Source organism: Amblyraja radiata, chromosome 22 (genome assembly GCF_010909765.2).
Source record: "Amblyraja radiata isolate CabotCenter1 chromosome 22, sAmbRad1.1.pri, whole genome shotgun sequence".
NCBI lineage: Eukaryota > Metazoa > Chordata > Chondrichthyes > Rajiformes > Rajidae > Amblyraja > Amblyraja radiata.
The window spans coordinates 8,331,808-8,403,896 of record NC_045977.1 but is presented as its reverse complement, the minus strand read 5'-3'; the positions used below and the strand labels follow the sequence as shown (position 1 = coordinate 8,403,896).

General features: G+C 43.3%; 2 protein-coding genes across 6 annotated transcripts in view; both read right to left on the bottom strand.

The window, feature by feature from the left end:
• mrtfb (myocardin related transcription factor B) overlaps positions 1–2,943 on the bottom strand; it is a 182,682-nt gene extending 179,739 nt beyond the window's left edge. For 2 of the 3 annotated variants that reach the window (XM_033040312.1, XM_033040314.1), the window contains exon 1: positions 2,846–2,940. The gene's annotated coding sequence lies outside the window, so the exon portion shown is untranslated. Of the gene's footprint in view, positions 1–2,845 lie in introns of all 3 variants that reach the window. The other variant, XM_033040313.1, reaches the window with a different exon arrangement.
• Positions 2,944–30,309: 27,366 nt separating this feature from the next.
• ercc4 (ERCC excision repair 4, endonuclease catalytic subunit) lies at positions 30,310–71,189 on the bottom strand. Of its 3 annotated transcripts, none has more exons than XM_033040309.1 (12): positions 70,923–71,189; positions 62,989–63,169; positions 58,825–59,020; positions 54,941–55,148; positions 52,865–53,045; positions 51,117–51,248; positions 47,288–47,398; positions 45,534–46,113; positions 35,423–35,515; positions 32,907–33,019; positions 31,726–32,584; positions 30,310–31,531 (listed from the first exon to the last, which is right to left on the bottom strand). In XM_033040309.1, exons 1-11 carry the CDS (start codon positions 71,115–71,117, stop codon positions 31,851–31,853), a joined length of 2,724 nt encoding a protein of 907 aa, XP_032896200.1. In that variant the 5' UTR covers positions 71,118–71,189; the 3' UTR covers positions 30,310–31,531; positions 31,726–31,850. The 3 variants fall into 3 exon arrangements, with proteins under 3 accessions (XP_032896200.1, XP_032896201.1, XP_032896202.1); XM_033040310.1 differs by having other exon boundaries at positions 47,288–47,395; XM_033040311.1 differs by lacking the exon at positions 51,117–51,248 and having other exon boundaries at positions 47,288–47,395.
• Positions 71,190–72,089: the final 900 nt, after the last annotated feature.

Here is a 72,089-nt window from a genome sequence, read left to right as displayed (position 1 = left end):
AAAGTCCTACTTGAAATATAATTGCATAAAAGCTTTAGCATTACGAAACATTACCAGATCCAATTTAAGCCAATTTATTCTTCTAGAATTATGAGTGGTCCGTATTATAGAAAAGATGTGAAAAACAGATTCTGAATTCAAATCTCTGAAAGTAAAAGCCAAGCACTTTGCCACCACATCCACTTGTTATTTTTCTATAAAGTGCACAACTTGAATTTACAACCTCCCCCATTTCCATGGAAAATAAACGTGAATTCGAATCATAAAGATATTTAGACTATTATCCAAAACAAAATGATAAAACCTTCACATATTATTTCCTCTGGAAATAAACACTATATGTCGGTGTGTAGCTTAACTATATTGTTTATTTAGAAACATTGTTTATTGCAAAATTTTAATATCATAATTAGCAATTATATGTCAACGGTTAGATTGTGAATCAAGTTTAAATTGTAATTGCACATCTAAAAGCCACTTAAATGCCATAATTGTATCTATTTTAATAACATGCATACATAGCAAAATTTAATTTAAATTGCCATTCTGTATTACATCAATGACACAGTCACCTTGCTATCTTGAAATAATAATTATAGTCTTTCCTTAAATCAGTTTCTAGTTTACGGGATTAACTTCATTATTCAAATCTTTCATTAATTGGTGCTATCCTTACTTATGATTGCTCATCACATAATTAAGATTGCACATTACCAAATGTTGTAATTATTTCCAGCCGCAATTGACATAGTTCACATGCATAGGATATCCACTCCTCCAATGGAAGATAATATTCGAGTGATTTCCATATAGGAATTTCTTTCAGACGAATAAAGGTACATCTTATTTGCTTCAGCGAAGTTACTGTCACTGGAATGGAAACATTCTAGGGAGACTTCGTGGTATAGTGATATTTTGTATATTCTAGTGTTCTGTGAACAACTCCTGTGGATCTAAATTGTCTTGCCAACACTGACCATACTAAATGGTACGAGACACATTTCAAAATTTAGTGGCACCTATAATTATAAATAAAAGATTGGCTGACCTAACTGTAACCACATACACAGCAATTATCAGAAACCAGAAGATAACAGTGACAATGATATAATACACTCACTTCTTAAGGTCCTGTAAATCATAAGTTCCTGTACTAACTCTACTGAAGAATAATTTAATTAATGAAACATGGCAGAAAATACATTTATTAAAAATTGTGATAAATTATTTAAGTGGAAAGAGAAATGGCAGATGGAGTAGAAGGTCAAATGTAAAGGGAAAGTATTCAGTTATAACATGGCAAGACCCTTAACAGCACTGATGTACAGAGGGATCTTGAAAGTCCAAGTCCACAGCACTCCGAAAGTGACAACGCAAGCAGATAAAGTGGTAAAGGAGGTACTTGGTGTGCTTGCCTTCATCTGCTGGAGCATTGACTATAAGAGTCAAGAAGTCATATTGCAGCTTTATAGGACTTTGGTTAGGTGCAATTGTGAGAATTGTATGCAGTTCTGGTCACCGCATTACGAGAAGGATGCATTTTGTTTGTTTGCCTTCATTAGTCAGGGCATTGAGTATAAGAGTCATGGTGCCGATCTAGTAGACATCAGTTATTCTGCATTTGGAGTATTGAGTGCAGTTCTGATCGCCCCATTACAGGAAGGATGTGGAGGCTTTGGAGAGGGTGCAGAAAAGGTTTACCAGAATGCTACCTGGACTAGAGGCTGTTAGCTATACAATGAGGTTAGATAAACTTGGATTGTTTTTGCTGGAAGGCCAGAGGTTGAGGGAAATCCTCATTGGAGTATATAATATGATAGGGTAGACAGTCAGAACCTTTTTCCCCAGGGTGGAAACATCAAAGACTGGAGGCCATAACTTTAAGGTGAGAGAGGCAAAGTTTAAAGGAGATGTGTGTGGCAATTTTTTAATTTTTTTTTAAAGGGCAGTGGTTGCCTGGAACGTTCTGTCAGGAGTGGTGTCGGAGGTAGATACAATAGAGCCTTCTACTTGGATATGCAGGTAATGCAGGAATATGGATCACGTGTAAACAGATGGTGCTGTGTGTAAACTCACGTGTAAACAGGTGAGATTGGCATTGTATTCAGCACATTGCTGTGTTCTATTGCTCTATGTTCTAAATACATCTCCCTACAGTAATCAACACAACTCATTATGCAATTCACCCTTCCTGATACACATAGTCTTGTAAAAGCATTGCTAAGCAACTCAATTCTATAAAAAGACACCCTATCAGGTTTGTAGCACAGTCTTGATAACATCCTCGTGAAAATGGTTGGGTCCAGTAAATAGGGATCCACTCCAAAATAAGAGATTTTTTTTCTGCTATTTCAAATTGATCACTTTTCGCAACACACCATCAACATGACATTTCAACTGACAGGGTTCTGGATTGTGTTTGCTCTGAGATAACAGGCTGACAGGACATTGCTGAATCAGAGCCAATGTTATCAGTCAGAATTCACGATGGATGAACATTGAAATGCTGGGGCAAAGTTCACTCGAGATGGGAGCAGAGGAAGGTGGAACATCCCGCTGGGAGCAATTTCGCAGCGGAGCTGGTCTGCGAGGTGAAGGGGAGGGAGGGGGGGGGGGGGGGGGGGGTTGAGGAGTAGCCCAGGCGGTGACGGGGGCACTGGGCTCAATGGAAACTCTTCACCACCACGCCGGACAGCTTTTAAATGCAAGCATTATTCCTCCCACTGCTTGTCACCATGGAGACGTTTGCTGAGCACAGCTGCCAGCCATGCACCGGGGCCTGCACCGCCGAGGCAGCGGCACGCCCGGGCCGGGCTGCACCGGGGCCGAAGCGGCGTCCACTCACCTGGGCGCTGAGGTGCCGCGTCGAGCGGCATCCGGGACCACAGCTGCCTGGCGGCCGGCGCCCGCCCGCCCGCTCCCACAAACCCTCGCGCTCACTATGCAAATAAGCCCCCGCCGGCTGACGCAGGCGCGCCTGTGGTCCCGACGTCACTCTCACTCTCACTCACCCTCTCCCCCCCCCCCCCTCCCCCACCCGTCCTCCCCCCCACGCGCGCCGGTTTGTCCCCGCGTGAGCGCGCACCGCTGGGCTGGGGCTGGGGCTGGTGGTGCAGTGTTGCAAGGACATTGTCAATGCACCGCAGAGTTTCATCGGAGGTGCAGGATTCACATCTCTTAATCAGAAATGTTGACTGAGATTTGAATTAATAACAGCAAAGATTGTACTATTTTGCAACAAAAAAACAAGTCAATTTCACATCAATTTGTTATAGTGTGTGCTGCTGCAGAGAATTTGATCACTTTTCTTCCATTTCTTTCGCCGTTGTGTTGCTAATTTTGAATGGATTTCAAGAGGAAAACAATCTGCAATGCAGGGTTTTCACCAAAAATAAGATGTAAATTAGCTGCAAATGTACGTGGGGGAAGCCAGTGACAGTTAAAGCATAAATCCCACAAATAATTATCGACACTTTCATATTAACATTTCTAAAATTGTCTTAATGTGCTTCCAATAAATATATCAAAAAGATTGTGATTAATTAAAACCAGGACATTTCATATGTTGCCATGTAATAATAACTGCAAATTAAACGTAGTATTCTTTAAAGCGAGGAGTCATGAAAGAAGTTCCCCCAAAAAACAGGAGGAAACACTTATATTGTAGATCATTGACTGCTGCATTTCTAATTTATTTCATGCAGGTGGATGCTATTCTACGTTTTAGAATGCCCTAATATAGCCATTGCAATACATATCCTATTATTTGTAGAAAGTAACTGCAGATGCTGGTTTAAACCGAAGATAGACACAAAATGCTGGAGTAATTCAGCAGGACAGGCAGCATCTCTGGATAGGAATGGGTTACGCTTTTGGTCGAGATCGTTCTGCAGACTGGAGTCTGAATACTGCATCCTCTCCACATCCACTCTATCCAAGCCTTTCACTATTCTGTATGTTTCAATGAGGTGCCCCCCCCTCATTCTTCTCAACTCCAGCGAGTACAGGCCCACTGCCAACAAACACTCATCGTACTGTAGGTTAATCTACTTATTCCTGGGTACATTCTTGTAAACCTTCTCTGGACCCTCTCCAGAGCCAAATATGGTGCCCAAAATTGCTCACAATATTCCATATGCAGCCTTATCAATGCCTTATAGAGCCTCGGCATTACATCCCTGTTTTTGTATACAAGCCCTCTTGAAATAAATGCTAGCATTGAGTTTGTTGAGATAGAGTGGTAAAGAAGTTGTATGCTTGCCTTCATCTGCTGGAGCATTGACTATAAGAGTCAAGAAGTGGGTACATGGCTCCATGAGGACATCCCGGAGTCTAGTGCGAGTGTGGACGGCTTTCTGACTGTTCGGGCGGAGCGTTGTGTGTGGCCTGTACATTGACACTTGTACACTGTGGGTCTCTGTTTGTGCTGTGAGCCCTGGGGATTCTCACACGCCGTTGTGGTGGCTGTTTAAGTCTACGTTTAATTTTTATATGTGGTTATGCATTTTGTGGCTTTTTTGTATGACTGTTGGCAAATCAAATACCTTGTATATTTCCATACATGACTAATAAATTAATTACGTCATATTGCAGCTTGATAGGTCTTTGGTTAGGCCGCAATTGTGAGATTTGCATGCAGTTCTGGTCACCGCATTATGAGAAGGATGTATTTGGTATGCTTGCCTTCATTTGGCGGGGCATTGAGTATAAGCGTTAGGAAGTCATGGTGCAGATCTATAAGACTTTAACTTTACTGCATTTGGAGTATTGAGTGCAGTTCTGATCGCCCTGTTACAGGAGGGATGTGGAGGCTTTGGAGGGGGTGCAGAAAAGATTTACCAGAATGTTACCTGGAGTAGGGGGTATTAACTATAAGGTGAGGTTAGATAATCAAGAACAGTTTTTGCTGGAAGGCCAGAGGTTGAAGGGAATCCTCATTGAAGTATATAATGTGAGAGGCATAGATAGGGTAGACAATCAGAACCTTTTTCCCCAGGGTGGAAAGATCAAAGACTAGAGGCCATAACTTTAAGGTGAGAGGGACAAAGTTTAACTGAGATGTGTGCGGACAGCCAGATAGAAGGAATGGGTGATGTTTCAGATCGAGACCCTTCTTCAGACTGGAGTCTGAAGAATTCAGTCTGAAGAAGGGTCTCGACCCGAAAGGTCACCCATTCCTTCTATCCAGAAATCCTGAATTACTCCAGCATTTTGTGTCTATCTTTGCAATATCCTATTAAATGATTCAAGACTTTCTGACTTCATGCCAGAGCTGGATGAAGATATTTGACAGCAATGCATATTTTCCTTTTTATTACTTTGGTCTATTTATGGTTTACTTCAATGTAATTTTGGATGTAATTTTCTCTGCATTGATAATCTACAGTACTTCATTAAAATTGTCTCTTGGACATCTATTTTCAAGCACTGTCAATCTCAGATTTCTTTAATATATTCCCATAACAAGCTGACTGACAATCTCAGCCTTCTGCCTGCTGCCACACACAACTCCAAGTAGATCTATTTCTAATGTGTTAATGGAGGCCAACAGGATATGTGCACAGGATACTCCACCATAACACCTGAATTTCCTCTATTAATGTTGCATAGACTTACGTAAAACAGATGTTCATACTGAAGCTCATAAACAAACATAATTTGACCTTGTGTAAAGGACTACTCTATAATCCCTTAGAACATGTTAATTAAAATGAAATCCATTCTGTTTATTTGCTCCAAACATTTTGCAACAAGATTCTGCCCACACTGATTATTATTTATTTGAATGCATGGCTTAAAATACTGTTTTTGTGACACTAACCTATTTATCTCAAACGTAGATCCACCTATGCTACTCTCATCCTGCATAATGCAGATACTGCATAGATGTATTATAATGCCACAATCGGTTATTGTATAATGCAACCAGTTTAATTATAGTTTGTGCTGTTTTACTCTATTTGTGTTACACGTCTGATGTAACAGTGGATAGTGCTTGCAGATGTAATCGTAAATTTATTATACCATACTGTTACTTGCAATTTTTTTTTGCATCAGCAGCAGCATGAAGGATTGCTTGGATATAGGAATAATTTGGAAAGTTTTTATAGGGGAAGCCAGCAGGAGTAATAGAAATTTGAGGAGCAGCTGGAGCAAAAGTGAATACAGCGGATAAACCTGGGATTCATGCATGTGCAAACTGTAGACAATTAAGAGTCCTGTAAAATGATACCTACTGTGGATGCAATAAGGCTGATTTAGTTCCTCTTTAAAATGACAAGAAACTCGAAGCAATCGTGCTGCAGAATTTTGCCAGACAAATCGTGGAACCCAGATAAAATTGTCATGTAACTAAAATAATTCATGCTGCATGATAAAAAGAACAAATTTGTCTACAATTGTGCCATTACACAGACAATCATTGGCCAAATTTTAAGTCAGCTGTCTGGAAGTAATTTGCTGCTTTTTAGAACATATCCTAATATCACGAAAAGGTAGAGAAAATGAAGAAAATTAGATAAAAGAAAGTGTTGAATAAAATACAACTCGAATATTGACTTTTGTATGTAGTTCTACGGTATAAGTTAGCCGACTGTTTTGGGAAATTAAATATTATCCATTGTTTACATGACATTGAGGTTGACACAGCATGTTCGCTGTTTGTCTCAGTACCAAATGTCCCACCTAGCCTTTTTACTGGAATGTAAAATGAGTGTTTATATAAGAATGTCTTTTTGTTTTGTATCTAAATGCATTGGTTAATATATTAATGCAGCCACAACTGAAGTCATCATTCTTGAATTCCCGAGTTAGATTTTTTCCCTCTTCCACTGGTCTATTTTATATTATTTAGGAAGTGAATTTGTGGTATTAGCATTCAGAATTGTTTTCTTTTTCATGGATTTTGTTTTGGGGCTGGGGGGTAAATTTGCATATTACCAAGACCAGTGTTTATTGCACATATCCATTGCTTATTAAAGGTACAGTAATGGTAAATGGTCCTCTTGAACTGCTGTGGTCCTTCGGAGAGAGGAGAAAATGCTACTGGATTTTATGATTCAGACCCAGCCGTAATGATGGAATGGTAATATATTTCCAAGTCAGAATGCTGTGCTATTCCAAAGGGAATATTGGGCTGTTAGTGGTGTTCCTCTGCGCATTATTCCATTATTATCCTTTTCGATATAAAATCAGTGTTTAGGAGATGTCGTAATTGGTAGTCTAAATCCTGTAACTCCTTCCCACCAGCACTGCAGGAAGGAGTGCCTTCAATGAGAGATCTGCGGTGGTTCAAGGACGTGGCTCATCTACACCTTCTCAAGTTAATGCGGAACCTACCAGAGACATTGAGAGCTTGCAATATTAATAAATAAAAAGACCTGACTGCTGTGGGCCCAGGCACATGCCTTGCTATACCCACCTGCAATTCATTAGTTCAAGATCAGATAGAACAGGTTTTACAACATACTGAAGACTTTAAACAAATACATTTATTCTAGGGATATGGGATTTGCAGGCTGAGCCAGCATTTAATTGCCCATACCGAATTACACTTGCAAAGGTGGTAGTGAGCTACCTTGAACCACTGAGATCCTTGAGGTATGGGTATTCCCTCAATGCTGTTAGATTCAGATTAGTTTATTGTCATGTACACCAGGGTGCAATGAAATTCATTGTTCACAGGAAGCTCATAGAGTAAAGAGTATACAGATAAAAATGATAAATACTCCAATAAGGCGTTGTTGAGGTGTGGGGGGGGGGTAGTGGGGGAGGGTGGCTTATGGTGGAGGGGGGGGGGTGGTTGTGGGGGCGGTGTGTGTGTGGGCAGGGGGGTTTGTGTGTGTGGCAGGGGAGTGTGTGTGTGGGCGGGGAGGGTGTGTGTGTGGGCGGGAGGCTGTGTGGGCAGGGGGGGCGAGGGGTGTGTGGGTGGGTGAGGGGTGTGTGGGCAGGGGGAGTGAGCTCGGAGACAAGACGGGGCAAGAGCCATGGGGGAGAGGGGGCATCACGGGGTAGGGGGGAGGAGCCAGCGAGGGGGACCAGACGGGTAGTGGCTGGAATTGGCGGTGTGATGGGGACTCACAGCGGGCGCTTGTCGCTGGTCGCTTGTCGCTGGTCGCTTGTCGCTGGTCGCTTGTCGCTGGTCGCTCTCCTCCGCCGGGATCAGAGTCTCCGCTTTACATTTGGCGACATCGGCGACATCTCCAACTCCGGGCTGGGTTGGGTCACTGACGCTGGGCTGGGTTGGGTCACTGACGCTGGGCTGGGTTGGGTCACTGACGCTGGGCTGCTTGGGGCTGGGCTGCTTGGGGTCGCTTCGAAAAATTGGAAACCTCCACCGGCCATCCTCAGCTCCAGTAAAGACACAATGGAGTAGGAAGGGGGCGGACGGTCCCGGGCAGTGACAGGGGAAGAGACTAATCCGCATGGCGCTGACTGGCAGGAAAATAGATCGATCTGCTCCCGTGCGGTTTTTAAGATTTTTAAACCTCGCTAACTTTTACGACATTCAACCGATCGGAACGAAACCTGGTACACTCGCAGCACAGGAGAACAGTAAGTGAACTGGCGAAAAATTGGGGGGGGAGAGGAGAGGGGGGGAGAGGAGAGGGGGGAGAGGAGAGGGGGGGAGAGGAGAGGGGGGGAGAGGAGAGGGGGGGAGAGGAGAGGGGGGGAGAACCTAAAATACATTTTAGAACCAAAAAATACACATTCTGCAAGCATTGTAGAACCAAAAGAGACTTTTTGCAAACATTTTAGAACCAATAAACACTTTTTGCAAACATTTTAGAACCAATAGGCACATTCTGCAAGCGTTTTAGAACCACTAAGGACACTTACATTTGAGTAGACATGTGTTCAGTGTTATTCACAGCTCAGAGAAACGTGACCCTCTGCCTTCCTCCAGCTTGCAGACACTGATTGAGGCACACCACTTCCTGGTTTTATAGTCCCTCCCCCCTGCCGCCAGCAGGGGCAGCAGAGAGAATAGGGAATTTTGTAAAATCATTAATATCTCTGTCATTTTTCATCGACGGGAAAAATCCTCGGCACACATATGGCGGAGGGGGGCTCTGAGCAAGGTGGCCAAAAATGACGGCCGTAGGTGGCGGCGTTCTCTTGGAAATCGCAGCACAGATGGCCAAAACCGATCAAGAACAGACTTTTAATAATATAGATACGATAGATGGCAGCACCTCCTGGAATGGGGTGTGAAAGAGATGATTGGTTCAGAAGCTGGATAGCAGTGGGGAAGAAGCTGTTTTTAAGTCTGGATGGCTGACCTTTCAAGCTGTTACATCTTCTCACTGGAAGGTAGAAGTGAGTAAAAGGAATGGCCTGAGTGATAGACATCCGTGATGATACTTTGAGCCTTCTTGATGCAATGTACCCTGAAAATGGACTGGGTGGAAGGAAGTAACAATCTGGTGTTAGACTGGGCACGTTCATCATTCTCTTCAGATTCAGGTGATTAAAAGCAGAGCAGTAGCCACACCAGGCCGAGATGAATCCCATCAGAATACATTCAATAGCACATCTGTATAAGTTTGGGAGCATCCTCACATATGCCTAAGGGAATAAAGTGAAGGGACCAAGATAGGCTCTTTGTGATATGGATGCCGCAGAATCAGAAGCTGTCAACCGTTTTATGCCATCTCATTCAACAAGGTTAACAACCAACTGTTTTGCCTTGATGATGTTAAGGAATAGGTGGTGAAGTGAATGAATGGTTGCGGATGGGGAGCCTCTCAAGTAGGCTGAGTGATGTCAAGCTTCTTGAGCGTTGGTGAAGCTGCGCCCATCCAGGCAAGTAGAGTATTTCCATCATGTTCCTGATGGAACCACCAGGGGCGCCACACAATGGCAGCCTCGCCAACAGTCTGTCTGTTTTTTCGTAGTTTTTTTTCGTTTTTTTAAGTGTGTTTTAAAAGTTTGTGTAAATGATCTCTGGTTTGTTTTATGTGGGGGGTGGAGGAGGGGGTAGAGAAACTTTTTTTCAGTCTCTTACCTTGCCGGAGATGCGATTGTTTTTTGGGTCGTATCTCCGGTCGCTCTGCAGCCTAACATCATGGAGCTGGAGGCCCCCGGGACTGACTTTGAGTCTCACCATGGGGCGTGGCAGTGGCAGTGGCGGACATCCCGGGGGGGCCAGGGGGGACATGTCCCCCTCTGTTTTGAGAGGTGGGGGACGATCCCCCCCAAATTTTTTGTAATCCGGATTTTAAAGCCGGTGAAATCTCCGCTTTTCGCGAGAATGGGGTGGGACTGCTGATCGAGGGCGCGGATTGGACGAGAGAGGTGTCGGTCAGCAGGCAATGGGGGCGAGGCATGATGATTCAGCGTGATCATTGGAGGAGGGAGGTGTCAGTCAGGGGCGCTAGTAAGGGAGTGGGACTGAGGATAGAGCGCGGTGATTGGAGGAGGGAGATGTGCCCAGGCCATAGGGTCACAACGGCAGCCCTGGACACAGAACTGTGCCTCATCCGCAGCCAGGATTGATCCCGGCCAGCTCTCCGGTGCTGCAATCGCTGCCGAACCTCCACTGGATTATCCCTGTCCCCACCTGAGTGCCCCCCCCCCCCCATGCCCGGGGGTGGCCAGAGAGGTTGAGAGTCAGATGGGCGCGGTGCCCCCAGCCAGCGCAGAGAAGCAGCACTAAACCCAGCTCAACTCTGCCTGTCCCGCCAGGTTAACCTACAGCCCTGCCTGGACTTAAGAGAAATATGGCCCAGGCTTACAGCCAGTATGGAGAAGCAGCGCTAGCTCCAAGGCTCCGGACTGGTATTCCGTCAGTTAACCCGGCGAGGCAGACAGAGTTGAGCTGCATTTAGCGCAGGATTGAGCCCCCGAAGCCTCGCGTGTGAGTGTGCGCATGCGCGCACGGCCACCAGGAAATTGTGTCCCCCCTGTCCCCCGGGCCCCTCCATATTTTGATAGCGATTTCCGTCACTGCGTGGACTAACCATCGGGGCTGATTCCTTGCCTGGGATCGCTCCAACCATGGCCTGCGGATCTTACAACCAAAGGGTCGCAGTCCAGAGATCGCACAACGTTCGAGCAGCCCCGACCCGGGGTCCGATCGCTCGGCTCGGGGGAGCTGAGAATCCCCCCCCCCCCGATGCTGATCGCCCCGATGAGAGGCCCGCTGCTGGCTACGGAAGTAAGATCGTCCCATCAACAGGAGGCTTGAGGTCCACAACCTCTGGAGGACAAGGAAGGGAAGAGACTTTTTTTTTGCCTTCCATCACAGTGAGGTATGTGGAGGAGTCACTGTGGTGGATGTTTATGTTAAAATTTATTTTATTTGTATGACTGATTTGGCAAATGAAATTCCTCGTATGTTGCAAAACATACTTGGCTAATAAAGTATTACTAGACTAAGTGGCTGTCACACGGGAAGCCTGGTCCCCCAACACAAACTGTTCCCCAATGCAATATTTCACCACTCACCTGTTCCCCAATGCAACCTGTCCCCCCAACGCAATATTGCACCACTCATGCATAGCCCCAAACTGCGCAGGCACAGCTCATTTCCCCTCATCCCCCTGCACTCCCTCCACCTCTTCTTCACCCTCCCTCTTCTTTCCCCTACCCTCAGTCACTCACTCCCTCCCTCCCTACCTCCATAACTCCTCTCCCCTCGCAACCCGCCTCCTATTGCGCTATGCCCCCACTCCTCAACTCCCCCTATGCCCCCACTATCCCCCCTGACCTCCCCCACTTCCCTCCTCTCCCTCTATTCCCCACTCCCTACCTCCCCCACTCCCCCCTCCTCCTCCACTGTGTGTGTGTGTGTGTGTGTGTGTGTGTGTGTGTGTGTGTGTGTGTGTGTGTGTGTGTGTGTGTGTGTGTGTGTGTGTGTGTGTGTGTGTGTGTCTCAAACTCCGCGTAAACTGCTCGGCCACCCTGCAACCCGACTCTCCCTCCCTCCCTCTGCCCACTCCAGTTCAGCCGTCGCTCGGACCGTCCCCGTCCTGTCCGACTGCCCGCTGCAGCCGCTCGGTTCGTCCCTGCCCTGCCCATCCACCTGCCTGCCTGCTCGCTGCTGCTGCCGGGCCGCGGGGGGGGAGGAAGGGGATGGAGGGCATCGCCATCCCGGCCGTGGCATTGACTGACAGGAGAAGAGACCAACCTGTGTGGCGCTGACTAAAGGGATCGGCGCACGCGCAGTTTTTAAGATTTTTAAACCTCGAAAGCTTTTACAATATACTACCGATTGGAACTAAACTTGTTGCACTCGCAGCACAGGGGAACGGTGAGTAACCCGGTGAAAAATCGTAGCGCTATCGCGTACCATTTTTGCGCAAATAGAAAAACCCCGCAAACCGGAAGAGCACAAGATTAGAGTTTTAGTTGTGTAATGATAGATAGATCGATTGTATTGTATTGTATTGAGCTTTGTCGGTGGTGGACAGACTTTGGGGAATTAGGAGGTGAGCTACTCACTGCAGTATTCCTAGCTTTTGACATGCACTCGTAGCCCAATTGTGGATGTGGCTATTCTGGTTCAGTTTCAGGCAGATTCAGGTTACTCATATTACAGAATCCAAAGGTTCCGATACCACAGCCACATTTGCTTCCCCGAAGACAGTTCATTGACTCATTCATATGTATGCTGGAAAGGGATACATAAGGAAATATTAATGGCAATTAAAAAAATATTTTTGGGTTATTCAAGATACCGTGCATGCTTCTATATTATCGATGAGCTATACTCATAATGTAATTTACAAGAAAAATGACAGAAGAAAACACATTCATTATGCAAGATTTCTTTAAAATTATCTCTTAAAAATTAGTCTTAAACCAATTTGCAAGATGGTTGATGATGGAAGAAAGTTGAAAAGCTTTGATAGTTTCCAAGAAATGTAGACCATGAGTTCTAGGTGACAGTCTCTGAAACACTAACTTTGAACACTGAGTTCTTCTTCCATATTACATAATGCTGGTCAACATTCTTGGAATACACAACTTCTTCCAATGAAATAATAATATTTGGTCGACAGAACATTCTGATCTCGTTTTCATTTACTCTTCGATATCCCACGACTGCCAGGGTCAGAATCAAGACCTGCCTTTATTACACGTGCCTCTAGCAGCTGCTGCCTGTTATATCACATAATAAAGAAGAAACAAAATTGCTATGTTTTCAGCGTAGGACCAAGTTCGAAGATACAATAATTTTAAAGAGTCTTGGAAACAGTTTTATTCAATCTTCCCTCAAAGCATTCTTAATGGGGCAGCTGAGTAGTGAGGATTCTTCCAAGCTAACTCACTTGCACATCCATAAAAACAAAATGTATCTGTATGAAGTTCAGTGAATTTAGTGTCAAGGATTGAGGACTGTTTTTCACATTGTTTTCCACATTGTTAGGGATCTGAAATTGAACAGTGGATGCAGGTTTTGACCAATCAAAGAATGTTGTCATCTTTCAGTATCAATGATGCTCGTGAGTTGTGCTGTTTCAAACTCTGTCATTGCTTGTTTATTATACAGAAGAAAATTATACTTTACCTTTTGCAAGAATTAAAATTCTCATCAATGCGCAGCAAAAAAATCAGAATGAAAGAAGCTCAAGTCCAACACAAAATCAACTTTCAATTTCCAATCATAGATCTTTAAGGTTCATATACACAGTGGTTAAAGTATTAACATGAATTGCCATGTGCACTAAAAGAGTTTTAAACAAATAACATTTAAAATCCAATGAATATGGTTCAAATACACTGCAATATATTCATGCTGATGGTGCTTTGAGGGAGTTATTTTGAGGCATTATTCCAGGCTTTCAGTTTTTAAAACAATTTCCATAAATGTTTACTAATCAATGGAAGTGAACATTTGAATTTCCAGCTGCAATGGGGTTGATTCAATTTCAAAGTAACAAATATAATTAAAATGTTACACTGACTTTAAAAATACTTTTTGGAAGATTAGAACCATCAGCCATGATTGGAAGCAGAAAATGAGGAATAAAGGACTGTCTAGTTGGTAGTAATAGAAATCTGGGAAATGTCATTCTGAACCCTTTGTTCACAACATTCACAAAAACCTGAAGAAAATATGTTTTGCAAAATTGCAAATAAAAGCAGGGTAAATTTAGTGAGAAACAACCATTCAAGCAGATTTTCACTGAATAAGGGCCCCAATCAGAAACGTCACCTAGCCATGTTCTCCAGAGATGCTGTCTGAAATGTTGTTACTCCAGCACATTGTGTGTTTTTTCACTGAATACAAACTTTTGTTCAGGGAAATAATTTTATGGGATAAGATGAGGCTGATGCTTTTCTTTCGATCTATTCACAGTGAGCAGGGAAAGGAACGATGAAGTGGAATAGCAAGATGAGCAGAGTGTGAGACGTTCTATGCTGCAACATTGAAACCTAGTCAACTCTGAACACAGCATTTCAGTGACAGTGTCAGGCAATAATAACAGACTGGAATGTTAATGAAACCTGGTTAGGGTGACTTGTTCCTTGAGGGATGAGATGTTTCTCTTAGTTTTAATTAATCCAATGAACTAGTTCCCTAGTGAGTAGGATAACATTAACTGGATAAGTAAAGGGCCTGTCCCACGAGCATGCGACTGCATGCGGCAAGCGCGACCTAACGTGGTCGCTTGAGCCGTACGGCCTCGCGGGGCCGGTCCCACTTCGATCGCCGGAGCCGTATGGAGTTGTGCGGAGCTGGTCCCGACTTCGCGTGGGGCTCCGAAAAACTGACACTGTTCAAAAATTCCGCACGACAACGGCCTGCCGGCCCGCAGCCACATTGAGGCCGTACGCACCGTCTCGACGCCGAACGCACCGTCTAAACACCGTACGCAGCGCCTAGCGCAAACTTCCCGCAGACTTCGCTCGAACTTCACGTCAACTCGTACGGGATCACTCGACCTCCGCGTGGCCCCCGCTTCCAGTTTGGTCGCACTCGCCGCATGCAGTCGCATGCTCGTGGGACAGGCCCTTTACATGTTTAACTGTGCTTTTCTTTCCTAATCTGTGCATTTTCAACTCATTAAATTCCAGCAGTGATTCTGTCAACTTGGAATGGCTTCATGATTTGGATATTGTGAAAATGCATCTGTCACAATACTTGGGGAAACAAGGCATGTTTTTGGAAGTGTACATGTCCATATGGAGCAACCAAAATCACCATACGTGTAGTTATCAGTGAGTCAACTTGTTGATATGCCTGCTACACAATTGGTTAACAATGACAATAGTTTTCCTTAATTTTACTTGATACGATAATATAAAATTTCCAGACGCATTTGGGTGACTGGAACAGATGTGTGCTGATTAATTGGACCTCATTGACATGAGATCAGAAATTCCAAGACCAGGATCATCTGTTCTTTGTTATTCTTGAAAGGGCCTTTGATTCCATTGTTTGCTGCTCGATGGCCTACCATCGCCAGAAAAATAACAATGAAACAACACAGTACATGGTACAAATCTAAAATCTTGCCACAAAATTACAAAATGTAAAAATAGAATTTAAATATGTAGTAACACATTTCAGAAACAAAGTTCTCAAAGATTTATGTTATTAGACTGTTTAGTAAGTAGTCAGTATTTATATATTTTACTGATTTGAGATGCATCTATTACTTGAATGTATATTTTATCATTTCAAAAGCTACAGAACGGCTATGTAGACGTCTAAAGACCTAGAGATAGTATCAATTCAGGGCTGGAGTGCCCTCTAGAGTTTGAAAATGTAGGTACAAAATGCAATGGAACAAAGGTTATAACTCAATTAATTAAAACCTAAAATGCACGCTCGATTTTTTTCATGACTCCCACTTTCAATGTGGCCATTCAAATGTTTGTTTCTGTCACAAAATTTAAACTGTCATCTTTGACTTTATGTATTGGAAGGAATTGCAGATGCTGGTTTAAATTGAAGATAGACACAAAAAGCTGGAGTAACTCAGGACAGGCAGCATCTCTGGAGAGAAGGAATGGGTCAGAAGAAGGGTCTTGACCCGAAACGTCACCCATTCTTTCTCTCCAGAGATGCTGCTTGGCCCGCTGAGTTACTCCAGCTTTTTGTGACTATCATTGATTTTATGTAACCGTTTTGATCTCTTTGTGACACGGCTAAACATATATCATCCTCTTCCTACGCAGCTCAGCGGAACCTTACTTGCTTCCACTTTATCCATACTATGCTGGCCAGAGCATCTCCAGGCGTAGCTTTTCTTCCCATCCCCACACTGGAGTCCTCCAGGGACCATTCTTCCTCTGGTCCTTGGTGAAGCTATGGTCAACTTTAACATGTATCTCCAATATTAGATCCACATATTCATCTTCTCTTTCTCTTTCTCAACCATTCATTTTTTTTTCAGCGTTGGCCAGACGCAGACTTGGGCTGTAATTTCTCGCTGTCAAAGGGAAGACCAAACAAATTTCACTGGCCCCACCACAAACTCTGATGCTTGTAACTGAGTTTATCCCTCACTATGGGTGCTATTTGAGAAGAACCAGTTACTTGCTAGTTAGGTATCCTATTTTCCTCCAAGTTTCTAATATTTCTATCATCCGTACCACAAAGACAGCTACATTCCGCCTCAGTAACTCTGAAGAAGAGTCTCGACCCAAAACGTCACCCATTCCTTCTCTCCAGAGATGCTGCCTGTCCCACTGAGCTACTCCAGCATTTTGTGTCTATATTCGATGTAAACCAGCATCTGCAGTTCTTTCCCACACCTGTCCTAGCACCCATCTTGTCCAAAGGGAATAAGAAGGGGACTTTTTCACCTGGAAAAAGCACTATTATTCAAGTTGTTAAAATGGTAAAAGAATTATAAATAATTAAAAATGTCCACATATCCAAAAAGTAAAGCTGGGTTAATTTTAATGTCTCAGTTACGGCTCCACCGCAAATGAAACATTAACCTATCTTTATCTCTATTGCAAAATGACCTGCTTTGATTGCAGGACAGCATGGAGCTGGTTAACAATGTGAGGACCTGAACAATAGCTTAGTCTTTTTCAGATGTTATTAATTAGTTCATTGTTTCATTGTGCCCAGAATGTTGTACTTTTAGAGGAAGTGAACTGCCTGTACTTAGCAGGGATAAGAAACCACATATCGGAAGAGAATTATGAATGGCTCGTACTAGCAGAAATGCTACTAAAGCCACAACAGAAGATAAACACCGGTCTGGAATTCAGATGTTTCACATCATCATTTCTAAGTATTCAAGACACTAAATATAGTATTTATCTCCTCATCTATTGTATTGTATTGTAATTTATTAGCCAAGTATGTAAAAATATACAAGGAATTTGATTTGCCATATATTCATACCAAAAAAGGAACAAGACACACAACTACATAGAAATTAACATAAACATCCACCACAGCGCACTGTGATGGGAAGCAATAACGTATTATCTTCTTTTCTCCCGCGGTCGGGGCAGTCGAACCATCCGCAGTCGGGGCAGTCGAAACCCCCGCAGCCAGCGATCAAAACCCCTGCGGTTTGGAGCTCGCAAAGTCGACCCCTAAACAACTTCGGGAGTTGACTAACTAACATCGAGTTCCACGATGTTAAGTCCGCAGACTCCCGTGGTTGGAGCTCCCAAAGTTGATCCCCAGCAAGAGGCCGCCAGCTCCACAATGTTAGACCACAGATACGGAAAAGTCGCATCTCCGTAGACAAAAGAGATAAAAAAAGTTTCCCCCACCCCCCCACCCCCCACATAATACAAAACTAAAGATACACTCAAACATACATTTAACAACAGAATAAAAACAGCAAAAGAAAAAAGGACGAGACAGACCGTTGGCGAGGCTGCCATCATACGGCGCCACCTAGTGGTCTATAGGAAGGATGTGAATACATTGAGAGCAAGTCTGAGGAGATTTACTCAACTGATACCTGAAGTAGGCAATTTGCCTCAAGGAAAGGTTGGATAGGCTACGGACGTATCCTTCGGAGTTTCGGAAAGTAAGACAAACAAAATCCTGAGGATCTTGGCAGCGCGTACACAGACAGGATGTTTCATCTTATGGGATAATCGAGAACCAGGCTCATTGTTCAAAATATAACGGTTCACTCATTTATGGTGACATGGTGAATATTGTTTTCCCCGCAAAAAGTTTTAATTCTTTGGGGGGAAGAAATCATCTGATGCTTCGTTGCCTCAAAGAACAGTGGAAGCAGAATCTTTGACTATTTTCAAAGCCAAGGCAGATAGATACTCGATCAGAAAGTAGATGAAAGGTTACATACAGGTTGTTAAGATTGCATAGTCCAGGTTACAATCAGATCAGCCATGATTTTATTAAATGGTAGATCGGGCTTGGGTGGCCAAGTGGCATACTCCTGCTCCTAATCATACATTTGTAAAAATAGTCTCTGTGCTTAGTCATAATAATTTAACAGCTTCAGACTGAGTTGAGGTGCTGAGCTTCAAGCTTGCCCTGTGACATGATAGTAGGCCATACATTGATTGTTCAATAGAGACCTCATCTTAGACTTACTCTATACTGATACGCTGCCTAGCCGGCACCATATGGGGAGCCACGACGAAGACACTGCACATGTCCACAGTGGCCCTGGTGTTCTCAGCCGCCGAGTACTGCGTCCTGGTCTGGTGCCGTGGCCCTCACGCCAAGAAGCTGGATGCTGTCCTCAACAGCACCCTGCGGACTATCTCCGGATGCCTACGAGCCACCCCAGTAAACCAACTGCCCGTCCTCGCTGGCATCGCCCCAGCCAACATCAGACGAGAAGCAGCCACGCTGACCCTCTCTCGAAAGGCAGAGACCAGTGAATCCCACCTCCTCCATCAGATCGTCACAGAGACACCACGACAAGTGCGCCTCAAGTCACGGCGCCCCTTTGCCACGCAAGCCCAAGAGCTGTTCTGAACAACATCAGCTGACGCTTCTAAGGCCGCCTGGGTCAAGACGAGATGGAGAGACCAGTGGAAGTCAGCAGAACCATCTAGGCTACACCATTACATCGATGACCCCATAGACGTCCCTGGCCAGGACCTGCCCCGAAAGCAGTGAACAACCCTCAACCGCTTGAGGACAGGCGTCGGACGCTATGGAGTAGTGATGAAGAGGTGGGGCCTCGTGGACAGCACCTCCTGCGAGTGTGTGGGGACCCAACACAGACAGTGGAGCACATAGTCACCAGTTGCCCCAAACACTGGCTACCGAATGGTGAACGAGGTCTGATTAACCTGGACGATGACACGTTGGCCTGGCTCGCCTCAACGGAGCTGCAGGTCTAAAAGACATACGACAGAAGAAGACTTACTCTGATGGTCTCGATCATTGGTATCTCAAAAACTGAGCTGAAAGACATGGGTTTGTACCTGAGATTAACTTTACTGGTGTTGCCAGTCATTGACAAAGTAAGACCCATTGCTAAATAAGCTTAAACACAAAAATTTGTATTGCAAATACATCTTGTTTAATTTGCATATATAACTTTACTGAATTAGTGTAAAGGAATTATTATTATGCAATACTTTATCAAATCATCAAAATTCTTAAATCCATGTTACTTATGAAAATCACTTATGATTATTTATGCCAAAATGGTAATCTTATACATGTCAAAATCCCACAAAAATACCTACTTGAGCCATTGTAGTTTTATTAGTTAAGGAATAAATATCATTGGAATTGGATAACTGTTCCATTTTGTGCTGAAGAATCTTTAAGAAAGTTTAAGAATAAGGGGTGAGCCATTTAGAACGGAGATGAGGAAGCACTTTTTCTCGCAGAGAGTTGTGAATGAGGAATTCTCTGTGGAGGCCGGTTCTCTGGATACTTTCAAGAGAGAGCTAGATAGGGCTCTTAAAGATAGCGGAGTCAGGGGATATGGGGAGAAGGCAGGAACGGGGTACTGATTGTGGATGATCAGCCATGATCACATTGAACGGTGCTGGCTCAAAGGGCCGAATGGCCTACTCCTGCACTTATTGTCTATGTATACCACCTACATTGCACTTGAGTTGAATGACGTGGCCTTGTTCAATGCAACAATCCCTCAGTACTTTTCTGAAGGATCACTGAAATTATGGAAAAGGCAGCATGCAATCACAAAAGATAATATCGTGCAAACCATATATTTTTGGAGCTAGATTTACCACTTTACAAATGACTTTAAAATTACAGCCAAAGAATCCGTCAAAATCTACTTCCTGTATCAATTGTCTGAGGCTCCTGCCTTATCTTCTGAAGGAACTTGGCACCATGCATTGTTTGACAATGCTCTTGGGAAGTTACTTGGAACATTTTGCAACATTAAATATGTTGCATATATTATTGTAGTTTTCATGTTTCTTGTCCCACTTAAGTTATGGCAGGAGATCAAATGACACTTTGCAGAGTTCCAAGGCCAGTATACAATGCATTCTGAAAGTAATTCAGACCCCTTCACTTTTTCCACATTTTGTTACGTTATTCTAAAATTGATTAAATTCTTGTTTTTTATCATCAATCTATACACAATACCTCATAATAAAAGTGAAAACTTTAGATGTTTAGAAATTTTTGCAAAGTAATTAAAAAGAAATAATTGAAATATCACATTTACATAAATATTCAGACCCTTTACTCAGTACTTTGTTGAGGCACCTTTGGCAGCAATTACAGCCTCAAGTCTTCTTGGGTATGACGCTATAAGCTTGGCACACTTGTATTTGGGTAATTTCTCCCATTCTTCTCTGCAGATTCTCTGTCAGGTTGGATGGGGAGCGCCGATGCACAGCTATGTTCAGTTTCCTCCTCAGATGTTCATTCGGGTTCAAGTCAGGGCTCTGGCTGGGCCACTCAAGGACATTCACAGACTTGTCACGAAGCCACTCCTGCGTTGTCTTGGCTGTGTGCTTAGGGTCGTTGTCCTGTTGGAAGTTGAACCTCCACCCCAGTCTGAGGTCCCGAACGCTCTGGAGCTGGTTTTCATCAAGGATCTCTCTGTACTTTGCTCCGTTCATCTTTCCTTCGATCCTGACTAGTTTCCCAGTTCCTGCCGCTGAAAAACATCCCCACAGCATGATGCTGCCACCACCTTCAGTTATTTATTTTCAAAATATTTTGAAAAAATTTCTAAACTCCTGGTTTCGCGTCTTCGTTCTGGGGTATTGTGTGTAGATTGATGATAAAAACAATGAATTTAATCAATTTAAAAATAAGGCTGTAACACAACAAAATGTGGAAAAAGTGAAGTGAATACTTTCTGAATGCACTGTATCTATCAAATGTACAGTTGTCAACAAAATTGTTCCTTGTGTTGTGGGTTAAATAATAACATATTTCCAGCCTACATAAAGTTGTCGAACTCAACCACCACCTTTGGGTTTCAGCTCCCCCACCCCTCAACAGGTACTTTACACAAATGTATTTAAAAAGTTTCTTAAACAACTAACCCTCCTTCACTCCACAAACATCTGTCCATTTCACTCTTTAACAATAAATCTATTTTATTCTTTTACAAAGCATTCCATCTGAAAATAAACTGTTAGCTCGTATCGCTACTAAATGAGAAATTCATTTTAAAAGAACATTTACTCCAAGTTTATATGTTAAATATTTTAGTGACATCCTTCAAATAAAATATTCCCTCGGGAATGAATGCTTGTTAACCTTTCTGCGGTGTGTGCTCGGCCCAACTTCTCAACATGATTTTTTATAAGAAAACAACATAGAGAGCGGGACGCACAATCAAGGCAGCTGGTATAAGTAGATCGAATTGCAGACTTTAAGAGACATTTTGCCAGACATGAACAAGCACAGAATAGAAGGATATGAACAACATGGAGGCAGATGGGATTAGCTACATTGGCATGCTGGTCAACATAGACGTGGTGGGCCAAAGAGCTTGTTCGTGTGCTGTGCTGTTCTATGCTTGTTCCTCATTTTTACATTATTCCCCCACCCCCCCACTGATGGGCCACAGACTGAGATAGGACAGAGTGGGAGTGGAGTGGACCCATCAACCTGCGGTCTCCTATACTGTCACAGTGATATCTGTGCAAGCTTGAGGTTCAGTACCTCATCTCTGCCTGGGCATGTTGCAGCCTTCTGGATTCAAAGTCATATTCTGAAACATCAGGTACTTGATTTCTCGGCAAGTATCAGTCATCCATCTGCAATATTAGCTTAATATGGCTTTTTCCCTCTCTGGGAGTGGGTGGACAAACCTAGCCTGACATACTGGGCCTGTGTTCCTGCTCTGCACTTGCCAACTCCCACATTCTTTTATCATGGATCTTTTGTCTACATTCTTACTCTCTACCTGTTTCCATTCACTCATTGAACATATAACTTTGTTTATAGTTTACTCCCATGGTCACCCCAGTTTTATCCTATCAGAGACACTCATTCCCCCACCGTCCCTGCAGCTTTAGAAGCTTCTCGTCTTCTTTTCAATTCTACCAAAGGGTCCCCAACCTGTAACATTCACTATTATTTCTCTTCCTACAGATGCACGTGACCTGCTGAGTATTTCCAGCATTGCCTGATGATATTGCATCTGCAGTTTAAAAAAAAATTTCAGTCATAAGACCGAATAAGGTTTCTATTTTCTTAAAATGTACCAACTCCTAGGGCGGCTGTGCCAACTACCCAATAGGATAGATGGGTCCCAGGAACAAGATGTGTCTAAGTTCTGACCCCAAAAATAGAATGGTTAAAGATGGATAAACTGACAAAACAGGTGAGAATTGCCAGACATATATTTTCACAAACAATAACTTCCCAATTAAACCAATATCCAAGTTTTATTAGTGTAAGTACAAAAAACATCTAATTAATGCATTAGATGCATAGGTCTTTGTATACAAGTTTCCTCACTAGTTGTTTTAGCAAAGCACTACGTACATTTAGTACACTTCATCCACTTCCCAACTAACTTCCATCCAGCACTCCAATTCACCTGGACCATTTCCGACATCTCCCTACCATTTCTAGACCTCACTATCTCCATCGCAGGCAACAGACTACTGACCGACATCTACTACAAACCCACTGACTCCCATGGTTATCTGGACTGCACTTCTTCCCACCCTGCTTCTGTAAGGACTCTATCTCCTACTCCCAATTCCTCTGTCTACGCCGCATCTGCACCCAGGATGAGGTGTTCCAAACCAGGGCATCGGAGATATCCTCATTCTTTAGGGAACAGGGATACTCCTCTTTGACTATAGATGAGGCTCTCACCAGGTTCGGAGTGGCGGAGCGGCCCTGGTTGCAGCGGCTCACCGGCAGTCCCGTTTGTTTGTGTTTTTTGTGTTGTTTATTTTGTTTTGGTTATTCTAGTTTTTGGTTCTTAGTTTGTGTTTTGGGGGGGTGGGGGGGGGGGTTGAAATGGGGTTTGCAGTCTCTCCCTGCGGGGGAATGCGACTTTTTTGTCGTATTCCCCTTCTCTGCCTCCGTCTGCGCTGAGGCCTAATGGAGCTGATGACCTCGAGGCTCCGGAGGCAGAGCCCGTCAGGACTCGCCCTGAGCTCGCTCCCGTGAGGGTGGTCCGACTCAGGGCTGGAACAGTGCTCCCGTGAGAGGTTGTGGCGCTCCCGTGAGGGCGGCCAGCCCAAGGGTGGAACGAGGCTCCCGTCGGAGCGGCCGAGCTCGGGGAGGTGCGGCGCTCGCAGCCCGAGGGAGGTTCGGTGACCATGTCGGGGCGGCCCGGCCCGAGGGAGAAGCGACGCCCAAGTCGGGGCGGCCCGGCCCGGGGAAGAAGACGGCACGGTACTCACGTGAGGGTGGCTGGGACGGCGTTCTGGCGGTGGTGGCCTGAGTCCGGGGTTGGGCCGCGGGTCAGCGGCTGCGTCTGCAGGACTGGTGGGCGGCAGCTTCGACCACCCCGGGCCACGGTGTTTGAGCTGCAGGACTGATTTATAACATCGCCCGGGAGGTATCGCCTCAGCGCAGAGGGAGAAGAGGAGGGAAGAGACTGCAGACCTAAGACTTTTGCGTCCATCACAGTGAGGAGATGCTGGGTGGACTCACTGTGGTGGATGTTAATATGTGTTTATTGTTGTTTTTATTGTATTATATGTATGACTGCTGCAATTTCGTTCAGACTTCGGTCTGAATGACAATAAAGGCATATCTATCTATCTATCTATCTATCTATCTATCTATCTGTCTGTCTGTCTGTCTGTCTGTCTGTCTGTCTGTCTGTCTGTCTGTCTATCTATCTATCTATCTATCTATCTATCTATCTATCTATCTGCCATAGCTCTGCTCTCACTCCCCATCCCCTCATTCATAACAAACGCAGAGTCCCCCTTGTCCTCACCTTCCACCCTACCAGCCATCACATACAACAGATAACCCTCCAACATTTTTGCCACCTCCAACAGGATCCCACCACTGGCCACAGCTTCCCATCTCCTCCCCTTCTGGCTTTCCGCAGAGACCGCTCCCTCCGTAACTCCCTGGTCAATTTGTCTCTTCCCACCCAAACCACCCCTTCCCCTGGTACTTTCCCTTGCAACCGCAGGAAATGCTGTACTCATCGCTTTACCTCCCCCCTTGACTCCATCCAAGGACCTAAGCAGTCTTTCCAGGTGCGGCAGAGGTTCACCTGCACCTCCTCCAACCTCATCTATTGCATCCGCTGCTCTACATCGGTGAGACCAAGCGTAGGCTTGGCGATCGCTTCGCCCAACACCTCCGCTCAGTTTGCAATAACCAACCTGATCTCCCAGTGGCTCAGCACTTCAACTCCCCCTCCCATTCCGAATCCGACCTTTGTGTCCTGGGCCTCCTCCATGGCCAGAGTGAGTCCCACCGCAAATTGGAGGAACAGCACCTCATATTTTGCTTGGGTAGTTTACACCCCAGCGGTATGAACATTGACTTCTTCAATTTCAGGTAGTCCTTGCTTTCTCCCTCTTTCCCAGCTCTCCCACAGCCCACTGTCTCTGCCTCTTCCTTTCCTCTTCCTGCCCCGCCCACCCCCACATTAGTCTGAAGAAGGCTCTCGACCTGAAACGTCACCTATTCCTTCGCTCCATAGATTCTGCCTCACCTGCTGAGTTTCTCCAGCATTTTTGTCTACCTACGTACATTTAATAGATATTCAGGTTGTGTGATGGCTGTGAAATTACACCTTTCCACTTAAATGTGTAATTTATTCTGCCTATGTTCTGACTAAGAAGTGGAAGGCAGTGTGGGTTGACAGTACTGTGACTCAGCAGAGGTCAGAATACATTACCTATGCAGCCGCAGTGATCAATGTGGCAAAGAATGTTATTTCACATCATCGTGCTATGCTTATTCAACTCATTATACCTCATCTGAAAAATATGCTCAAGATGTTTGGTGAAGTTGCACAATCCTATTATAGAAGCACTGACTGGGCTCACAATAGAAACACTACAGATCTATGGCACATGATTTTTAATAAGAAAAAAAACCCAAATATATAATAATGTTTGTTAATCAAACTGGCTGTTATCGAGAAATTTACCACATTATAGTTGGTGTGTAAGTGCTACCACTAGATGGCACTCAATCACTAGCAGACAAGTAAAGCAAATGAGTCGGGAGGAACTGCAGATGCTAGTTTAAACCGAAGATAGACACAAAATGCTGGAGTAACTCAGCGGGTTGGGCAGCATCTCTGGAGAAAAGGTGACATTTCGGGTCAAGACCCTTCTTTAGACAGATGTCATCTCTTCCTTTTCTCTAGAGATGCTGCCCAACCCGCTGAGTCACTCCAGCTTTTTGTGTCTGCCTAAAGCAAATGAATCTTAGGTTTAACATTAAACCCCGCCTATTCATCCATTGTTTTTAATATTTTTCATGTTATAGAACATAGAACAGTGCAGCGCAGTACCAGGCCCTTTGGCCCATGTTGTGCGTGCTGGACATGGTCAAATTAAACCAATCCCTTCTGTCTATCTGCACATGATCCAGTTTCTTCCATGCCCTGCATATTCATATGCCTATTTAATAGCCTTTTAAACACCACCATCACATCTGCTATCACCACTACCTCTAGTAGCTATATTCTAGGCACCAAACATTCTCTGTGTGAAAAACATGTTCTGCATGTCTCATTTAAACTTGCCCTCTCTCGTCTTAAAGCAATGCCCTCTACTATTTGATATTTCCATCTTGGAGAAAAGATAGTCCATCCTCTCATCTATATAATTAAAAGTCTCATATTGACCACTTCCTGTCTGCGCTGTATATTGATGTTAGAAAAAATGCTACCATATATCGCTATGATTTTTGGCCATCTTACTCACAGTCCTCCTCCGCTGAGCAGACCCTGAGGATTTTTCCCATTTATGAAAAATAAAAAAGTTATGAGTGTTTAAAAAACCTTGAGATCCTCTCGCCTGTCAATCATCACGATGAAGGTAACGCCCCTTCCAGGGGGGGCAGGTCTATAAAACCCCGGATGCCTGGATGTGACTCAGTCACTCTGCAAGATCGCGAGGGAGAAGCCACGACTCTCATTCTAAGCTGTGAATCAACTGAACTATGAGTCTGCAATGTACTTGCAATAAATGATTTGTTAGCCCTTAATGACAATGCAGTGATTTGTTCGACTTGCTGCCCTGCCTGTGCTTGAAACTGCAATTCTTTATTAGGTCCGACTGTGTTTGGAAGGAATAAATGCTTTATTAGGTCCGACTGTGTTTGTTTCAAAAGTCCCGCACATTTCGTGACTTCCGCTTAGTGGACAGGTCGCGCTGATTGCGTAATTTCCAGTGAGTGCAGAGATCGTGCTGATTGCGTAATTTCTGGTAAGTGCAGAGGTCACGCTGATTGCAGCAGTGCCACTGACTGCGGAAGTCCCAAAGTAGAGAGGCCGCGCTCAGCCGTGTGAGTATTCAAGAACGTTTACTGCCATATATATGGTGTGTGAGTCAATGAGTGTGTGTGTTTGTGAGTGTATGTGTGTATGTTTGAGTGTGTGTGTTTGTGAGTGTGTGTCTGTGTGAGTGTGTTTGTGAGCGTGTGTGTGTGTGTGTGTATGTGTGTGTGAATGTGCGTGTATGTGTGAATGTATGTGTGTGTGTGTGTATGTGTGAATGTATGTGTGTGTGTGTGAGTGAGGGAGTGTATGTGAGTGGTCTCAGTGACTGAGCTGCCAGCCCAAGAATCCATTCGGCCCACAATGTCCATACTAGCCCTCTGGAAACCAGTCCCTTCGGCCCACAACACCATGCCAGTGCTCCAGAAAGCCCTCCTCTCCCCCACTAGCCAGCAATATTGGAATTGGTGGAGAGGTGGAATATTGCGTTGGGGGACCAGCCCTCCCGTGTGAAGCTGGGACCCAACGGATCCCACTTAGTTTAGTAATTTTATAAAGTTCTATTGGGTTTCTCGTCAGCCACAAATGTTCCAGAGAAAACTAATAGCAAGCGCTTTTGATTGCAACATGCGCCTTAATTTAGTTCAACAAAGAAACTGACAAGTTACTAAAGAACCTGCATACTGGTAAACATCTTCTGCACCTGCTCGAAAGCCTCCACATCCTTCCTGTAATGGTTGATCAGACCTGCAACTCCAAACACTTACAGGAGAGATAATCGTTCCATTCAAGTGACAAGGCAGACCCAAACCCAATTGGGGATTATGCCCTCCTAACACCTCAATTTATGACAAATTGCATTCCTCTGCATGGTGAGAAACTTCTGAAACCTGCTATTTACCAGGAAAGAGAAACCCATGCTTATTATTTATCCATTGATCAATGAGTAATGATATTACTTGCACATAAAAGTGATTATCAGAAAGGAGGTCAAGCCCTGTCTTAAAAAAATTGATTTGTCGCAGAATTGTAATCACAGGCACTCATAAATGATTGATTAAGCAGGTTTAATAATGGAGTTGGCAGCTGATTAATGGAGTCTGCGATTCTTCACACTTCAGATTACCTTTCACGACTAACAGACAGAATGATCCTATCAGAAATCCAATAAGTTTATAATAATTTATTTTATGCAATGAGAAAGAAATAGGTCAATCATTCCATTCCTTGCCCGATTCCAGGGAGTGATCTTATTTGTTCCATTCCTTGTCTCTGGCAATGTATTCTCTCTCTATCCCCCTCTCATGCCCACCAACCCTCTTTTGTGGTGTTCACTGTTTAGTTGTCAGTGGTTATGTTCCACTTGTCAGACTTTATAAATATATTTTTATTTATATGTTGATATTTATGTTGAACCTGTACTTGAGAACTAGCAAAGATTGGTAGAGATGTGGTTATAGAGTATCCATGGTATTAAAATGAAGAAAGAGCTTCAGAGGCATCATCCTGATCCAAAAACTTAGAGAGGGAGGGGGGGTGTAGAGAGGGACGGGGGTAGAGAGGGAGGGGGGTAGAGAGAGAGGGGGTAGAGAGAAGGGGGTAGAGAGAGAGGGGGGTAGAGAGGAAGTGGGGGGGTAGAGAGGTAAAGAGGGAGGGGTAGAGAGGGAGGGGGCAAAACGGGAGGGGGATGAGAGGGAGGGGGATAGAGAGCGAGGGGGAGGGGGAAGAGAGGGGAGTATGGAAGGGAGTTGAGAGGGAGGGGGAGTGGGGTCGAGAGGGAGAGGGGCAGAGAGGGAGGTAGGTAGAAACCCCACCCCATCTCCCTCCTCCTCATTTCCCTCATCCTCCTCCCCTCACTCCCATTCCCTGCCCCAGCACCTACCCAGGTCATAGAGCAGCGCCAGGGCCTGGAACTCAGCCGCGTACTGATACTCAGGCCGGTCCTGGGTGTAGATTGCAGCCGTCAGCTCTGCCGCCGCTTGGGCTGCAGTCCAGGCTCTGACTTCATCTCCGGGCTCGTCCCTGACCCCAGACCCAGGCTGGTCCTTGGTTCCACCGGCGGCTTTTCTCTGCTCCAGTCACGGCCCCATCCCAAGCCCCGGGCTCGGCCCTCACTCTAGCTCCAGCCCAGACCTGAGCGAGACCGCGGGCGGGCCCTGGCGGGCGTTGACTCGAGGACTGCGACTGGACCAGGCAAAGGACGGGGGGAGGGGGGGTGGGTGGTTTCCAGAACATTCCAACGTGGCGCCCCCCCCCCCACCCCTGCGAAGAGCTGGAGTTTCCCGTCCTGCCTTGCGAGTACATTAAGACGTCATTCTGATTTTTTTTTTGCCGAAAGTCGGTGAGTTTGGGTTGTTTTTAAAGTTTTAAACGATTAAAAACTTCGGAAATATAGGTGTGAATGCGACGGAAAGATGTTTATCGCCTCGACGGGAAAAATGTGAGTAGTATGTGTGAAAATGGGAAGGTTGTGCCTCGCGTTTGGAAGAAAATAGGAATTAACCAGATATTGACACACACACACAGCTACAAACAAGACGGAGAGTTTTAGTATTATAGAGATATGCAGGGGAAGTTTTCATTTTACTCAGATTGTTGGATGTCTGCTGCCACGGGTAGTGGGGGCAGACACGATAGTGGTATTTAAGAGGCTTTTAGATAGGCGCATGGATACGCAGGGTATGGAGGGATATGGATTATGTGCAGGCGGAGGGTATTAGTTTAACTTGGCTTCATGTTTGGCGTGGACATGGCAGGCTGAAGGGCCTGTTCCTGTGCTGTACTGTTTTATGCAAGAACCATTCAGCACCTCCTAAAGTCTCAGTAAGTTTGATTGAGGCAGGAAATAAATCTTGTCTGAGTATAATTAGAACATAGTACAGCACCGGAACAGGCCCTTCAGCTCATAATATCTGTGCTGAACAAGATGCCAAGACCAACTCTTATCTGTCTGCACATAATCCATATCCTTCCAGTGAGTTGTTTAGTTTATTGTCAAATGCTTTTTTGCTTTGCGTTATCCAGTCAGCAAAAAGACTATATATGATTACAATCTAACCGTCCACTGTGTAGAGATACAGCATAAAGGGAATGTTACCATATGCCTATCTAAGAGTTTCTTAAATCCTGCTATTATATTTGCCTCCACCATCACCCAAGGCACCATATTCCAGGCACATACTACCTTGTGTAAAAAAACGTGACGCACATCTCCTTTAAACTTTGCCTCTCTCACTTTAGCCATGCCCTCTCGTATTTGATATTTCCATTTTGGGAAAAAGGTTCTGACATCCTACCCTATCTATGCCTCATAATTTTATAAACCTATCAGGTTCTGTCAACCTCTGTCTTTTTTAATTGTTGTGCAGATATTTAAAAAAAATCAATCTGCTCTTTCAGTTTAGAATAACTGCGAGGTGGGAGACTGGAGACTTCAGAGAGCATTCACACACATCCTTATAAACTGTGCTAACTATAAAAGATCGATAGTCAACAGACCAAACACTTTCATAGTTGCTCAATATCTTCATTCAAAGTGCATTTTTTTCTTCTGAAACCTTGATTTAAGTGCTACAATGTTTATTAACTGGAAAGTTTAACAACCTCATAGTCAATATTAAAATATCCAAGTACAAAAAACACTGATTCAATATTCAAGCTCTTTCCCTGACTTTAATCAATTTGAAAGAGATTATATTCTCCATTCTTTTTATGTTTAATTGATTCTTAAAATGGTTCTGAGAAAGCTTCATGTGGTCTCATTTTCTATCTTGTATATTTAACACCAAAATCAGTAAAACCAAAATGATTTTTTTAAACATTATTAATTTTGCTATCTAGGGGATGGCATGCTGTATTAATTGATCTGTCTAAAAGATTTCCTTCAGTTAAGATCAAGCTTCCAACATCCATATAATCAATTTATCCATTTTGTAATTAGCTTGATTGTGTCACATACATTTATGAAAATTCCATCTTGAGGATAATAATCCGAGGAATTCATTTTAAGGCTACTGGCTATAGAAACAAACCCTTAATACTGTTGGTCCATTAAACCTTGTTGCTTGATGCCACAGGAAAATCTACTTCTCTACATGTCATGCCATTCAGCAGGTATGAAGGTTGGATATTCCAGTTATGTTGGACTCCAACCCTCATCAACAGAATCTTCCAAGCTGAAATGATCCAGAAAGTTAAATAAAGGTTCTGCCTGGCTTTTATGATTAAAAATGCCAAAGGGATATTTCAAAGAGTTAACGCTTAAGAAGCCTCCAATGACAATATGTAAAGCACTGCGAGGGATGAATCCAACATGACAGATGGATTATAATCTAGACAGGCCAGTTAATCAAGTATATGCAGTGGTGAACATCTGCAGTCTATTAAGCATCTACACACATAAATAAAGCATCTTGGTTGATTCGACTCAATGACAGACATTAGCTGGATTCATATAAATAAATTGTCTTTTAAAAAATGTCTCCTGCATATAAGTAGTGTTGATTTTATCATTTTTATACTCCACTGTCTTGTTTGTTTAACTTTTTTTTAACATATCTCTAATGAATTGAATATTAAAAAGGATTAGACAAGGAGCAGATTATTATAATGTACATGACACTTTCAATGCATTGTAACTGTATCTTTTGACTGTGGCAGACCAATTTCTCTCCGGGATAAATAAAGTTGTATTGTATCGTACAAAGATCCTCAACAAAAATAGGGATCAGCCACCCACCTAACTGTTGAAGCTGGAATTCACTTAGTGCTCCTGATGTTATTACCTAGATCAGTGGTTCTCAAATGGGGGTACGCGTACCCCTGGGGGTACGTGAAGGCACTCCAGGGGGTACGTGAGATTTTAAAATATAGGCCTACATATATGTAGGCCTATATTTTTGCGCTGGTTAGGGGGTACTTGGCTGAAAAAATATTTCACAGGGGGTACATCACTGAAAAAAGGTTGAGAACCACTGACCTAGATAACTACAATCCGATTTGAAACATTTCTTGTGATAGTATCCAGTTATTTTTACAATTTACAACAGCTATTGATTACTGAATGCAACAGAAGATTTCATTAAAGTCTTTCCACCCTGAACATCACCTTCTGTTTTTGACTTGTGCTGCCTTATCCATATATGAGGAGTGAATAAACTCCCAGATCTGTTTGGCATTGTTGGCATTCCCCAAGATGTCAGCTAATTGTTCCTGGGAGAGTTTTACAAGTTCAGCAATGTTTTTTACGCGGTTCATCAGTGCCCGGCAGTTTTTACCATTCACTCCTGGCATTTTCATCAAGAAATCCTGTGGACCTGGATTATATCGGTCTGATTCAGAAACAATTTCAGAATCAGCTGTGACGGCCATGGCAGTAGCTGCATCAGGCTGAGGGCGTTTTTGTTTCAGCTCCTCAAACAACTCAGCGGAGACATGTGGAGAGGGACACCAGATGATTCGCAGCTTGGGAAAGTGTAGAGTCAAGAGGGTGATCTTGGATGTAATGTCATTAATGGAAATCTCCTGGTGGAAGGATCCTCGGAAATTCAGGGCGAAAGGCTTATTGGGGTCAAACTCAATCAACAGGACAGGTCGTTTATAATACCGTGACATGGCAATGCACTGTGTGTATAGACGGCCATTGTTCAAAGAGCCGATCAGATCACTCACACTCTTGCGTTCAACACAAATGTCAGGAGTCAGGATGTAATCACCCACTTCCAAGGTGACTGGCTCCACGTCAATGCCATGCCGATGTATCAGCGATGGCAGCTCACTGCGGAACTCCCGTAAATCCACTATAATGCGATGTTGCTCCTTCTTCTGAGCCTGCCCTCCTGCATGAAGACAAAGCAAGCATAAGGCCGGAATAGAAGAAATCATGGCTTTAAAAAAAATTATTTAATTGTCACACAAAAATGTAAACATTTCTACTTCTAAAATAGTAAAACAATTACCTCAGCTGGATAGATTAACAGAAAGAAATCAGGCAATGCACTTACAAGTCTTTAATATTGCTTAATAAATTGGTATTCTCTTCTTGTCATTTTTCTTCCTCTCTTTGCCATAGAAGTTTGCCGCATTTCCACTACAGGTAGAACCCATATTTAGATCCACAACATAAATAATAAATAAAGGGCTTGTTCAGTTTAAACAAACCTGCTTTCCGTGTGTCTGTTTCAGCAGATGAGAGGCTGCCACCTCGTGCAAGATCTGGGTTGGAGTCGTTTCTTCCCTCCCTCTCCTCAGGAACTACCATTATTGCCTTCTCCCTAAAAACAGCCAGGGGTGAAATTGTTAAGTCAAAAAAACCTTCCTAAGGATTATCCTTTACACAAATTCCTTATTTATTATTCTAAAGGCTTTTATTTTATATCAGTTGCATTATCAGTTGGAACTGGACAGATTACACTAGCATCTCCCCCCCCCCCCCCCACAACGTTAACAATGTTGTAAAGAATGAAAAGTTGCAATGAGAAAGGCTTTTCAAAAAAATTGCTACAATTCTGAAATTTGGTTCCAGTGGCTACAAATTTACAAGAGACTCATTTTGCAAACAATGAAGTTCAATATATTTAATGTTTTTTCAGGTCTTGATAGGGTAGGTGAGGCACTGATGTTTAACCAGGAATCAGTCTCAAAATAAGGGGATGGTCTTCAGGATGAGATGTCCTGCAGTCACATAGGTAGGGAATCTACAAACACTCCTGCCAAGGGGTTGGGGAGGCTCAGTCAATCAGTATATTCACGAAAAAGATTGGTAGACTTTTGCATATTAAGGGTATCAAAGGATGTGGGATTAGTCTAAAGATCCCTGAGAGTAGAAACATAAGTGGATAGGTGGTAAAGGCAGCATATATATATTCATCAATCACTGTAGAGTATACAAATCAGGGTCACATTACAGCTACAGGTGTAGAGTAGAGAGCATATTGACTGGTTGCATCGTGGCCTGGTTCGGCAACTTGAACAGGAGCGGAAAAGATTGCAAAAAGTGGTGAACATTGCCCAGTCCATCACCAGCTCTGACCTCCCCACCATCGAAGGGATTTATCGGAGTCGCTGCCTCAAAAAATCAGCCAGCATCATCAGAGACCAACACCATCCTGGCCACACACTCATTTCACCCCTGCCACCGGGAAGAAGGTACAGGAGCCTGAAAACTATAACTTCCAGGTTCAGGAACAGCTTCTTCCCTGCAGCCATTAGGGTATTAAACACTAAAATCTCAAATAAGCTCTGAACTACAATAGACTATTATTATTATTATTGCACTATTGTTCGTTTTTGTGTGTGTACGTATGTGTATGTGTATATGTGTGTGTGTATATATATATACATATATATATATATATATATATATATATATGTGTGTGTGTGTGTGTATATATATATATATATATATGCGTGTGTGTACTTGTGAGTATACGTACATATACATATACACACTGAACATTTTTGTTCTCTCTCGTTTATTATATTGTTTACAGTGTGCTATGTTTACATATTCTGTAGTGCTGCAGCAAATAAGAATATCTGGGACATATGAGAATAAAACACTCTTGACTCTTCAGCTTTATAAAACTTTGGTGAGGCCATAATTGGAGAATTGTGTGTAGATTTGGTCACTGCATTACAGGAAGGATCTGGAGGTTTTGAATAGGGCAGAGAATTAGATAGGGTAGATAGCCCAAAGTCTCCCCCACCTCCCCAAAGGTGAAAGTGTCAAATACTAGAAGGCATTGCTTTACTGTGAGAGGGGGTAAATTTAAAGGAATTTACAAGGCAACACAGAGAGCGGTGGGTGCCTGGAACATGCTGCCAAGGGAAGTGGTAGAAGTAGATATTTAGACAGGCACATAGTAGGCAGACACTTGAGGGATATAAATCACGTGCAGACAAATCTGTAGCTTAAAGTGGCACTATGGTTGGCACAAACACCATGGGTCAAAGGCCTGTTCCGTTGCTGTTTGGTGTTTTATGTACTCAATTTCATCTGGAGATTTTAGAGAGCGATGTTGATATTTTCAAAAACTAATTGTATATTGTTCTCTGTCAATCATTTATTCCCAATTTTTGGCAATTAAAGAGAAACTGATCATTTGGTTTATCATATTCTATAATCATAACTCTTATCACAAAAATCAAGTGAAAGAGTCACCATCACTAGTTTAGAAAACAATTTTACAAAGTGTTTCATTCACAGCACCGACTCCACTCTCCCCGTTGGATTGCAACCTTGTCGTGGTCGGGGAGCTTGTGTGCCTCAGTGACCCCTCGAGCTATGCCAGCGGGAGATTCGTCTCCTGTTAGGGTCTCCCATGCTGGGCAGGTCGAAGGGTAGAGGCGAGACAAAGAGCGATCTATTGGTCCTCCAGGTTGGAGGTTGAGCACAGGGTTAACAACCCTGTCTCGTAAAATAAATATGTTACGGAAACAGCAACTGAAGGAATCAACACTACTGGGCGTGATGGACTTCCAGGGCTATCGACAGATGCTGGGATGAATCAGACAGCATCCCAAGAATGGCCCTGCACTGGACCTGGGGTAGTGTCCAGAAGCTAGCCCAGAACAGACAGGAGTGGAGGACCTTCGTTGCTGCCCTGCATGCCGGGAGGCATAATAGGCAGTAAGTAAGTACAGGCTCCACTGAAGCATCTTTTCCATTCATTTACCTTATCAGATTCTCAAAGGCTGTCTTCTCCTTTCTCAGATTGGTCAGGTATCGTTGCTCTTCTGTGGAGCCTCCATATATTAGGAAATAGACTCTAGAAGAACAAAATTAAATGTAGCATCAATCCTTCAGGCACCACATATGCGTAATGATTCATATTGAAACATGTGCATGACTGCTGCTTAGTTTACAAAAACAAAAGACAGAATATTTAAGCAAAATTGGCTTGTAGCTCCCTTTGACTCAGCTGTGTTACTCTCAATATAAGTGTTCAGTTTGCCTCATTAACATTCAACAAAACAGAAGTGATGATACTGGTGGAAAATAATTTATCACTAGGCTTCAGGAAAGAAAAACAATTTCCCATTGATTTGCATGAAGGAAACCTACTGAGAGAGGAGGAGCACACAGGCAGAAACAAACATTATAAAATGCCCGCGGAGACACAAGAAACTGCAGATGCTGGAATCTGGAGCAAAAAACAAACCATTGAAATATAGAATTACCATCGACAGAGGCACTTAGAGAAGATTGGGGACGAGAACTACTGATAAAAATCCCGAAAGAAACATGGGAAAAACATTTGATATATATACGTAAATGTTCGATTAACGTAAGACATAACTTAATTCAATTTAAAATTCTACATAGATTATATTACTCGAAAACTAGATTGAATAAATTCTATCCAAATACTTCCCCCATTTGTGACAAATGCTTATCTCAAAATGCCACTATAACACACTCTTTTTTATCTTGCATAAAACTTCATAAATTTTGGAGCGAAATCTTTGAAATTTTCACAAAATTATTTAAGATAAAACTTGACCCTAACATTGAAATGATTATATTCGGATCAATGGAAGATGGGAATAAACTGAATATGTTTCAAAAATCCTTCCTTAATTATGGTTTAATAACGGCAAAAAAACCTATACATAAATTTTGGAAAAATACACCCAAACCAACGGTTAAAATGTGGATTTCAAACATGTCGGAAACCTCACATCTTGAAGAAATGCGACTCCTCCTAACAGACAAAGCAGACCAATTCTTAATGATTTGGTCTCCATTTATCGACTTCTTACAAGCATATGGTGCAACATAACCGTAGAAATTAACTGGTTCAGGATCGGGTGAAGGGTGATCAAGAATAATAAATTGCTATTTCTCCTTCAATCTCCTGTTTTCTATCTCTTCTTTTTCTCTCTCTATTTTCTCTCTTTTCTCCTTTCCTTCTTCTCACTTTTCGGTATCACACACTTCTCTATTTCTCTACTATTCTCTTTCTTTTCTTTCTTTTACTGCTAAAAAAAAATAAGAAGTTGTGCATAAAATGTAACATGTCAATATATGTTAGGTATCTACAAGGTACCACATTATTGTACTTACTTCTAATAAAATGTTTAAAAAAACCAAAAAAACTTGGTGAAAGGAAAAAAAAAACTATTGGAGGAACTCCACGGGTCAGGCAGCCTCCGTGGAATTAAACAGATGATAGTTCCAAGGTAGGCGTATTTAAAAACCATACTTTTCCCCCTCCATGCAAGAGCATTTTGTAGCGAGTCATAGATTAATGAGAACAACCAGAACTACAGCAATGACACTGACTTGAATTAGAGCATTAAATTGATGCACAACAGTTGGAAATAACTTGCAGTTACAAACTACTTGTCCAATCCCTGAACTAATCCTTTGTTGCCAGGTCATCTATATTCCTTACCAAAATTTTACATTTTTCGTGTATATCCTTTTATAACTATAAAACTCTAATCTTGGATGTGTGTGTGTGTGTATTTATTTATTTGTTTGTGTGTGATCACATCTTCTCGAAAAAAACGATGTGCTGACGGTGAAATTTTTACATATTCCGAGAGATTTATTCTGTGAAGTCAAAAATCGCCTTATCTGAAAATTTAATGCATTATTTCTCGAGTTATTAATCAAAATGTTCAAGAATCTGAAATAACTGGAAATAAAACCGAGCGGCTTTGGCTGATGAAGTTATGACATCACAATGGGTCTCACGCTGTGTTCCACGTGCTGCCAGTGACGTCCCCGGCTGCCCACTGCCCGGGGCCGCCCACTCCACTCCCCTCCCCCCCAACTCTCCCCCCCTCCCCTATATTCCCCCTCTCTCCCTCCTCCCACCCGTTATTCAAAACGAGCAAGTCCAGCCCTGGAATGAAGCTGCCAAAATCGCAGTTCTTTGGTTGACGCACGCCCTCCGCGCCCACCTCCTGCCCCCCTCCCCCCCCATCTCTTCCCTCTCCCCCCCCTGCTCTCTCGCCCATCCTCTTTCCCCCCCTTCACCCCCCCCCTCTCTCTACCCCCCTTCATTCCCCTCTCTCTCCCCCCCTTCATCTACCCTCTCTCTCCCCCTGTCCTCTCTCTCTCCCCCTCTCTGTCTCTGCCCCTCTCGGTCTCTGCCTCTCTCTCTCTCTGTCTCTGCCCCCTCTCACTCTCTGCCTTCTCTCTCTACCCCCCTCCCTCTCCATATGCGCCTGTGAGTTGGGTGCTATGCGTGAGTGGATAGAGCGGGGATGGGGTAAAAGGAGCGAATGAATAATATTATTATAATATCAAGGGGGGTGGCTAGTGTGTGTGTGAGACGCTGCAGGCCCCCCCCCCCACCGCAACCGCGCGTTGAGGGGACGGAGCCCAACGGGTCCCCCTTGGTCTAGTATTTAATTAAAACTGCAAGCTACCGCAGTGACTTTGTCCTGATGATATATTTTTGGTACTGAAGTAGCACGAGCAGAGTGAGCTATCAAATTCCAATTCTCCATGTCTGTGTGCCCTGACAATTACAAGTACACAACCTGCCACTGCACTGTAAATAATGCTCAAGTTAGGGGCGGCATGGTGGCACAGCGGTAGAGTTGCTGCCTTACAGAGCCAGGGACAAGACTGCAGATGCTGTCTGTAAGGAGTTTGTACGTTCTCCCCATGACCACGTGGGTTTCCTTTGGGTGCTCTGGTTTTTTCCCATACTCCAAAGATGTACAGGTTTGTATGTTAATTGGCTTTGGTAAGTTGAAAAAATTGTCCCAAGTGTGTGTAGGTTAGTGTACGGGGTGGTCGCTGTTCGGTGCGGACTTGGTGGGCTGATGTGCCTGTTTCCGTGCTGTATCTCTAAACACTAAAAACCTGGTCTTCATGTTTCACCTCTATGTGGCCTCCAGGCAATTGGACTAACATATTTATTCTTCTTCGTTAATAAACATTTGAAGAATTGAGCAGCAATGCTGATGATATTTACTACTCATTTCTGGAACAAGGTGAAAACTTGCCCCGTTGATGCTGGACAGTCCCATATGCTTGTTGATGGGTATAATGGTAGTGGACAGTGGGCAGTCTGGCAGGAATAGGTTGCCAATCATACCATTCTTCCACAATGTTTTGGTAACCTCAATGCAATGCAATCTCAATCGAAAATGGAGTAGATGATCACAACTGGCGTGTGTTTACTGCAAGCGAACAAAGAAAAATGCATCTCCAAAATGTTAAATGCCAAAATGTTTTTGAATTAATGTATTTAAGTAAAACAGTGGTTGGTAAGAAAAGCAGCTCACGACTTCTACAGTTAATTTAAAATGTTGTATACATTTTCCCCATAATCAAATAGAAATAGTTTGAGAGAAGAGTGTTTCGTCTTTACATGAATATTTTCATGCCAAAAGAAAATTATGTTTTTGACTACATTTCAGGAAAAAATTTATTCCAATGTGATGAGTAATAATTCAATAGAAGACTAGATATTTTGCAAATTTGCAAATTTTGTTATTGCATTTTATAATTTGTGAATTTGATGTGACATGGAAATTTTACAGTGACAGAAAGAAGATGACCGTGAAAATCACTAGCTAATTATAAAAATCTAGCTGGTTCACCAATAAAATCGACTCTCATTTTCACAGTTGAACATGATCTTAGGATAGACCAGAGCATTACAGGTAGAAATCAGAAAATGTTATAAAGCAGGAAAGACAGCAGCCAATCTGAGCAAAGCCAGGTCCTACAATCAACAACAAGTGATCTGGCAATAACTGAAACTCAAAAATCTGCAAATGCTGGACATCAGAAATGAAGTGGAAAAATGCTTGAAACACTCAGCAGATGGGGTAAAATCTGATAGAGAAACAGAATAAAGCTTCAGGTCCAAGACCCTTTATCAGAACTAGAAAACACATTGGAGAAAAGAGGTTGCAGGGAGGGCGAGGTTAAAATAGATGACAAAGGACATTTCTTCAACAGGAAGCTACCATGGTGTTAGGACAATAATGGAATGGTGTTAGGACACCAATGTCAGTGGACAAAGGGGCCAGTTATTGATTTCAGGAATGTGTAGGAAGGAACTGCAGACGCTGGTTTAAACTGAAGATAGTCACAAAAAGCTGGAATGGCTCAGCGGGTCAGACAGCATCTCTGGAAAAAAGGAATAGGTGACGTTTCATGTCTGAAGAAAGGATTCGACCTGAAAAGTCACCTATTCCTTTTCTCCAGAGATGTTGTCTGACTCACTGAGTTCCTCCAGCTTATTGTGTCTATCATTGATTTTAGGAAGCATGGCGGATTATACAGTATGCCACAATCAGCATCAATGCTACAGGTCAAAATGATTGAGAGCTTCAAGTACCTTGGCATCAATATTGCCAATCATTTGGCATGGACCAACCAAACTGATGCAACAGCCAAGAAGGCAGACTGAAGGCATTTCTCCAGTGACTCTTACAAACTTCTACAGATGCACCTTAGAAAGCATATGGCTTGGGTTTAATCATAACTTGGTTTGGGAACAGCACTGCCCAAGACCACGAGCAATTGAAGAGTTGTTTGTGTAGTCCAGTCCATAATACAGAACAGACTCCCCACTATTGACTCCATCTACACTTCATGCTGTCTTGGAAAATCAGCCAACATTATCAAAGACTTGTCCACCCTGGTCATTCCTTCTGCTCCCGGTTCCCATCCAGCAGACGGTACAGAAGCATGAAAGCAAGTACCACCAGACTCAGGAACAGCTTCTTACCCCTCCGTTATCAAGCTTCTGGCCAGTCCTTCCATAAACTAGGGGAACCATTTGATTCGCCTCTATCCTGTTGAGGACATTGGACTTTGTCCAAGGAGCTGATGGGATACAATGCTGAGAATTATATTCCTCTTTGCTCTATCTATTGTACTTGAGTTTGATCTGACTATCTGTATGGTACATCTGATCTGTTTGGGTAGCATGCACAGCAAAGCTTTTCACTGTACCTTCGCAACAGTAATAAACTTAAACCTACATATCTTGAAGAGTACACTTGACGGCCGTTTCTCAGAACACTTGTGCTCAGTCCATCAAGGCCTACTGAATCTCCCAGTTTCTAGCCATTTTAACTCCCTTTCCCATTCTGACCTTTTTGTCCTAGATTGGGGGGGGGGGAAACCTTCATAACTTTTGTACTATTTCACCGATCGGAACAAAACTTATTTGACTTGCAGCAGAGGAGAATGGTGAGTAAGGTGGCGAAAAATAGTAGTACTATGGGGGATCGTTTTTGCGCAAATTTAATGACCATGCAGACAGGAAGTAGTCAAGAGAGTTTTAGGAATATACTAGACTAAGTGGGACCCGTCGGGTCCCATGTTCATATGGGAGGGCTGGTCCCCCACCACAATATTCCATCTCTCCACCAATTCCAATATTGGTGGTCAGTGGGGGGCTTTCTGGAGCGCTAGTATGGGTGATGTGGGCAGAAGGGATTGGTTTCCAAAGGGCTAGTATGGACATTGTGGGCCAAATGGATTCTTGGGCTGGTAGCTCAGTCACTCGGGCCTGGTGGGCTGGCAGATCAGTCACTCAGGCCTGGTGGGCTGGCAGCTCAGTCACTCAGGACTGGTGGGCTGGCAGCTCAGTCACTCAGGCCTGGTGGGCTGGCAGATCAGTCACTCAGGCCTGGTGGGCTGGCAGCTCAGTCACTCAGGACTGGTGGGCTGGCAGCTCAGTCACTCAGGCCTGGTGGGCTGGCAGATCAGTCACTCAGGCCTGGTGGGCTGGCAGCTCAGTCACTCAAGCCTGGTGGGCTGGCAGATCAGTCACTCAGGCCTGGTGGGCTGGCAGCTCAGTCACTCAGGCCTGTTGGGCTGGCAGCTCAGACACTCAGGCCCGGTGGGCTGGCAGCTCAGACACTCAGGCGCGGTGGGCTGGCAGCTCAGTCACTCAGGCCTGGTGGGCTGGCAGTTCAGAAACTGCCAGAAATTCTGCCCAAAACAGGTGAGAGAGATGGAAGAGAGGGTGGAGAAGCAATTTTAAACATTTTTCATATTTTTCTGCAGATCACTGGAACGAAGGAGGAAAGTCTATCCTGGCCTGGATCTCACAGGGAGCCAATGAAGGAAGGGAGAAACATACTGGAGTGAGGTTTAATACTTGCAGGGGGAATACTTACTGATGGGCCAAAGGGGCTCATCCTGGGTTAGTACAGGTCTGATGGGCCAAAGAGGTTCTTTAAAAAAAAAATCTGTGTGAAATTCAGTGAAAGGCGCTTTTCTTAACTTTTCCTGGCCTGGCACGGGCCTTTTGGGCCAAACTGCTCCCCCTGGGCTAAATGGGGCATTTTGGGCAAAAGGGATTGGTTTCTCGGCTAATAGGGGCCTTGTGGGCCGAAATTAGTGGTTTCAGGCAGGCCAAAGAGCTCATTGCATTTTCATTTCATTTCCTTTGCTAATGCAGTTTCAAGCACGGGGCAGGCCGAACAACTCATTGTATTTTAATTTCATTTCCATTGCAGTTTCAAGCACAGGGCAGGCCGAACAGCTGATTGCACTTTCATTTAATTTCCATTGCCATTGCAGTTTCAAGCACAGGGCAGGCCGAACAGCTGATTGCATTTTCATTTCACTTCCATTGCAGTTTCAAGCACTGGGCAGGCCAAACAGCTGATTGCATTTTCATTTCACTTTCATTGCCATTGCAGTTTCAAGCACAGGGCAGGCCAAACAGCTGATTGTATTTTCATTTCAGTTCCATTGCCATTGCAGTTTCAAGCACAGGGCAGGTCAAACAACTCATTTCATTTTTATTAAGGACTAACAAATCATTTATTGCAAGTACATTGCAGACTCACAGTTCAGTTGATTCACAGCTTAGAATGAGAGTTGTGGCCTCTCCCTCGCGATCTTGCAGAGTGACTGTCACGTCCAGGCATCTGGGGGTTTATAGTCCTGCCCCCCCCCCCCCAGAAGGGGCGTTACCTTCATCGCGGTGATTGACAGGCGAGAGGATCTCAAGGTTTTTTAAACACTCATAACTTTTTTATTTTTCATCAATGGGAAAAATCCTCGGGGCCTGCTCAGCAGTGGAGGACTGTAAGATGGCCAAAAATCATAGCGATATATGGTAGCGTTTTTTCTAAAATCAATATACAGCACAGACAGGAAGTGGTCAAGATGACACTTTTTATTATATAGAAACTAGACTAAGTGGGACCCGTTGGGTCCCAGCAACACATGGGAGGGCTGGCCTCCCAATGCAATATTCCACCTCTCCACCAATTCCAATATTGGTGGCCAGTGGGGGGGGGGGGGGGGGGGGGGGCTTTCTGGAGCGCTAGTATGGGTGTTGTGGGCTGAAGGGACTGGTTTCCAGAGGGCTAGTGTGGACATTGTGGGCCGAATGGATTCTTGGGCTGGCGGCTCAGTCACTCAAGCGTGTTGTGCTGGCAGCTCACTCACTCACGGCTGGTGGGCTTGCAGTTGACTCACGACTATTCCTTGAAATTCCATTTCAAGCAGGGTGTAAGGCCTCCAAATTCAAGTGCAGTTTCTTACCACGCCAAGCAGGGTGCAAGGCCACCAAATTCAAGTGCAGTTTCATACCATTTCAAGCAGAGTGCAAGGCCACTAAAGACACCGAGTCGTGACCCCTCGCTCCTCCATCTTGCAGGGATTGAGCCACGCCCACACTTCTGGGTTTATAGTCCCTCTCCCCCTCCCACCAGAAGCGGCGTGGCCTTCATGGCGTGATTGACAGGAGAGCGAATCTCAACATTTTTTAAACACTAATATTTATTTTTCATCGATGGGAAAAATCCTCAGCACCTGATGAGTGGAGGGGGACTCTGAGTAAGATTGCCAAAAATCACAGCCGTACGAGGTTTTTCTAAAATCAATATAAAGCGCAAACAGGAAGTGGTCAAGATTAGACTTTTAATTATATAGAAGGCAAGGCAATTTTAATTCGGCAAGGCAACTTTAATTAGGCAAGGCAACTTTAATTAGGCAAGGTAACTTTAATTAGGCAACACGGCTTTAGCATTTCCAAACCAAAGGCAACACAGTTTTAGCATTTTCAAACTAAAGGCCACACAGCTTTAGCATTTCCAAACCAAAGGCAACACAGCTTTAGCATTTCCAAACCAAAGGCAACACAGCTTTAGCATTTCCAAACCAAAGGCAACACAGCTTTAGCATTTCCAAACTATATTTTCAAACCACATTAAGGGCAGTGACAGGTCAGTAAAACCACTCACAGTTTACTAGACATGTGTTCAGTGTTATTCACAGCTCAGACTGAGAGACGTGACCCTCTCGCTCCCCCATATTGCAGAGACTGATGGAGGCACTCAACACTTCCGGGTTTTATAGTCCCTCCGGAAGGGGGTGGCCTTCAGGAGAGAGAATCTCAACATTTTTAAAACACTAATAACTCTTTTATTTTTCATCAATGGGGAAAATCCTCTTGTCCTACGCAGCGAAGGGGGAGTCTGAGTAAGATAGCCAAAAATCACAGCTGTAAGTGGCAGCGTTTTTTCTAAAATCAATATACAGAACAACAGGAACTGGTCAAGATCAGACTTTTAGTAATATAGATAGATAGATTACTACCCCTCACCTATGTGCACTTATTGCTTGTCAGGCTGTGACCTGCTACTCTTCTCTTCTAGCTTTCTCCCCCTTCCCCAACACAATCAGCCTGAATAAGGGTCCTGACTCAAAATGTCCCATATCCATATTTTCCAGAGATGCTGCCTGACCCACTGAGTTACTCTAGCACTGTGTGTTTGTTTTATATGAATCAGGCTGATGATTAGAGTGGCAGTTGTGAGACAGTGATTAAAAGACATGTAAAGGATGCAAAATGTGGGCCAGATCTGTGGCAGAGAATTGAATCCAAAATGAGAATGTTGCAAATCCCAGCAAATCAGGCAGTGGAGAGATAGAGATCAAGTTTATATGACAGATACATAACCTTACATAAGAATCAACCAGTTTTCATACAAACAGGAAATATGAACTACCCATAACTGTTGAATATGATATCACACACTAAAGGCTGCACCATGCCAAGATGGAAAGATGTTCCTCAAATTAGCAAGTGCCTTGTTAAAACAATGCAGACAGATTAGTCAAAATGGAGTGAGACAGAAAATTAAAGTTCCAAGCAACCGGAAGCTCCATTTTGACCCTGTGAACTGAACAAAATGCCTATTCAAAGTCAAACACCATAGGTTCAACTCCTCCAGTTTAGAAGAAATCACAAGCTGGTCAGTTCTGCTGTAAGGATATTCATCAGTAATTTTAACTCAGTTGTTTTTTCGCCATGGACACTGCCTGGTGTCTGGATATTTCGAGCATCCTTCTTTTGGTTTCAGGACTAAGGGGCAGTTTTGACCTGCATTTCAATACATCACTTTGGTTTCTCTCTCCTCCAGCCATCTTTAATCTATTCACCAGACCGTTCTGTAAACATTGCGATCACCTAGGGAACTCTGGCCTCAAACTAACTTCCAAAATGAGAACGAGAGAGAAATTTACTTGGAACTCTCGTGGATATCAGAATAACAGTGCAATGAACCAGGACATGCAGGTTACAAGATGAAGGCACAACACGTCAAGTTTTTAAATTAAATTCAAGAAACCTTCAATTTTCCTGGTATGGTTTAGAAGACTCTGGCTCACAGATGTAGTCAATTCTTATTGATTTTTGAGGTGCCTAATAGATTATTGAATTATAGAAAGAATTTCAAGAAAAAGGCCACAAAAATATTGCCAAGCAATAAGTATTACCTGTGTTCTTCAGAGAAAAAAAATGAGTGTCAAGTTAAGAAAGTTAGACATCGACTTACCTGAGAGGCTTGCCTGGCCTGCTTGCCCTGTATATCTCAAGCTGACGAACAAATGAGAGTTCTGCATCATAGAGTATGACGTAACGAGGCTCAATTTCATGCAGTACACGTGTCAGACTATATGGGTCACTACAGCCCAGCAATGGATGGAGAATAATGAGTGGTTCCTTCAGGATTCCATAACAGGCATCAGTTGGCAGGTTCAACATCATGTCATCAACTTCCGTTTCTTCGGTTATATGTTCCAGGCTAACACTGTCATAATCTTCTATGTCCTTCTCTTCCTTACACTCTTCATTATTTTCTCTTCCAACCATCTGAGTCAATGTTAGCTCTGATTTCACCTTTTTAAGAGTCTCTGTTCTTGCCTTCTTCACTTTAGGCCCATTGCCAGACTTTGGTCTCACCTTGGATTTGCCAGGCTTAAGTTTCATGGTGGCCATCAGTAAATGCTCAGCCTTCTCATTCTTCCCAAAGGTTTTATTATAAATCTTCTTTAACAAGTCTTCCGCTCCAATGCTGATGTATTCCTTCAGCTGTGCACAGGTTTGATCATCACTGGCACAGATCAGCACGTGACCTACACAGAGCAACATGAAAGGCCACAGCAATCATATAACCATTTTGAAAATACTTACAAGCAATATCATGCTGTGTGTGTTTAAGAAAGATGTGATTAGAACTCGTTCCTGTGTATAGAAAATATTATTTAGTGCAGCCAGCGGTGAAAGTAATAAGACTGTCACCTTTAGGTATTATAAATTAATAACAGAAAATATTGTTAAGACTTGAGACCACATTCACTCTCATGTAATTTATAGATATTTACGTTTTCTTGATATCTCTTCAAATTTCACATTACATTAATTTTCATTTGTCCTTGTTTTGCTATTGTTTTTGAACTACATCTGGATTTACGTCATCAAGGTTACATGTAAAGGCTCACATAACCTAGATGATGTAATCTAGACTATGTAGGCCTTTGCGCAATCTGATGATCTGTACGCTTGATCATCTACGTTCTAAATTGCAAAATGCAGGCAGTGAAAAAACATAGACGATGACTCAATGAATGCCTTCATCAGTATTTCTAACTGTATTTCTTCACCCGTTTTATATTGATGATTAATTCTTTTACTCTTCCATTGGTAAAGAAAATAGGTTTTGAGGCTTGGATATCCAACTGAACACCAAACTGCAAGTGTGACATTAGAACTGAAGCCTTAACATAACTTCTGCCTACTTAGCCTCCACTTCTACATATGCTTACGTCTTATGGAGCTTTAATTGGTTGAGTTACTGTAAATGGATATTTCTCTTTTTACATTCCTATAACATGTTAGTGTTAATCATTCGTACTAACATGGATTGCCCCAATACACAATGTAATGGCTTCACTGTTGAGCTGCATAGTTTGAACAACTTGGCCCTATGCCCATCTGGGAGCATGGGTTGTGCATTTTTATGCAACAATCATTGGCATCATCCATCAACATACAATAAAATGGAAAATCTGTCATTTAAACGCCACGGTAACTCAATTATCCAATATTCAACAACATTTCAAGTACAATTTCACGATCCACCCCAGTCCCAGCTGTCCCCCAAAGCTATAAAAGTTGTGATGCGGAAGCAGCATCTTCTGAACTTGTTCTTCTTATAAGATTTACACAATCAGTGACAAAGCATGCATTCTGGAGATAGACACATTTAAAAAAAGGCATTCAATTTGCCCAGCTGTTTGTTCAGCTCACCAGAGTCAGTCAGTTCTTCACTGGGTTCATTTTCTCTTTTTATCTCAGTTAGTACTTCACTCAATGCTTCCCACTTTGGATTCATCTCCAGGACAAGTTCCTTCTTTTCTTCAAAAGAAAGTACACAGCAGGCATTTAGACAGCAGTTTTCACAAATCCATGTTTACGACATGCGAAGTATTTTCAGTCTGGTCATGTGCTAATGACCAGTTAATCTATTTTTTTTTGTAATGTTAAGATGGATTAAATATTGCCCACAGTACAGAAGATCCCATGCTATTCTTTAAAATAGTGTCACTGAACATTTTACATCCAGCTAAGTGTAGACCCACGTTATCTGCGAGATGGTATTTCACTCCTTAAGAAAAGGACAGCAGAATCCACAACCTTCTATTTTAGAGACAAAAGTGACACCGATATAATTGCACGTCCATAAGAGGTTGAAGTTATCAGCAGCTTCAACTTTTATTTCTCTGAAAATGTTTTTAATTGTTTTGAAATATACAAAAGCTTCCTCTTTCCTTCAGTCTGATACCAACAGAAGGAAAGACTTGTATGTGACTGCCATGAGTCAAGCAATTGTGTCCGTTTGATAGCTCATAACACTAACGCCACCAGGGCAACGGGCCTTTATGGCTAGATGCGTTTCAAGCAACTTGGACTCTTGTATTCAAAAGGGAACTGCAGATGCTGGAATATCGAAGGTACACAAAATTGCTGGAGGAACTCACCCCACCCCCACCCCCCATCAGTCTGAAGAAGGGTTTCGGCCCGAAACGTCGCCTATTTCCTTCGCTCCATAGATGCTGCTGCACCCGCTGAGTTCCTCCAGCAATTTTGTGTACCTTGGACTCTTGTATATTGTCTGAGTGGACTACAGTATTTTACTTAATCTAAGATTGTGATTATGTACAGTAATACTTTATTGACCTGGGTGCAAAAAAAAAAATCAGTGTACATTGGTATATGTGATAATAAAGAACTATTGAACTTAAAGGTTGACACAAAATGCTGGAGTAACTCAGCGGGACAAGCAGCATCCCTGGAGAGAAAAAAAAATGGGTGATGTTTCTGGTCGAGCCCCTTCTTCGGACTGATCATCTACGTTAGTCCCACCTGCCTATGTTTGGACCATATCTCTCTAAACCTGTCCTATCCATATACCTGTCAAAATGTTTTTTAAATGTTGTTATAGTGCCTGCCGCAACAACCTTCTCAGTGAATCTGTGGAATTCTTTGCCACAGACGGCTGTGGAGGCCGTCAGTGGATATTTTTAAGGCAGAGATAGATTCTTCATTAGTACAGATGGCAGAGGTTATGGGGAGAAGGCAGGAGAATGGGGTTAGGAGGGAGAGAGATAGATCAGTCATGATTGAATGGCAGTGTAGACTTGATGGGCCAAATGGCCCAATTCTACTCCTATCCCTTATGACCTCTTACAGTTTGTTCCATATTCCCACCACCCTCTGTGTGAAAAAAAATGTTTCTCAGATCCCTAGTAAATCTTTCCCTTTATTCCCTTCCTCTTGGTAAAAGACCATTCATTTACCCCATCTATTCCGCTCATGATTTTATACACCTTTATAAGATCACCCCTTAGCCTCTTGCGTTCTAAGGAATAAAGTCCAAGCCTGCCTACCCTCTCCCTGTAGCTCAGACCCTCAGGTCTTGACAACATCTTGTAGATCTTCTCTGCAGTCTTTCCAGCGTAATAACATCCTTCCTATAGCAGTGTGATCAATACTGAACTGAATGTTGTAAGTGTGGCATCATCGATGTCTTGTATACTCTTGGACAAGGACAAAGGACAAAGGACATTTATTGTCACATACACCGATTGGTGTAGTAAAATTTGAGTTGCCATTGCAGCACACCAATAAAATAAACACAACATTATAGAATACTGTATTCATCTATATACTTCTATACTCGATACCTGACTGATGAAGGCCAATGTACTGAAAGCCTTCTTGACAAACCTGTACATCTGTTACATAATTTTCACGGAACTATGTACCTGCACTCTTAGACCCCTCTGCTCTATAATATTCTCCAGGGCCCTGCCGTTCTCTGTGAAAGTCCTGACCCGGGTTGATTTCCAAAAACGCTACATCTCACACTTCTCAACAATAAACTCCATCGGTCATTCCTCTTACCACTTGTCCAGCCGATCAAGATCCTGCTATAATATTTGATAACAAGCTTCAGTATCTTACTAATACAATCAATACCACCCACTAACATCATCTGCAAACTTACTAATTATGCCTTGTACATTCTCATCCAAATCGTGCTGTTCCTCCAATTTACACTGGGCCTCACTCTGGCAATGGAGGAGGCCCAGGACAGAAAGGTCAGATTCGGAATGGAATGGGGAGTTGAAGTGCTGAGCCACCGGGAGATCAGGTTGTTTATTGCGAAATGAGCATAGGTGTCAGGCCAAGCGATCGCCAAGCCTGCGCTTGGTCTCACCGATGTAGAGAAGTTGACACCTAGAACAGCGGATGCAGTAGATGAGGTTGGAGGAGGTGCAGGTGAACCTCTGCCTCACCTGGAAAGACTGTTTGGGTCCTTGGATGGAGTCGAGGTGGGAGGTAAAGCGACAAGTGTAGCATTTCCTGCGGTTGCAAGGGAAAGTATCCGGGGAGGGGTGGTTTGGGTGGGAAGGGACAAATTGACCAGGGACCTCATATTTTGTTTGGGTAGTTTACACCCCAGCGGTATGAACATTGACTTCTCCAATTTCAGAGTCATTGCTTTCTTCCTCCTTCCCCTCCCCTTCCCAGCTCTCCCACAGCCTACTGTCTCCGCCTCTTCCTTTCTTTTTCCCGGCCCCCCCCCCCGACATCAGTCTGAAGAACGGTCACGACCCGAAATGTCGCCTATTCCTTCTCTCCATAGATGCTGCCTCACCCGCTGAGTTTCTCCAGCATTTTTGTCTACCTTTGACTTTTCCAGCATCTGCAGTTCTTTCTTAAACAACACGACAGCGTTTACAAGGTGTCCATATGAATACTTGAATTGTCCAGGCATAGATTATGAGCCAAGTGCAGAAATATGGGACAATCTTAGGTAAATCGAACAAATTTAGATGCGGCATCTTCGTCAGCATGTACAAGTTGGGCCAAAAGGCCTGTTTCAGTGCTACATGACTCCATGATTCAATACTGGAAGATGGGATGGGTACAGATGGGTCAACATCTACATGGTGGGCCAAATAGACTGTTGCCATGCTCTATGACTAGGTCTTCTCAGAAGATGGTAAATATTTGCAATTCTCCACTCAGAGTGCAGTGGAAGCGAGATCAATGTGCATTTAAAAAAATAAGCAAATACAAAATTAAAAGAGAATTGAGTGCTATGTAGAACCAGCACAGAAGAGGCCTGGGCCGTAATCAAGGTAAATAGCCATGCAGGCTTGAAGATTTGGCATACTCCTCAAAAGGTAACTTGATTTACTTGATCCTCAAAAGGTAACTTGATTTACTTCAATTTCTTCTAAAGGATTATTATCTAACATTAAAATGTGGACTACTATGAAAGAGAGGTTAGAACCTTTGCCAACTGGATTGTAGATACATTAGCAGTATGGTTAATTTGTTAATGCAGTGCCACCTTTGTTCTGGCCACCACACAATGAAGATGGTATTCAGAACATGCAAAACATTACTGGAATAGAAAATTAAGCTTTCTCAGTTCAGCAGGTTAAGTTTACGAATTCCAACAACTAAATATTAATTCTGGAAACATACAAAACTGCTCAAATGCCAGACAAAAGAGCTCCAGTTTATTACAGTCCTTATTGTAGCAGAGATACAACTTACACACCTGTCGGGTCTGTTTCTTTTGCTGTAGATTTTGCCACATTCACTGAGGTTTTGAGCTGTGCCTGAGGACACCTGTAAACCCTGGCGCGGGCATTCACAAACATTGTATTGCTGGCATCCAGGAATAACCACCCTGCAAGCACATAATAATAGGTATCGAAAAGCAATAAAACAGGGATTCTGTCAATATGAAATAGAAGCAGAAATCGCTGGAAATGCTTGAAAGGTGGTGAGGCATTTGTGTGGGAAGGAACAGTTACCATTGCAAGTCAATAATTTTTTCACAGAATAGATCGGAATGCAATCAATCTGAAATGATTTTCTCTCCACGGATGCTGTATCTTACCAGCATTTTCAGTTTTTGTTTTTTATATTCTGCCAAGGGCTGTCAGTCAGTACAGCCCCCAACTTGTACACTGCCAGCTACTTGTAGCTATAACTGGGGATTTCTGCAACACCAGCTAAGGTGCCATCTGGTTGTGCATGAAATATGTTGCTGGTAGCAATGCAGATAGAAGCAGGAAGCATGGCAGCAAAACATTCAAATAATACATTAATTACAGCAACCTGTCATCCCAGGGTATTTCCCATATTAGCTACAGCAGCGCTAATGCTGATTAAGCTGTTTTTCTTAAGGTAATGTTTTACTACTGCCAAGTTTAGCCTTTTGATCACTTTTTCACAATGCTCAATGTTTTGGTTAAATACATTTTAAAATGTTCATGTCAGCAAAACTCTCCTAAAACATTTGACGTGACTGAAATATAATTTAACAAGAAGTGAGATGATCAGTCTGGCAGCACAGTGCTAATATCAGTTATTATCACCTCAAATTCTCATCACAACTAAGACAGCTGGGAGAAACAACAGCTGTTTTGCAGATATCTCCCCTCTCAACCCACTAAGAACTGATTAGTCCTAAATACATCTTGAACCAGCTAGATAAAAATGCTGGAGAAACTCAGCGGGTGAGGCAGCATCTATGGAGCGAAGGAAATAGGCAACATTTCGAGCAGAAACCCTTCTTCAGATTGAGGAAATACTATTGAGGAAATACATCTTGAACCATATAGTTTTTTTAATGATAAAACTTGCTAATTTCTACAGGCAATTTTTTTTTTCTACCCCATTGTGGATTTTGGACGTTATACACGTCTACAAGATCATCCCTTATCCTCCTGCGCTCCATGGAATAGAGACCCAGCCTACTCAATCTCCCCCTATAGCCCACACCCTCTAGTCCTGGCAACATCCCCGTAAATCTTTTCTGAACCATTTCAAGCTTGACATGGGTTTAAAGTGAAGGGGAAAAGATTTACTAGGAATCTGAGTGGTAACTTTTTCACACAAAGGGTGGTGGATGTATGGGACAAGTTGCCAGAGGAGGTAGTTGAGGCAGAGACTGTTCATATTCACATATTCTGTTGTGCTGCAGCAAGCAAGAATTTCATTGTCCCGTCCGGGACATACGACAATAAAACACTCTTGATTCTTGTCTTGACTATCCCAACATTTAAGAAACAATTAGACAGGTACATGGATAGGACAGGTTTGGAGGGATATGGACCAAATGCAGGCAGGTGGGACTAGAGTAGCTGGGACATTGTTGGCCGGTGTGGCCAAGATGGGCCGAAGGGCCTGTTTCCACACTGTATCACTCTATGACTCTATAATTTGTTGGATGGTCAAGATGTATTTCCTCAATAATGAACCCAGCAGTAGAATTTTCAGAACTAATTTCACAATTACCTGAATTCTGGCCAAAGGCTTTCTCAGTGGCTCGAAGAGACTCTAATAGATTGAGAAAGGTAACACAGTCGTATTGGGTTAAATACTGTAATAGGGTACGGAGAATCTTCAAATCCTGTACCAAGGATTTGGTTTTTGTACCGAGCTGGTGCCAGACTGGATCCAAATAATAACGTACTGCCTGTAAAATAGGAGAAAATATGTTGTTAAAAAAGCATTTTTAGTATTTGTTACCCTTATTTTCCCTCAGCAATACAAACTAAAATTGGCCAGATAATAATGATCATAACACCGTTAGCCTTCCTACATTTAATTTGTTGTGTGCTCAGTCATCCATTTTGCTGTACATGCAATTTTCTTTTGCATAAGATCTTTATGACTATAATCTAGCCTTTGAGGATATTCTCCTGCTTTGTTCATGGTCAATGTGATAGGTTCAGCCTACTAAATGACTTGGTACTGGCATTTTTGTTTACTTTCGGGTATTATAGATCTCATGGACACAACTAAACGGCTCATTTCAGGTATCACTGTTCTTCCATTTCAAAGATAATTCACAATGGACCTGCGCTGTAATAGGTTATTTTCCCAAAAGAAAATCCCTCTTCAGACAACTTGAGTGTAGTTTGATGAATGTTCTTTCTTTGCTGCGCAGGTGTTTCATATTCATGTAATGCTTCAGTCTTTCTAACCACAAAGCGATACATCATTTTAGAGTTTGAGACAACTTTGATTGCCACATTACAGAACATAGTTGCTCCTCTCAGGAGAGCTCTTTGATGTAGCATAATCTAAAATGTCAGATGGGTCACAGACAGGATTTCTGAATATTTTACCATGGAAAGAATGTAGCATGATTCATAATAAATCGTTACTTCTAATCCAAGTTAAATTTTAATATAAGGGAATTAAATTATTTGAATAGAGCAGATATATGTGTATTTAAGATTGGTGAACCAATTTATACAATACACGAAAAGAAAGAAACTGCACATGCTGGAAATTTTTAATGAAAATGTAAAATGTTTCACGTAGCATCTGCAGAGAGAGTTCCAGAGATGTTACAGGACCAAATGAGTGTTTACATTATTTACAATTTATATACGTTGCTTTCGAAACAGCACAACGATTTTCAGTTTTAGAAAGTTGAATCGATTATTAGTTAAGCATTGGTTAAGGAAAGGAACAGAGATCAACTGCTGGATTTTATTCTTGGCCAAGGAAGAAGCGAGAGACAGATTGACCACAGTCAATTCAACATTTTGGAAAGGAGCAAAATAGCTTCAGGATAGCTTCTTCCCCACAGCCATCAGGCTATCAAACTCCACTCAAACAAAACTCTGAACATTAATAGCCCATTGCACTTTATCTGTTTATTTATGTGTGCATATATATATATTCATTGGTATATGGTCACACTGATCAGTTCTGTATTTATTTATGCTTACTATATTCTGTTGTGCTGAAGCAAAGCAACAATTTCATTGTCCTATCTGGGACACATGACAATAAAGTCTCTTGAATCTTGAACCCAGAGTAAATATCCCAATGAGGATCAAAGGACTGACTGATGAGCTAGGTGACGTTTATCCCAGTAATGGGCACAATGTGCTGCTATTTATTTCTCCAGGAGAAGAGGCTAAATTTATGTGAAGTCACGCAAGGGTTTAAATTCTATTCAGTACAGACGATTGTAAATTATACAGTTCGCTGATTTAGATTTGGCTTTGTTTAACTATGGTGTTGATCAGCCTGCCTTTTAGAACATCTGAGAAGTGAAAGTCATTCTGATATCTGGTTCACAGAACAAAAAGGTTTAATTGCTTTTACCCTGAGGCTATACTATCACGGGACATGGTATTAGGCAGTGAAAGTAAACTTAGAACAATGAAAGGGACTTGTGAAGGTGAACCTGATATATAATAGAGGTTTGACTCAAAATGTGCCGCAGAAAGATTGGACAAAACTCCACATAGATTAATGAAATTGCCTGTCAAAGCTGTGACTTTAGTCTCTGCTTAGCAACAGAATGCTGACCTAAATATATTCTTCAGAACAAAATTCCAAATTACAAACCTTTTCAAAGGACTTCCCAACTGCATTTTCAAGAGACAAATCCTCAACATCCAGCGATGGGTTGTGGTGTTTAAGCTCTTTCAAACAGGCATTCATCACATCCATAATGGCAGTCTGTATAGTCAGCATGGCAGGAGTGAGTGAAACATGCAGCTCGATTACTTCAGGTTTGTGTCTATCTAGGAAAGAGCTGACTGCCATGTGGAACCTAATAGAATAGAGAAATATACCAATGAGAGATGTCGCATGTAGTCTTTCAATAAATAGACCCAAAGAAAAGTAGTTCTGTCCGAAAACAATTATATTCCAACACAGCTAAAGTTACTCAATACCACAATACCATTCAGAGTTCATGAATCACTTCCATTAGCATCTAACCAAAACTAAAATAATTTCAACCGTTTGTTCATCTCCTATGCTGTAAAGCCTTAAATGTGTATTTGGTTTGAAAATTTACCAATTTCAGCTTTGAATGCACACTAAGTTAATCATAATAGTAGTTAAAATGCTTAGCTTGGAGACCACATCGCAGGCTGACATTAAGATCGATTGATTTAAAAGCAGTTTGGCATTTCTGGTGCTGGAAGTCAGCGCTGAATCAGTGTTGACATTCAGTATATATATGGTATTATAATGAATTACATACATGAAATACTTTCACCTCCGAGTAAGAGTAATTGATGTGGTCATCTGGCTAAACTTAAATTGGATTTGAATTTGAAAGAGTTTTAAGATGCTTAATACCTTTTAGTGTTGACAAGTTTAGATTTATTTGAGAAAGGCTAAAGCAAGGTATGAACCATTTGGATAAATATTTTGCCTGACAATGCTCTCTGGCACACCTGCTCTTGTGGAAGGGCACTATACTTCCAATTACAAAACCCACTTCTGTACTGCTTTAATGTGTTCCTCGTTATAACGAGCACAAACTGCACAAAATCAATGGCACTTGAGGACCTTAACAAGAATGTATTTATTATATATACAGGCCGATCTCAAAATAATACAGTAATGCATTTATAATAAAAAGCAAGCCGTTTCAAAGTCAAACTACAGAATCGAATAACCTAGTTGATACTCAGAACACTGCCTTAATACCAAGCACTGCCAGCAATTCATCTTCATCAGTTCAGTTTTACAAGCGTCAGTGTTTTTCTTTGCTAACTGGGATGAGCTACAAAAGGATCAAGGAATTAAAAGGTCAGATGTCGCTCGATGAATGCATTATTGACTTCCACAACTTTGTCTTATTTTCTCTGTACCTGGCATGTGTCAGGCAGAGAGGATCACAAACTTTTCCCATTGAATCATGCTGAAATAATTTGCCTTAACAATTAAAATTCTTGTCTTGATGTATTTAATGTCACTGAAGCCGCCAGCCAGATTGAAGCTGGCTAAATAACAGAACTTTGCATAAATTAGCAACTTTTATTTGGTTTGCAGAATACTTGAACTTTCTTTGAAACTCTTGATTGATTTTTTTGCTTTCAGTGTTAGTACCAATTAATAGCAGGGATGAAACCAATCCATCTAATGCTTTGCTCCCCAAATGTTGAGCCATTTTCATATTGGCGAAGAGAATTCTGGTACAAACTTATTGCCTGTGCTTTCGTGCATGTGATGTGTTATAGCATGGATGCTCTCTGGCATGTGCATTGAGCTCAAATGATGCACAAGGTTTCTTTAGCTCCAGGAATCTATGTATGATCCTGACCTCAGGTGTTGTTCGTGTGAAGTTTGCATGTTCTTGCTGTGAACGTGTTGGTTTTCTCAGGGTGCTTCAGTTTTGTCTCACCAACCGTGAGACTTGCCATCGTCCGCCGGGGGCTTTCATATCGGGAGAATGGAACACAGGTGAGAGACAAGACTTTGCCTTCCATCACAGTGAGGAGGAGATTCACTGTGATGGATGTTTGTGTAAATTGTGTTGGTTGTGTGTCTTGGTTCTTTTCTTGTTGTATGACTGCAGAAACCAAATTTCGTTTGAACTTCATTTGAGGTTCAAATGACAATAAATAATTGTATGTATACTTGTATTTCCAGTGGGCTGCGCGACTCACGTCGCAGCGGCCTCTGCAGTCCGTCTGCCTTTTTATTATTTTTTGTCTTGTTTCAATGTAGTTTTTATTTTTTTGACGGGGTGTGTGTGTGTGTGTGTGTGTGTGTGTGCGGAGAACCCGACCTTTTCCTTGTCGGGTCTCCGTTGTCGTTGGGGCTGAGCAACGGCTTGTATATATAATATTGTATATATTATATATATAATTACACTCCTTTGTAAGCTGCTTGGATCAGACAGGCTAAATGGCTGTTTTTATGTTGTAATACATATATAAAAATACTTGTCTACCACTGCACCTGTTTGTTTCAGGGAGTGTCTAGTTCCAATTGAGATCGGCCTGTATATATAATAAATACATTCTTGTAAGCAACGTGGAGCGGCCTCCAGCAGGAACGACCTAGGGCTCCAGTCGCGGAGCTGCGGACTTTACTCACTATCGTAGAGCTGGCCGAGTTCGGAGCGGGAGGAGCGGTGGTGGCGCGCTGCTGCGACCTGACCCCGGAGATTCGGAGGCTCCAACCGCAGGTCTGGTAGAGAGTAATACCGGGAGCCCACGGGTCCCTGCTGGGAGACCGCTTTTCGGGGCTTCCGCAACGGCGACTTCTCCCGCCCGAGTTGCGGGGTTGAAGAGTACCTGGAGCGGGGCCTTACATCACCGCCCCGCGCGACTTGGAATGGCTGCGGGACTTTGCTAGCGCCCGCCGGGGGCTCCAACACCAAGACCCGGAGTGCGGCCTTGCATCACCCGGCTCGGCGTAAATGGCCGCGGGACAATTACCATCGTCCGCCGGGGGCTTTGACTCTGACATCGGGAGGGGAATGGGGAGTGCAGGGGAGGGATAAGTTTTTGCCTTCCATCACAGCGAGGAGGAGATGCGCTGTGATGGATGTCTGTGTAAATTGTGTTGTGTCTTGGGTCTTTTTCTTGTGTGTATGACTGCAGAAACAACATTTCATTTGAACCTCAATGAGGTTCAAATGACAAATAAAATTGTATTGTATTGTATTGTATAATATCAAGGGTGCATGGTAGGATAATTGGCTATTATAAATTATCCTTTAATGTATATAAAAATTCGATGGAAAGGGTGTCGTACAACATACAGTATGAGAGAGAATAAGTCACAGGGGAATAGTATGGCTAGGATTGCTCTTTTGTAAGCTGCTTGGATCAGACAGGCTAAATGGCTGTTTTTATGTTGTAATACATATATAAAAATACTTGTCTACCACTGCACCTGTTTGTTTCAGGGAATGTCTAGTTCCAATGCATGTCCTGACAGGGAAATGGATTGAAGATGGACACAAAAAGCTGGAGTAACTCAGCGGGACAGGCAGCATCTCTGGAGAGAAGGAATGGGTGACGTTTTGGGTCGAGACCTCAAATTGCTGAGATGCTTCAGTTTCAAGTGGACTTACCTTTTGCCTCCAATATTTGTACTGCCATGAATGATTTTTATGAAATTTACACAGATGTATTTACTTTTGATTCAGTAGCTTTATAATGGTATATAAGCATATATTCTATAATTTTGGAACAAAACATTGCCATTAGGCACGTAATAAAAGGAAATCATTTAGCCCTTAATCTCCTGAAACAGTGGAGGACAGCACTCAACAGATAAACTAAAATCCTTTTGAAACTTGTTTTCTCATCTTGATGGAATAACTAAAATAAATTAGCACTTGAATAAAAGAAATCACATTGAGCTCAAAGAACCAAATTAACAAATTGACAAATTAACAAGTGTAAGAGGATTTTGAGAGAACATCATTCCTGTCAGCTGGTGATACAGGTTATGATGTTTCCCCATATAGAGCTTACCTGGGCCAGAGGTACAGTTTACGAACAAACAGGTTTCGCATTACTCGTTCCACCCGACAGAATCCAAGACTAAAGGCCACTGCATCGTCTGTGAAGGCCTTGATAAAACCCTGTTTATTCTTCTGCCGATACAGACGAAGAATAAATGCTTCCTGACATGAATCAATGATTTTGTGAGCTCTGTATACCAAAATACCTGCAGAGACATAAACATAATCCAGCACTTACATCCTTGTGCAAATTAATTGAATCAAGCATACACTTGAGTATAACAAGTCAATATATGTCATGAGGATACCTTTCATTCGTTGTCATCACACCATTAAGTCTTTAGTGCATTATATGTCTACCACATTTCTATTAATGGTCAGGTCGGGGGGAGTACCCCCGCCAGGGGTACCATGTAATCCCGTGCTACCTGCTCCATGGTGGGATAGTCGGCGACTAAATGTTCTCCCCCACCTGGTTTGCCAGATGAGGAGGGGGCTGTGGACTCCCAGCAGGACCAGAAACAAGACCTGTCAAAGGATGGATAAGCTCCTAGTGAGCCAACGGCCATCCACACTTCAGTAGAAGTTGTGATCACTGTCGGCAGGGGTGGAAATCCTGGGATGGATGGGGGGGGGGGGGGGGCCCCCCCCCTACTTTGAGAGGTGGGGGATGATCCCACCCATAGGGTGGAGGTCCCGACCACGGGGGAAAATGGAGGAGGACTGGCCAAGTTCTGTGCCTTCCACCACAGTGATGAATGCTGTGGTGGATGTTTGTGTTACATTTTTATTGTGGTTGTGTGTTCTTTATTATTGTACCGTTGCTGACAACCCAAATACCACCGACCCTGGTTGCGTGGCAAATAAATTCTATCTATCTATCTATCTATCTATATTTTGTAATCCGGACTTCATCAGCTGCTTTCTAAGCGCAGAATCAGCCCATTCGCAGGGCCTTTCAGCGCCCGGCGCGGCTTAAAATTAAACTGCTGCATCGAGGCGATCGAGTCTCTCGATGTTGAAGCCCCCGCCGGCCGAAGAAAGACCCCGTGAACGGGCCGATTCAAGCCCCACGATTCGGGGCGGGCGAAGCTGCTGTTGCTGGAGTTCGGAGTCGGTCACCAACCAGGTCAGCTCCCGATGTTACCGTCCACAGGGCCCACGGCCGAAGCTTCGCATGTGTGCGCATGCGTGCGCGTGGCCGCCAAGAAATTGTGTCCCCCGCATGTTTTGATAGCGATTTCCGTGCCTGTATAGTAAGGCACCGTGCCCGTTGATGTTTTCAACGATGATGATGATGATGATATTTCGTTATCAAGTCTTGACACGATTTGGCAGGGAATCAATCGTATTTTGACAATTTACAAGGATGTTTTCACAGATGAATTATGGCCTAAATGAGTTTCTGTCTCATGATACGGTCAATTCCTTTCAGTCTCTCCCTGATAATTGACCACAAATTCTCAATCGGATTGAAGTCAGGCGAGGTACCAGGCCAGTCCAAGAAAAACTGGCAAAATGGGGTCACCATCTTTGATGTGTGGCACGGTGAAAAGTCTTGCTGGAATATTCCAGGCCTATTTAGAAAAGTCCTTGCCAACTTTCACCACCAGTCTTCTCTGCAATACATCAATGTATTTCGGCGATCAGACCATTCGATCAACGGGGTGTAGTGGTTCAACACCGTTGCAGCTGAATCAACACCAAAACATCTTATTTTCAGGATGTTTGACAAACTGGTCGATATGGCACTTTATCACCGATTCTTCATTGTAATAGTTAGAAATAGTTTTTTTGAAGATCAACTTCATCAAAGCACGATACACCGTACGCGAGATTATTGAGGCTCCTGCTGCCTCCAAATCTTTCTTCAGGGCATGGCTTGCTTTTCGTTCTTACTTCCCCGAATCAGCAAGGCCTCATCCCTTGCAGCCACCTTTCTTTTGCCGCCGCACATGTCCGTCCTCTTAAGCAATAGTGACCGGTTTTGGACACTTGCTTGGCGATCCTGGAGACAAAAGCTTGGCTCACCCCTACCAACTTTGCAATCTCTCGCTGTGACATCAAGCAATGTGATGCAAGGTTATAATCTTTGTTCTCTTCCTTGGAGTGATATCCATTGTTTGAATTGCTTGAATATTTCATCTCAAATAATGATAAAACAATGGGCGGATGAAGCTAATGCATTGCCGTTGTAAACTTAACTTTTTGTCTTTACTCTATTTTGAATGTTATCATTGTTGTATAAGAACAAATGGTGGACATAGAAACTAATCATATGAAAAAAAAAGCAAAGTCGTGATTCTATTAATTTGCACGTATGTAGTGTTCTTTGGAGTCATTCCTGCAACTACCTGTAATTTAGGTTTAAACAACTGGAGAGTCGACAGCAAATATAATGATTTTGTTTCTGAAAGAAGGATCCAAGTCTATAAATCAGACAATACAGTCACGTAGAATGTAATAAAATTGCTCTAACTGGGATTACAGAGATTTATATCCTCAGTTATGAAATCTGACACCATCGATATCATTGGAGGAAGGTGGTAGAATTTTCACTCTCTCTCTGGGGAATGTCAGATGATTAACCCTCTCTGAGATCAACCATTTAGATTCAGATTAGGTTATTGTTATATGCACAAAAATTAAATTCATAGTTCAAAGAGTGAGCTATGAAATTACATACAGTAATGATAAATACAACTATAAATAAAACAACAAGTTCAAAACAGCACAAAGGTGGAAGCTTCTACAGCAGAACCGAGTAGTACAAAAATAAATTGAAGTACAATAATGGAATGAGCGAATGAAGTAGAGTTAAGAGTAAGATTATATAGGATGTGAAAGAAGTAATGTTTTTTTTGTGACGGTATGCGCCAGTATGCCATACCTAAAGTAAAAGAATAAACATCATCCATTCCTACTCTCTAGAGATGCTGCTGTCCCGTTGAGCATTTTGTGTCTATCTTCGGTGACAACAGTGGTGTCATCGGCAAACTTAAAGATCAAGCTGGCGTTGTACTTGTGCAGGGAGCAGAGAAAAGGAACTGAGCACATAAGCCTGAGGGACACCAGTGTTGAGAATCAGGGTGCAGGAAACGATGTCCAATTCTAACCAAATTGGGTCTGTTAGTTGGGAAGTCCAGAAGCCAGATACAGATGGAGATCCCAAGACCAAGATCCAGAGGTTTAGGGATAAGCTTATTTGCATTACAGTGTTGAAAGCTGAGCTGCAAATTGTGATAAGCATCCAGACATTGTTGAGACGATCCAGAGCCGAATGTAGTGCAAGAGATATGGTGTCCTCCGCAGACCTACTTTCCCTGTACACAATTTGTAGTGAGTTAACTTGTCCACGTGACGGGCGCAGATGTTATGATTCTTACTATTATGATTCTTTCAAACAACTACATTTGGTAGGTGTTAGAGATACTGGGTGGTAGTCGTTGCAAAGAGTCATTTTACTTTCTTGGGCAACTGAAAGTATGGTTTTCTTGAAGCAGGTGAGGACGGTAGACATTTGAACTGAGAGGTTGAAGATGTTGATGTTGTCTGTGGCTAGTTGATTATTGCAAAATGTCAGAACCAAATACTTGCAGAATATTCATTTACTCACCGTAAGGCAGACTGACAGCCTTTCAGCTGACATCGAACACACTTGTTTAAATAAACAGGCTGCACCTAAGATGGCAATTCAAAGCTTTATTTGCAAAAATATATCAATAACATAGGAGAGTTTTGATAAAGAATACTGAAGCCATTAAGTTTTCAATGATCATGATGAAGCTAAGTATACACATGAAAGAACTTGGGAAGAGGTGACAAAACCTCGTCCTCTGGTAAATGCATTTTATGTCAAAGGAATGTGAATATCAGTGAAATATTTGCAGTAATAATCAGCTCGTATGATATCAGGAGAAGTTGCATTTTCCTTTAAACTTCCACAAAAATTTCACAAGGAAAGGAAACAAAATAGATTAAAGTTGAGGCACTAAATTTCTGGTCGATACCATTATCTTTCTCAGTGTAAGAAATAATAATAATGGATGGGATTTATATAGCGCCTTTCTAATGGCAGTTCATCTTGCCTCACATCCTAATATTTAGGCAGATGAAGAAGAAACTATTTTAAAAGGTTTTTGTTTTGGGAAAAGCTTAGAATAAAATCACTCACCTGTAATTAGATTGGCAGGAATACGATCTGTTAAAAAATCAACAACCAGAATTCGACTAGTCACAAATAAGACTCCACCCTCTGTGTATACTGAGTAACGCTCATTACTTGGAATTTCATTGGTAATAATACGAGGAAGATGGGAGGCTCCTTCAGACCGTAACTGCTCAATAAAATATTGCTGAAATAGAGAACGCATAATCAAATCATTTAACATTTTATTCTTCTTTCTGTCTTATGAAATAACTTTCTGTTTTGTTTATAAGGCAGTTGAAATGTAATTACAACATGCAATAGTTGGAAACCATCTTTAAGGGCCTGTCCCACTTTCACAACCTAATTCACGACCTTTTTTACTCGTGGACATTTTTCATCATGCTAGACAAAATGCCCTGACCTACTTGATGCCACGAGTACCTACGACTAGCATCACGGCCTGCTACGACCTCCTACGACCTCGTGACGACCATGCTGCGAGTATGGGTCAAGGGCAAACTCGGCAGAGGTCGTGAATTAGGTCGTGAAAGTGGGACAGACCCTTTACTTGTCCTGTTGCATTCAAAGATTTTTTTCCCCAAAACAAAAAGCTTTTATTACATGTTCACAGTTTAAAATGCAATGCAAGAATTAAAACTGCTATTCATGCAGTTTGCAAACATCAACCATCAAATGACAACATTGTCAGCCATATCCTCGACATACTCGAGCCCCCAAAGCAAATTTGACACAAAAAGTGTGACCTTAAAACTAATCTCCAGGGAACACAGCTTCTCTTCAGTTTAAAAAAACATTCCCCACATTTTGCTTCATGTTTCTTAGCCAATGACACGACCATAGTTACATCAATTTGTTAATTCATGGCTTTCAATTTCTTAAACTTTATTGGTTCTGTATTTTGGGGTAAATACAGTATCAGCTTCCCTCTAATGTCTAAGAATGCATTATCAGTTTGATTATTTCTAACAATTCTCTATGCTATATCATCAAATATATCAATCAATAAATTTAATGAATTTGTGTTTTCATTTATTAATCCCATACATTTCCTAGCAGCAATATTTTTTGTTCATGACCATTGTCTTTGAAATGATCCTGACCACCATTCATAATGCCGACTGGTCCAACCATGCTCCCATCCATCATGTTTTTATTTATTTAAGGATTAGAAGAGTAAATCTTAGTAATCTCCATCCATGTTATCCCGTTACTAATGTTGGGTACATTTCATCTGGATTTTATGGTTTTCTACTCTGAGGCCTGATAATCTTTTAATTTGTTCCCCTTCATCCAATTTTATCTGATTTCTCCACCACCCCCTCCTTTAATAAGAAACCATTCTCTTTTGTGTGTGAAGCGAGAACCAAACTTTACTTTCAGTATACCAATCATACCTCCAAAGATTATCTTTTTGGTCTATAATTTATTTGACTACTTTACTATGTTTAAAAAGGGAGTATTTCATTTTATGGCATCTGCTAATCTGAATATTGTTAAGTCTGACTTTTTTTCAAAGCTTATATGAACAAACTTGCCATTTAGCTCCTCATGAAAAGAGAGTATTAACTTTGTCAGCAAAACAAGCATGGTGGATTCCAAAAAAAGTGAGGGCAAGTTCTGTAGTGAAGCATATGTCTAATTGCAGGCTCAAAGTCAATATCCTGAGGAGATAGTTGAAAGCTTAAATCTTCAGTGTGCTGTTGGAGCCTATTAAATATGTTGTTATATGTTGTTATTTACACATTGATTTAAGTTATTAATGCTTGCATGATTAATTAAAACAATGATGACCAATACATCAACTACCTAAGGTTTATCAATGTGTGGGAAAGAACTGCAGATGCTGGTTTAAATCAAAAGTAGACACAAAATGTTGGAGTAACTCAGCGGGACGGGCAGCATCTCGAGAGGATTTCTGGAATTGGGGAAATGCAATTCTAATTAATAATTCGATGTATGAATAGCAGTTACCTTCATTTGGGAATGTGAAGACATATTTTTGGAATGCAAATTCAGATTTGTGCGTATCAAGCATTGAAATATGATCATGAGTTACTATTCCTCAGGGATTAATTCATATGGGGTATTGTCAGAGATGTACTTACATGCTAAAGCGTTTGCAACTATTTTATTCCAAAATAATCCTGGTATATGGACATCAATTCTCCATTGTTTTCTCTGAATACACACAACACTGCCACTATTTTAATATGGTACTTGAGGGAGAAACATATTTCCCAATAGGAATATATTAATTGTTAAACCCATAATTATGTATCTACATAATAAAGCTCTCATGCTCTTTGAATACTGCAATGACAAAGTAGTGAAATTACAGGACTTTTTTCCATCCTGCAGGAATGCTTAATAATTGTAGGAACAAGGCCATTTAGCTCCTCAACTTTGTCCTATCATAGAACATGGAACAGTACAGCATAAGAACAGGCCCTTCGACCCACTATGTCTGCCGAGAATGATGCCTGTGCCTGCGCCTGCACCTGAGACATATCCTTCCATGTCAATATGTCTATTGAAAAGTCTCTTAAAAACCACTATTGTATTTGCCTCCACCACCACCACCATGGCTGTGTGTTCCAGGCACCCACCACATTCTGTGTAAAAAAAAGCTTGACCCAAACATCTCCCTCTAGTTTTTGACATTTCCACCTTGGGATAAAGATTCTGTCTAGCCTATCTATGTATCTCATAATGTCATATATTTCTCTTAGGTCTCACTTCAACCTCCAACACTTCATAGAAAACAATTCAAGCTTGTCCAATTTCTCCTTACAGCTAATATATTCTAATCAAAGCAGCATTCTGGTAAACCTCTGCTGCATCCCTAAATAATTTTTTTTTTCAAAACCTCCTCCAATCTTCCTGCAATGCGGCGGCCAAAAACTGCATACAATACTCCAAATACGGCCCAACAAAATATTTATAAACGTAGACACAAGGAACTGCATATATTGTAATCAGACATAGAAGGATAAAGTGCTGGAGTAATTCAATGGATCAGGCAGCATCTCTGGAGTACATGCATAGGTGACGTTTTGGGTTTATAAAGCATACTATATGTCTTCTTTACCAATCCATCTACTCATGTTGCCACTTTCATGGAGACATGGACTTGGACCTTAAGATCACTGTACATTTATACTGTTAAGGGTCCTGCCATAAACTATATACATTTACATTTGACCTCCCAAGTGCAGAACCTCACACTTGCTAGGATTAAACACCAGATACCATTTTACTGCCCATATCTGCAACTGATCTAAATCCCATGGTATCCTTTGACAGTCTTCCTCACTTTTGGTGTCATCTGCCAACTTACTAACCAACCCATCTAAAAGTAATGTATATATACCACAAACAACAGAGCTCCGAGCACAAATCCTACTGGCCACAAACCTCCGGCCAGAATAACATGCTTCCAACACCACCCTGTCTTCTAATGGCAAGCCAGCTCTGAATCCACATTACAAAGTCACAATGGATCCTAAGCATCTTAGTGTGAAAGTCGGTGGGGGCGCTGCAATGGCGGCAGCCCTGTCAGCAGCACATTAGTTTTTTCAACTTTTTTATTTTTTTTTGTATATTTTAAAGTATGTTTTTAATGTTTCTTTGTGTGTTTTGTGTGGGGGGTGGTGTGGGGGGAACCGTTTCGGCCGCCTCCTCCATGGAAAGGCGACTTTTTCCAGGTCACCTCCCCCGTGGCCTAACAGCAAGGATCGGCGCGGCCTTTCCCGGAGACGCGCCCGGGGCTTCAGCGGCGGGTGCAGCGTGGACTCTCGGCGTGGAGCGGGTGAGCCCTCGCTGGGGCTCGCTGGAGGGGAGCGCTCCGTTTCGCTGGCCCGGGGTAGCCGGCAGCCTGAAGCCGCGTGCGGTCTGCACAGCTCCATCATGGGGGACCCGGGGGAAGAAGAAGCCATCACTGCCGGCCCGCGGCCAACTTCTACCGCGGGCGCGGTGGCGACTTACCATCACCCCTGGAGGGGAGCTTCGACCGCCGGCCCTGCGGTCTGCGGTGCTTCTGGCTGCGGCGCGGCGGGAACTTTAAACTTTAAATCTCGACCGCAGGCCTGCGGCCTACAACAACTTAAAGCCGCGGTCTCCGGTGGGGAAGAGCCGATCCTGGACTTACCTGGACTTGTACCTTGTCCTTTTACCATCTGGACGCCCACAGCAACGGCTGCGGCGGGTTGAGATCCCGACCACGGGGGAAAATGGAGGAGGACTGGCCAAATTGTGTGCCTTCCACCACAGTGATGAATGCTGTGGTGGATGTTTATGTTAAATTTCTTATTGTGTTTTTGTGTGTGTTCTTTATCATTGTACCGCTGCTGACATATTCATTTCACTTGCACTTTATGTGCAATGTGACAAATAAACCGTATTGTATTGTATTGTATTAATATTCTGGATCAGCCTATCTTGAAGAACTTTATCAACTGCCTTAATAAAATCCATTTAGACAACAGCCACTGCCCTACCCACATCAATCACCTCTTGAAAAATCTCAATAAAGTTAGTAAAGTGCAACCTGTCAAAGATAAAGCCATGTGTGGGTAAGAACTGCAGATGCTGGTTTAAATCGAAGGTAGACACAAAATACTGGAGTAACTCAGATTGGAGGAGGTGCAAGTGAACTACATTTTATCTCTGTACCGCCCACTCCCCTGACATCAGTCTGGAAAAGGGTCTCGACCCGAAACGTCGCCCATTCCTTCTCTCCAGAGTTTCTGCCTGACCTGCTGAGTTACTCCAGCACTCTGTGTCTACCTAAAGATAAAGCCAAGCTGACTGTCCCTAATAAACCCATTCTCTTCCAAATGCATGTAATTCCTATCTTGTATTCTCTCCGAGCTTCCCTACTTTACATCTTCCCATCTCCTCCCCTTTCGGCTTTCCGCAGAGACCGCACCCTCCGTAACTCCCTGGTCATTTCAACCCTTCCCACGCAAACCACCCCCTCTCCTGGCACTTTACCTTGCAACCGCAGGAAATGCTACACTTCTCGCTTTACCTCCCCCCTTGACTTCATCCAAGGACCTAAGCAGTCTTTCCAGGTTTGGCAGAGGTTCACCTGCACCTCGTCCAACCTGATCTATTGCATCCGCTGCACCAGGTGTCAGCTGCTCTACATCGGTGAGACCAAGCGTAGGCTTGGCGATCCCTTCGCCCAACACCTCTGCTCAGTTCGCAACAACCAACCTGATCTCCTGATGGCTCAGCACTTCAACCCCCCTTTCCATTCCGAATCTGACCTTTCTGTCCTGGGCCTCCTCCATGGCCAGAGTGAGTGCCAGCGTAAATTGGAGGAGCAGCACATCATATTTCGCTTGGGTAGTTTACACCCCAGCGGTATTAACATTGACCTCCAATTTCAGGTAGTCGTTGCTTTCTCCCTCTTTCCCCCCCCCCCCCCCCCCTTCCCAGCTCTCCCTCAGCCCACTGTCCCGCCCCCCCCATCCCCGCATCAGTCTGAGGAAGGTTCTCTACCCGAAACGTCACATATTCCTTCTCTCCATAGATGCCGCCTCACCCGCTGAGTTTCTCCAGCATTTTTGTCTACCTTCAACAAAGCCAATGGTTTTGACGAGTACACCTGTGTTCCACACCACATCCTGATGTACATGATGAGGATAATGAGTCAGAGTACAGCAGGGAGATTGATCTGGTTGAGTGGTTCCAGAACCATCAATCTTAATCTTAATGTCAGCAGGACCAAGGAGCTGATTGTTGACTTCAGGACGGGAAATCCGAGGGACCATACATACATCTTCGACCGGATGGCAGTGCAGAGAGTTAATAGCTTCAAGCTCCTGGGCAAACACCTCTCTGATCATCTGTACAAGGTCCAGCATATTGATACTTTTACAAAGAAAGCTCACCAATGCCTCTATTCAATTCAATTCAATTCAATTCAATTTATTGTCATTTGGACCCCTTGAGGTCCAAACGAAATGCCGTTTCTGCAGCCATACATTACAAACAAATAGACCCAAGACACAACATATTTTACATAAACATCCATCACATTGCTGTGATGGAAGGCCAAAAAAACTTTTCTCTCCACTGCACTCTCCCCCCCGATGTCAGAGTCAAAGTCAAAGCCCCTGGCGGGCGATGGCGAATTGTCCCGTGGCCATTTAAGCCACGTCGGGTGATGCAAGGTCGCACACCGGGTCTTGGTGTTAGAGCCCCCGGCGCGCGCTCGCAAACTCCCGCGGCCATTCCAAGCCGCGCGGGGCGGTGATGTAGGCCCCGCTCCAGGTGCTCTTCAACCCCGCAACTCGGGCGGGAGAAGTCGCCGCTGCGGAAGCCCCGAAAAGCGGTCTCCCTCCAGGGACCCGCGGGCTCCCGGTGTCACTGTCCGCCAAACCCGCAGTTGCAGCCACCGAATCTCCGGGGGTCGGGCCGCAGCAGCGTCCACCACAGCTCCACCCGCTCTGGACTCGGCCAGTTCCGCGACGGTGAGGTGAGTAGTCAGCACCAGAGCCCCCGGTTTTCCTGTTGGAGGCCGCTCCTCGTTGCAGCCCCAACGACAACGGAGACCCGACAAAGAAAAGGTCGGGTCTCCCGTGCAGGGAGAGATTTAAAAGTTACCCCCAACCCCCCCACACAAATAACAAAAACTACATTAAAACATAGACATAAAATAATAAAAACGCAGACGGACTGCAGAGGCCGCTGCAGACGAGAGTCGCGCCGCCTACCAGAACATGATCCACTCTACTTTTTCAGGTTAAGAAATTTGTCATATCGCCAAATACTCTTATCAAATCTCTACAGGCACATGTTCGAGTGCATATTGATCGACTGCCTGGTTCAATAATTTGAATGCTGAAGAATGAAGGAGGCTGTAGAAAGTGGTGAACGTTGTCTTATACGTTCTAGGTATTGACCCACCAAGTTCTATAGATACCGTTGCCTCAAGACACCAGCAAAGACACACTGTAGAAACAAAGAACTGCAGATGCTGGTTTATATCAAAGATAGACACAAAGAGCTGAAGTAACTCAGCACGTCAGACAGCATCACTGGAGAAAAAGGATAGGTGGCATTTCAGATTGCCACGTTTTCATCATGCTGCTACCATCTGGAAGTGGGTAAGGAGCCTGGCAATTTTTATATCCAGATGAAAGAACAGCTTTTCCCCCATCAACTTCAACAACTCTGCTCAATCCTAACCATAACCTACTTCAGCACCGAACTAGTATGGACTTTACTCTGCTAAGGTTGCACTATGTACTTTGGCTTGCATTATCATGGACTGATGATATACCTCAAACAACTGATCATTTTTTTTGTATATTTATTTGGTGTGTGGCTGCATTTAATGTGCCTGTAAAGCTGCAGCAGGTAAGAATTTCATCGTTCCTGAATCAGTGCATATGACAAATAAACACAAAGACAGACACAAAATGCTGGAGTAACTCAGCGGGTCAGGGAGCATCTCTGGAGAAAGGGAATAAGGTGACTTTCAGGTCGAGAAACCCTCTGACGAAACGTCACCCATTCCTTTTCCCCAGAGATGTCGCCTGTCCCACTGAGTTACTCCAGCATTCTGTGTCTACCTTCGGTTTAAACCAACATCTGCAGTTCCTCCCTACACATTTTGACAAATAAACACTCTCGACTCCTCCCCTAACCCCTCACTCTGTTGACATTATCTCCAGTCAACACTAACAGATGTACATAACAGTGTGGGTGGCATGTCCGCCGGTAAAGTCCGCAACAATGTAAAGGACAAGACAGTCAGGTATGCCTGGCGTGGGGGCTGCAAGGACCAGGGCTCATCCCGACCACAGGGCCCCCCTCACCCCGGCGAAATGAACCCTCAACCCGGCCGAAGGGACCCTCTCGCCCCTTATCCCGGCCGCTGATGCTGCTGCTGCTACTGCCGCCGCGAGTCGCGACCCTCCACTTACCTCCTCGGCCACGTTGGTGTTGAGCACCAGCAGCAGGTTGCCGGGGTCACAGTACAACCTGAGGAAGTTCAGCAGGATCCTGTCCACACCCAAGCCCTTGGCCGTGATGACCAGCCCATCTTCGTGGAACAAGTCCAGGAAGATCTGGCTCTCGTATTCCAGGAGCGGGGTCATGGCGCCGCCGCTGCCGCTCATCACCTGCTCCCGCCCAGGGGCCGCTCGGCCGCCGCTGCCGCTCCTCACCCGCTCCCGCTTCCCGCCCAGGGCCCGCTCCTCGCCCGCTGGCCTCCGCCGCCATCGCCACCGGCCGGTCACATCCCGTATTCACTTACACAAGACACAACATACTGAAGTAACTCAGCAGCAAAGATACTGGTATCCTCCAGTGTCCCTGCTGAGCAAAGACAGGCTGCATCTCTGGAGAGACGTTTCAGGGTCGAGACCCTTCTTCAGCCAGAGAGCCAGGGGAGTGGGAGACAACAGAGATAAGGAAGGGTAAGGTGTGAAAACGACAGATCAAAGCAGACGTTGGTCAATGAAATGTAAAATGGTTCATTTTTTGTCTGAGGGGAAGTTGACAACGAGGCATACAAACTAAAATTAATCAGGAGGATGGTGAAACTAGTCGGAGAACTTGGACGGGCAGGGACTCAGTGAGAGGGAAAGCAATGTTTACATGAAGTTAGAGAAGTTGATATTCATGCCGCTGGGTTGCAAGCAGCCCGTGTGAAATATCAGAAGCGGTTCCTCTAATTTGCGTTTGGCCTCACTGTGACAGTAGAGGAGGCCGAGGACAGAAGGGTCAGTATGGGAATGGGAGGTGAGTTAAAGTGCTTGGCAACCAGGAGATCATGTAGGCCCAGACAGACAGAGTGAGCGAAGCTGTTCAGCCAAATGATCACCCAGTCTATGCTTGGTCTTGCCGATATATAGGAGTCCACACCTGGAACAGCGGATACAGTAGATGAGGTTGGAGGAGGTGCAAGTGAGCCTCTGCCTCACCTGCAAGGTCTGTTGGGGTCCTTGGACGGAGTCGAGGGAGAAGGTATAAGGACAGGTGTTGCTTCTCCTGCGGTTGCAGCGGAAAGCACCTGGGGAGAGGGTGGATTAGGTGAGAAGGTGGATTAGGTGAGAAGGGATGAGTTAACCAGTGAGTTGCGGAGGGAA

What these genes read in the sequence shown, in the direction of transcription:
- ercc4 (XM_033040309.1), bottom strand. Translation starts at nt 71,117, where the DNA reads ATGAGCGGCAGCGGCGGCGCCATGACCCCGCTCCTGGAATACGAGAGC. An exon ending in TCCTGCCAATCTAATTACAG is followed by an intron (nt 59,021 to 62,988) that starts GTGAGTGATTTT and finishes ATGTCTCTGCAG; the next exon opens with GTATTTTGGTATACAGAGCT. An exon ending in AGCCTTTGGCCAGAATTCAG is followed by an intron (nt 51,249 to 52,864) that starts GTAATTGTGAAA and finishes ATGTGCTTGCAG; the next exon opens with GGTGGTTATTCCTGGATGCC.